This window comes from Somniosus microcephalus, chromosome 22 (genome assembly GCF_052327205.1).
Source record: "Somniosus microcephalus isolate GS21.2 chromosome 22, FLI_Smic_1.0, whole genome shotgun sequence".
Taxonomy (NCBI): Eukaryota; Metazoa; Chordata; class Chondrichthyes; order Squaliformes; family Somniosidae; genus Somniosus; species Somniosus microcephalus.
The window spans coordinates 47905312-47974757 of NC_141008.1; the positions used below are offsets into that span (position 1 = coordinate 47905312).

General features: G+C 53.6%; 5 protein-coding genes across 11 annotated transcripts in view; 2 read left to right on the forward strand and 3 right to left on the reverse strand.

The window, feature by feature from the left end:
• Positions 1–8273: 8273 nt before the first annotated feature.
• On the forward strand, positions 8274–12695 carry LOC147102267 (uncharacterized). Its single transcript, XM_085964649.1, has 3 exons — positions 8274–8547; positions 11417–11525; positions 12208–12695. The coding sequence occupies exons 1-3, from the start codon at positions 8428–8430 to the stop codon at positions 12477–12479; spliced, it is 501 nt and encodes a 166-aa protein (XP_085820775.1). The 5' UTR covers positions 8274–8427; the 3' UTR covers positions 12480–12695.
• A 6513-nt stretch (positions 12696–19208) lies between these two features.
• Positions 19209–22768, reverse strand: LOC147102268 (uncharacterized). The gene is made up of 3 exons (XM_085964650.1): positions 22408–22768; positions 20904–21012; positions 19209–19702 (listed from the first exon to the last, which is right to left on the reverse strand). The coding sequence occupies exons 1-3, from the start codon at positions 22540–22542 to the stop codon at positions 19431–19433; spliced, it is 516 nt and encodes a 171-aa protein (XP_085820776.1). The 5' UTR covers positions 22543–22768; the 3' UTR covers positions 19209–19430.
• On the forward strand, positions 21976–52528 carry LOC147102269 (uncharacterized). 4 transcript variants are annotated; one of them, XM_085964655.1, is made up of 5 exons: positions 21976–22030; positions 40370–40552; positions 42771–42905; positions 47277–47385; positions 52253–52528. In XM_085964655.1, exons 3-5 carry the CDS (start codon positions 42795–42797, stop codon positions 52525–52527), a joined length of 495 nt encoding a protein of 164 aa, XP_085820781.1. In that variant the 5' UTR covers positions 21976–22030; positions 40370–40552; positions 42771–42794; the 3' UTR covers position 52528. The 4 variants fall into 4 exon arrangements, with proteins under 4 accessions (XP_085820781.1, XP_085820779.1, XP_085820780.1 ...); XM_085964654.1 differs by lacking the exon at positions 21976–22030 and adding an exon at positions 36290–36367; XM_085964653.1 differs by lacking the exons at positions 21976–22030; positions 40370–40552 and adding an exon at positions 36283–36367.
• On the reverse strand, positions 30111–36419 carry med31 (mediator complex subunit 31). Of its 3 annotated transcripts, XR_015073240.1 has the most exons (5): positions 36277–36364; positions 33815–33889; positions 32830–32926; positions 30367–31645; positions 30111–30324 (listed from the first exon to the last, which is right to left on the reverse strand). XR_015073240.1 is itself a non-coding variant. In XM_085964657.1 (4 exons), the coding sequence occupies exons 1-4, from the start codon at positions 36326–36328 to the stop codon at positions 31453–31455; spliced, it is 396 nt and encodes a 131-aa protein (XP_085820783.1). In that variant the 5' UTR covers positions 36329–36419; the 3' UTR covers positions 30111–31452. The 3 variants fall into 3 exon arrangements, 2 of the variants coding, with proteins under 2 accessions (XP_085820783.1, XP_085820782.1); XM_085964657.1 differs by having other exon boundaries at positions 30111–31645; positions 36298–36419; XM_085964656.1 differs by having other exon boundaries at positions 30111–31645.
• A 16257-nt stretch (positions 52529–68785) lies between the features above and the next one.
• LOC147102271 (Na(+)/citrate cotransporter-like) overlaps positions 68786–69446 on the reverse strand; it is a 65997-nt gene continuing 65336 nt past the window's right edge. For both annotated transcript variants that reach the window (XM_085964659.1, XM_085964658.1), the window contains one exon: positions 68786–69446. This exon is cut by the window's right edge and continues 8171 nt beyond it. The gene's annotated coding sequence lies outside the window, so the exon portion shown is untranslated.

Consider the following 69446-nt stretch of genomic DNA (forward strand, 5'->3'; position numbering starts at 1 on the left):
AATAAACTGCAGGATAACATCGAATGTAGGTCTGCTCTCTCTGGAGGCTTCACAGTGGGGGGTCACGTGATGAACGGCGTGACGTCATCACGTTTTAACCGCGCTGTTAAAGCAACCACACTCTGTACAGTTAAACAGCATAAATAAAGGTACAGACTCAGTCTGTAGCTAACATGTTGTTAAAGGAATTATGTACAAACGATCTGAGTCCTTTGGTGGCTCCGCCACATGCGCACCCCCAGAATTGTCTTTAACAGCAAAAGTGAGACGCCGAGGAGGCCTGACAAGTCTGTCCGAGCGACTTTGGTAACCTGGCGGAGGAAGCTGATGGACGGTGGTCGAGCTGGCGGGCGGTTGTGGTTGAGCTGGCACGGCGAGCGTGGTCGAGTTGGCGGGCAGCTGTGATTGGTCTGGCACGGTGGCTGCGGGTGGTCGGCCACGTTTCGGCGGTTGAGCGACGACGCCTGGGCGGTCCAGGTCCAGGTGAGCTGGCTTCAATCGGTCCACCGAAATGTGATCCGGTTTTCCTCTGATGTCGACTGAAAAGGATTTGTCTCCTGATTCGATGACGCGGAAAGGGCCCATGTAAGGGGGCTTGAGCGGATCCCGGTGAGCGTCGTGGTGGATGAATACATACTCAGCATTCTTCAGCTTCGCTGGCATGTGGGAGTTCTGTAAGCCGTGATTTGATGTAGGCACCGGAGCGAAGCATCTGGCCGCTTCCTGGTGACTGACGAGTTGCTGAGAGGCGGATCATGGCTCTGTGGGAGAAGGGAGGAAATCCCCTGGTACTCGGATAGGCTGGCCATAAACGAGTTTGGCTGAGGACAATTGCAGGTCTTCTTTGGGCGCCGTACGAAGACCCAAAAGGACCCATGGAAGTCTGTCCACCCATCCTGCACCTTGAAGACTGGCCCGAAGGGCGGCTTCAAGCGACCTGTGGAATCGCTCGCAAAGGCCGTTCGCCTGTGGATGATAGGCAGTGGTGTGATGAAGTTTGGTGCCGAGCCCCTGAGCTACAGCGTTCCAAAGCTCCGAGGAAAATTGTGGCCCACGGTCGGAATAGATGTCCGCCAGTACCCCGAAATGGGCAACCCAACAGGAGATGAAAGCTCCAGCGACATCTGCCGAAGTGGTGGAAACCAAAGGAATTGCCTCTGGCCACCTAGTGGTGCGGTCCACCATGGTGAGGAGATGCGTATAACCATGAGAAGGCGGAAGTGGCCCCACAAGGTCCACATGCACGTGGTCGAAACGACGCTCCGGAACAGCGAACGTAGCCACTGGAGCTTTAACATGACGCTGGACCTTGGCCTTCTGGCAGACTACGCAGGTGTTGGCCCAGTCACGGACATCGAGGTGCATACCCTTCCAGACGAACTTCGCCGACATAAGCCGTTGTGAAGCCTTCATACCAGGGTGCGACAACCTGTGTATGGCATCAAACACCTTCCGGCGCCATGCGACTGGCACGATAGGTCGGGGAACGCCCATGGAGACGTCGCAAAGGAGCGTGGCGCCTGCGGCCTGGAAACGGACATCGGTCGCTTGGAAACTAGAGGGGACGGTTCTGTATGATTAGACCTCTGGGTCCGAGGCCTGATCAGCAGCCATGAGGGCGTAGTCGATCCCCAGGTGCACCGCGTGGACCATCGCACAGGAGAGGCAATCCGCTACCTGTTTCTAGCCCCGGCATACAAACCGCTCATCAAAAGAGGGAGAACATCAGTGAGAGCAGTGAAAGTATGGCCAGAGGGGGCAGTATCGGAGCTTCAGGATTGCTTCGATCGCACTGATTGGGGCATGTTTGCCCATAATGACATCGAGGAATACGCATCCACAGTGCTATTCTACATTAACAGCTGCGTCGAGGTCGTCACAACCCATAAAAATATCAGGACATACCCCAACCAGAAACCCTGGATGAACGGAGAGGTCTGCTCACTGTTGAAAGCACGCGGCGCAGCATTTAAATCTGGCGACGCGGCGGCTTACAGTGCAGCTAGGACCAACCTAAAAAAGGGTATCAGGACTGCCAAAAGGAAACAGACACTGCGGATAGAGGATCATTTCCACAACAACTCGGACCCCCGGCGCATGTGGCAAGGCATCCAGTCCATCACTGACTACAAGGGCAAAAACACCAGCCTCCCTTCCGGAGGAGCTTAACAACTTCTACGCTCGCTTCGACATGGACAACAGGGAGCCGGCTACCAAAGCCTTGCCACCCCCGGAAGACCAGGTGCTCACTCTGTCGACCTCCGACGTAAGGGGTGTTCTACGCGGAGTGAACACACGAAAGGCTGCTGGACCGGATAGCATCCCTGGACAGGTACTCAAGGAATGTGCTGATCAGCTGGCTGATGTCTTCACCGCCATCTTCAATCTGTCATTGGCCCAGGCAGTAGTCCCTACATGCTTCAAGACCGCTACCATTATTCCTGTGCCAAAACAAACGGCTGTGACGTGCCTGAACGACTATCAACCTGTCGCACTTACACCCATCATAATGAAGTGTTTCAAGAGACTGGTCCTGGCTCACATCAAAGCCAGTGTTCCCGCCTCTCTTGACCAACACCAGTTTGCCTATCGGGCAAACAGATCAACGGAGGATGCAATCACAACTGCTCTACACTCGGCACTGAATCACTTAGATGGTAAGGAGACCTACATCAGAATGCTGTTCATAGACTACAGCTCAGCATTCAACACTATCGTCCCCAACAAGCTGGCCACCAAACTCCAAACTCTTGGCCTGAACACTTCCCTCTGCAACTGGACCCTGGACTTCCTAACAAACAGACCCCAGTCTGTCAAATTAGGTAACCACACCTCCCCCCCCTGACCCTGAACACGGGGGCCCCACAAGGATGTGTGCTGAGCCCCCTCCTCTACTCCCTCTTCACCCACGGCTGTGTGGCTGTTCATGGTTCCAACAACATCATCAAGTTTGCGGATGATACCACGGTAGTAGGCCAGATCACCAACAATGATGAGTCAGCCTACAGGGAGGAGGTCCAGCATCTCGTGAAGTGGTGCGCTGATAACAACCTGGCCCTTAACATCAAGAAAACCAAAGAAATCATTGTGGACTTCAGGAAGTCTAAAGGCGGAAGTCACACCCCCATCCACATCAATGGGGCTGTGGTGGAAAGGGTGGACAGCTTTAAGTTCCTCGGAGTCCACATCACGGAAGACCTCTCCTGGTCCCTCAATACCTCCTCTCTGGTGAAGAAGGCCCAGCAGCGCCTATATTTCCTAAGGAGGCTGAAGGGATGTAACCTGTCACCCCTGATCCTCTCTAACTTTTACCGCTGCACAATAGAGAGCATCCTGACGAACTGTATCACAGTATGGTATGGCAGCTGTAGCTACTATGACCGGAAAGCCCTGCAGCGGGTAGTCAAAACTGCCCAACGCATTACCGGCACCCGGCTACCGACCATAGAGCACATATACCAGAAACGCTGTTTACGGAGGTCACGGTCCACCATCAAAGACCCTACCCACCCCAGCCACAGTCTGTTCGCCCTCCTGCCATCTGGGAGATGCTACAGATGCATTCGCACCCGTACGACCAGATTTAGGAACAGCTTCTTTCCCAGGGCTGTCATCCTACTGAACTCCACAAATAAACTCTAAAGCCTGCACATCTGCCAATGCACTTTATTATGGTTATGTTTATGTTAATGTATTACAAGCCAAATGTATGTTGAATGTTTAAATGTCTTAATCTAAATGTACACTCTCGGGAGCCGCAAGCCTACATTTCGTTGTACTGCACTTGTGCACTAACAATGAGAAAAAAAAAAAAAAAAGTTGATTTACCAGGTTGCCTTTACCAGACACATGTTGAATGTCCATGGTAAATTCAGAAATAAATGTCAGGTGACGTTGTTGACGAGCGGACCACGGTTCGGCGGTCTTGGCCATGGCGAACGTTAGAGCCTTGTGGTCGACAAAAGCCGTGAAGGGATGTCCTTCCAATAAGAACCGGAAATGGTGAATGGCTAGGAAAAGGGCCAGTAACTCCTGATCGAAGGGGCTATATTTTTTTTCATTTTTCCGTAGTTGACGGCTGAAAAACGCCAGCAGTTGCCATGTGCCGTTGACCCACTGCTCTTGCACTGCACCGATGGCGTAGTCTGACGCGTCTGTGGTAAGGGCGATGGTGGCACCTGGAAGTGGGTGCGCCAGCATGGCTGCGTTGGCCAAAGCGCTCTTGGTGTTGACGAACGCCTGGTCCATCTCGGCCGTCCAGCTGATTGGATCCTTACCGGACTTGCCCTTGAGGGCCCCGTACAAGGGTTGCATAAGCTGAGCTGCCTTAGGGACGAATCGGTGATAGCAGTTGACCATCCCCAGGAACTCCTGCAGGGCCTTGACGGTTGGCGGGCGTGAGAAAAAGGTAACAGCTTCCAATTTCGTCAGTAAGGGGACGGCGCCGTCTGATACTATGCGGTGTCCCAAGAAATCAATCTGCTGCAGGCCGAACTGGCACTTGGCCGGGTTGATGATTAAACCGTGCTGGCTGAGGCGTGTAAAGAGGGTACGCAAATGGGAGATGTGCTCTGCCTTGCTAGCGCTGGCGATGAGAATGTCGTCAAGGTAGACGAAGATGAAGCTTAGGTCTCGGAGCACGGAGTCCATTAAGCGCTGGAAAGCTTGTGCCACGTTCTTCAAGCCAAACGGCATCCGCAGGAACTCAAAGAGGCCGAAAGGGGTGATGACTGCGGTTTTCGGGACATCTTGCGGGTGCACGGGAACCTGGTGATACCCTTGAACGAGGTCGACTTTAGAAAAGATAGAATTTCCTGCCAAATGGGCCGAGAAATCCTGAATGTGTGGGATCGGGTACCGATCAGGAGTAGTGGCGTCGTTCAGGCGTTGGTAGTCACCGCATGGCCGCCAGCCGCCGCCCGGTTTCGGAACAATGTGGAGAGGCGAAGACCAGGGACTATTGGATCGGCGAATAATCCCAAGCCGCTCCATCGTGTCGAACTCCACTTTCGCAGCCACGAGCTTGCCGGTTTCGAGCCTTCTAGCCCGTGCATAAACCAGGGAGCCAGTAGTGGTGATATGATGTTCAACACCATGCTTCGTGGCTGAGGAGGAGAAAGTGGGCCTTGTCAGCTCCAGAAACTCTCCGAGGAGCCAAGTGAAATCATCCAGAGGAGGGAAAGCGCAGGCGATAGAGCGCGCCACGGTGGTACCGTGGTAGCACGGAATCGAGTGGAAGGTGGCCGCGTTGATCAACCGGCGGTGTCGGACATCGACGAGGAGGCCGTTGGCACACAGAAAATCCGCCCCCAGGATGGCCTGCGAGACTGTGGCCGTGACGAATTCCCAACAGAGGCTCTGACCGCCGAAACAGGCTTAGACCTGCCGCTTTCAGAAAGTTCGAATTGCCGCGCCATTAGCCGCCACGAGGGAAAAACCATGGTTCCCAACTTGCATATCGAGATTCGACACAGGTAGAATGCTACACTGCGCCCCGGTGTCACAAAGGAAACATCGACCCGATAGAGAATCGGTGATATAAAGAAGTTTCCCCGTAGATCTGACGGCCATCGCAACCGCGGAGTGCCCGTTAGACCCGGTCCTCCTTCGCCAGGAACGCTGCAGGAGCTTTGTTTTTTTTTGGGGCGAAAAACTGCAGGGGGAGCGGCAGCATCGTGCTTTCGCGCCAAAACGGGCGTGGTAGGAGCACCAGCCCGCTGCAGGAGGAGCTGGAACCGCGTCTGTGGGGGATGGGTGCCTCGTGGCCACGCAGCACTGCTGGGTTACAGTGAAAATCTTATCTGCTTCGGCAGCAAGCTCGGCGCAGTCTGTAATCTTGGATCTGGCTAGGGCAGCCTGTACCTGCTCCGGCAGTTGGCAGAGGAAAAGCTCCCGGAAGAGGAAGCATTCCGGTTCGGCACCCAAGAGCGTGAGCATTTGGCTCATGAGCTCGGACGGTTTGGAGTCCCCGAGGCCAGGCATCATGATGAGCCGGCGAGCGCGCTCTGACTTCGAGAGCCCGAAGACCTGTAGCAACCACGCCTTTATCGTATCATACTTGCTGTCAGCAGGAGGACTACCGAGGAGGCTGACAATCCGTGAGGCAGTTGCGCTGTCGAGGGCGGAGACCACGTAGTAATAACGGGTCTGATCCGCGACGATGTTCCTGATGGCGAACTGGGCTTCAGCCTGGATAAACCAGGCGTCTGGTTGTTGCTCCCAGAATTGTGGCAGTTTCAGAGTCACGGCGTTCGTGTCCATGCTGAAGATCTTCCGCGAAAACTGTTCACGAAAGTCGGACTCACCAATGTAGGAACGTGGGTTCCTAACTAAAAGACTGAGTTCTACTCAGGCGATCAAACAAAATGAACTTTAATGAAACAAACAGGCTTTAACAATAAACTGCAGGATAACAATCGAATGTAGGTCTGCTCTCTCTGGAGGCTCCACGAGGACTGCCCCTGCAGTCCTGTGGCTGACGTCATGACGTCATGACGTTTTCCCGCCAGTGGGGGGTCATGTGATGAACGGCGTGACGTCATCACGTTTTAACCGCGCTGTTAAAGCAACCACACTCTGTACAGTTAAACAGCATAAATAAAGGTACAGACTCAGACTGTAGCTAACATGTTGTTAAAGGAATTATGTACAAACGATCTGAGTCCTTTGGTGGCTCCGCCACAGCAGCTCCTTTTCAAAGATGGCCCATTAACTGGTCTCTCTGTGTATGTGCCTCTCCCCATCAGGTTGTGGGTTACTGTCTCCTTCTCTTTCTCACTCTCTGGCCCTTTATCTTTATTTCTCCATCTCTCCCTGTCACTATCTATCTATCTGTCTCTTTCTGTCCATTTCTCTCTCTCTTCATCCGTCTCTCCCTGTCACTATCTCTCTATCTATCTGTCTCTTTCTGTTCCTTTCTGTCTCTCTGCCCCTCTCTTTTTGTCTGTCTCTCTGTCTCTTTCTTTCTCGCTGTCTCTCTCATTGTCTCTCTGTCTGTCTGTCTGTCTCTCTCACTCTCTGTCTCTCTCTCTCTGTCTCTCTCATTGTCTCTGTCTGTCTTTCTCTTTGTCTCTCTGTCTCTCTCTCTCTGTCTCCCTCTCTCTGTCTCTCTCTCTCTCTCTCTCTGTCACTCTGTCTCTCTCTCTCTCTGTCCCCCCCTCTCTGTCTCTCTCTCTCTGTCTCTTTCTCTCTCTGTCCCCCTCTCTCTGTCTCACTCTCTCTCTCTGTCTCTATCTCTGTCTCTCTCACTCCCTCTCTCTTGAATTCAGTGAGTTGTAATGTAAAGCACCATCCAGCAGAGGGTGGTGACCTGCGCCTTGTTCCGACACCGGCCCTCAGTCTGCCCCACTGACCCGCTCTGCGCTGCTTTATTTAAATGGTTGTAGTTCAGTAAATTAATGGGACCCCACACCTGCACGATTAGTCCCTTCAGATAAACAAAAGTATCTTTGGGAGGGAAGAGGACGATTATCCGGGAGGAGCACAGGGAAGCTCCCTGCTCTGTGGGTGGGGTTGCCAACGCTCCAGGATTGCCCTGGAGACTCCAGGAATTGAAGGTTAATCTCCAGGACACGGCTCCGAGTGACACCCAGGAGAAAAATCATTGGGGGATAGCAGGGCCTAGGATCAGGGTCTGGGAGCAGGGTCTGGGAGCAGGGCCTGGGATCAGAGGCTGGGATAAGGGCCTGGGATCAGGAGTTGGGTTCAGGGCCTGGCATCAGGGGCTGGGATCAGGGCTGGGATCAGGGACTGGGATCAGGGGTTGGGATCAGGGGCTGGGATCACCTCGGCTGTAACGGCCCTCCATAGTTGAATAGTCACTTTAAACTACTTGAAAGAAGAACAGGTGTCCTGGGCCAATATTTATGCCTCAATCAACACCGAAAAACAGATTCTCTGGCCATTATCACATTGATGGTTGTGGGATCTTGCTGTGCTCAAATTAGCTGCTGTGTTTCCTACATTACAACAGTGACCACACTTCCAAAGTACTTCATTGGCTGTAAAGCGCTTCGGGATGTCCTGAGGTTGGGAAAGGCGCTGTAGAAATGCTCTTCCTTCCTCCCTGGTGTTGAATGCCCCCTCACTCTCTGGCGGGGTTACGGGTCGCAGGGCGAGCTCAGACACACTCGGGGGTTCGAGACCCTCTCACCAACGTTTCTCAGTTACAGTCAGAAGCTGCAGTAAGCCGAGTGACCCGCAAATGACCCCAGTGATTCCTGCCAACCACATTGAGCCCGGACTCTTATTGTGAAATGCCCAGTGAGCTCCCGGTTAATCATTGACCAGAGCTGGGTGGCTGATTCAGCTCCGACACACCGGGAAGGTGAGAAGTGGGCGTATTCCCCAATATTTCACATTCCCTCCCTCTGGAGAACTCTGACCGACCGGGAGACGGAGACGGTGACGGGCCGGGAGACGGAGGCGATGACTGACCAGGCGATGGAGCCGGTGACTGAGTGGATCCGGCATCGGTTCCCCACGGTGGAGAACGTTTGTTCGGATGCGGTGGAGCAGCTGGTGAAGGAGAATCGGGTGCTGCTGGTGGTGAGTGACTCCCGGCCGACATTCCCATTCGGGGGAGAGGGGGCTCGTTGGGCAGCAGCTGTTCGACTAGGGGTGGAATCGCTCAGACGTCGGGGTCTGAGCTTCCTGCTGACTGTGAGGGCAGCTACGCTCTCGGTGTGAGACGGGAGGAGACACGTTAAAGGACGGGCTGCCCTGGGGGTGGCGGAGAGATTGTCCTCAGTGTAATTTTACACAGGGCACATGGGGAGAGGGGAATGCACTTTAACCTCCAATGGAACATTGTGGAATTTAATTGTGAAACACTGAAGCCTTGTCGTTGCTGCTGGTGAGAACAGTGGCACTCGCTGGGTCTCTGCACGCTGGGTCACTGCACTCAATTCAATTCAATTCAATTCAAATCGCTTTATTGGCATGACAAGTTACATCTTATGTTGCCAAAGCATCGGAAAACATTCATGTTTGTTCACAAAAATACAGATCTATCCATACAGTGTATAAACAGATATATCCCTGAGTGTATAAATATACATTCATATATTTTATATATACTCTTTTCTTATATTTACTGGTTGTCCCTCTGTTTATGGCAAGCTGTAACATAGTGTGCCGCTAGTGTTACGCAATTTCTCTCTTCCCCTAGTAGGTATGGGAGTTTTTGGTCGTCATTCAAATTTCTGAATTCCGGGCATATTTTTGTGAATTTTGGGTAGAAATTCTCCCTTATGCCCTGATATTTTCTACAAGCTGTGAGGAAGTGCATCTCTGTCTCCACCACTCCCTAACTGCAGTGAGAGCATATCCTGTCCTCTCTTGGTAGCTGGGTCTGTCTGTGTCTACCTTTTTCGATCGCCAGGTTATGTTCACTAAGTCTGTACATTGTCAAAGTTTTTCTCAGTTTGCTATCCTTTACCATGGTCAGGTAATCAGCCATGTTGTATTGTCTGTTTAGGGCCAAGTAGCAATTGAGTTTGCTTTGGGTTTTTGTTGTTTCTGCCCAATATGACAGATATTTTTCCTTTTGCTTAGCGACGATTGTGTTGGGTTGAATTCTTTGTGTTACGCTGTCACTGTCCTGGGGCTGGTTATTGTTAGTAGTGTTGGTTACTTCACTGAGTCCCAGGACTAGTTGACTGAGGGTTGCTGGAACACAAGGACTTTGGTTTTTTGGGGATTTATTGTCAGGGCCAGTCGCTGGGTCACTGCACTCGCTGGATCTCTGCGCTTGCTGGGTCTCTGCGCTCGCTAGGTCTCTGCGCTCGCTGGGTCACTGCACTCGCTGGGTCTCAGCCGTCCGGTGCTCTCTGACCTACACTGACTCCCGCTCCAGCAATGCCTCGATCTTATCTTCAAATCTCTCCATGGCCCTCGCCCCTCCCTATCTCTGTAACCTCCTCCAGCCCCACAACCCACCGAGATCTCGGCGCTCCTCCAGTTCTGGCCTCTTGCACATCCCCCGATTTCCATCGCTCCACCATTGGCAGCCGTGCCTTCAGCTGCCTGAGCCCTAAGCTCTGGAATTCCCTCCCTAAACCTCTCCGCCTCTCTCCTCCTTTAAGACGCTCCTTAAAACCGACCTCTTTGACCAAGCTTTTGGTCACCTGTCCTAATATCGCCTTATGTGGCTCAGTGTCAAATTTTGATTGATAATCGCTCCTGTGAAGAGCCTTGGGACGTTTTACTGTTAAAGGCGCTATATAAATACAAGTTGTTGTTGTTGTTGTGGGGTGATCTGATCGATGGGTTTAAAAAAAGATATGAAAATGAGGGGCAGGAAGAGACCAGCTGGTCCATCAAGCCGGCCGGAGCATCGCGAGAAAACACTTCTCCCCTCACCACCGCCCCATCTGTCCCCCACCAGGTAATCTCCTGGGAGAGACAAAAAAACAGAAAAAACCCAGGGCCAATAAGTGGAAAAATACCCTGGAAAAATCATCTCTGACTCCCTCAGGCGATAGAATCCGGACCAGGAGATCACACGGACCCAGCGTTATCTGTAATCTGTTAATAAAAGGAGTTGATCGGGTCGATAGAGAGAAACTATTTCCTCTGGTGGGGGGAGTCCAGAACAAGGGGGCAGAACCTTAAAATTAGAGCCAGGCCGTTCAGGGGTGATGTCGGGAAGCACTTCTTCACACAAAGGGTGGTGGAAATCTGGAACTCTCTTCCCCCCCCCCCAAAAGGCTGTTGAGGCTGGGGCTCAATTGGAGCTTTCCAGACTGAGATCGATAGATTCTTGTTGGGTCTGGGGATCGAGGGATACGGAGCAAAGGCGGGGAAATGGGGTTGAGGTGCAGATCAGCCATGACCTGATTGAATGGCGGAACAGGCTCGAGGGGCTGAATGGCCTCATCCTGTTCCCGTGTAACAGGCTCGAGGGGCTGAATGGCCTCCTCCTGTTCCAATGTAACAGGCTCGAGGGGCTGAATGACCTCCTCTTGTTCCCATGTAACAAGCTCTAGGGGCAGAATGGCCTCCTCCTGTTCTGGTGTAACAGGCTCGAGGAGCTGAATGACCTCCTCCTGTTCCTGTGTAACAGGCTCGAGGGGCAGAATGACCTCCTCCTGTTCCTGTGTAACAGGCTCGAGGGGCTGAATGGCCTCCTCCTGTTCCAATGTAACAGGCTCGAGGGGCTGAATGGCCTCCTCTTGTTCCTGTGTAACAGGCTCGAGGGGCTGAATGGCCTCCTCCTGTTCCGATGAGCTTGGCTCTTTGACACCTGGTTAATATTCCAACGATGGTTGAGTTCCAGCACCCCCCCACCCCGGTGAATATTTCCCGCTGTGAACCGGTTTGGGACGCTGTAATCGGTTACAGAATGCGGGGTCAGTGCGAGTTGCTGCGCCACAGGCAAAGAAACATAAAGACCAATGTCTCCCTGTTGTTCCAGGACACTCGGAGTCCGGCCGAATACGAGGTCAGTCACTTGGAAGGAGCAGTTCGCATTGACCCAGAAACCACCAACATGGAGCGTGTGGTGGAGGAGCTGGGCCTGGCAGGTAGGGACAGTCTGACCCCCCGTGTTCCTGTTAATCCCTGGACCCCTCTGCTGTCTGGACAGGACGTCACTACCCAGGACCCGCCCTGGGAAATGGTTAAAGTGCAACAAACAGACCAGAAGAGCTCGTAGACAGCCCAGACTCTGAATGGGATGTCCAGTAGAATTGGGACTGAGGCGGTGGAGTCGTGAGTGACGTGAGTTGATGGCACTCGGGGCTGTCCAGCGTCTCTATAAACCCAGGGGAAGGCCGCAGTTCAATGTCTGTACGCAACATATTAAAAATGTTCCATCTGCTCGCAATTCCTGTCAACTTTTCTCCATTCTAATGCCTAGATCCACATTTAGAATAGAAACTCCGATGTCAGGGTGTAATGACACCCATCTACTAGCAACACCACTGGCACAAGGGTGTAATTGCAGCGTGACAGTTTACATAGGCTTTCTGCATGATAAATACGAGCATAGGGATTTACACTGGAAACATAAATAAGGACAGAATGTTTGACTTTAATAAAGGGACAGAATTGCGTCGGCCCAGCCCGGTCCAGGTATCTCCTTGACCTCTAACCCCACATCACTTGCCCCTCCTGCACCCTGTGCAACACCCTGGGACATCGACTGCTTGATTTGAATCTTATTGGTGTTGTGGTTTCTCATTCTAACGGTGGTTTTTGTTGCAGGTTGTTTGGAGGATAAAGCGGTCGTCTGTTATTGTACCGCCGGATATCACGGCTCGCAAATGGCGCAGAGAATCCACGACTCTTTGAGGCGGGAATCAGGACAGGCTCCGCGCGGGCCGGTGAAGGTTTATAATCTGGAGGGGGGCCTGGCGAAATGGGCCAACGAGAGGAAGCCTATCGTGGACAGCAAGGACCAGCCCACGAGCCTGGTTCATCCCTACAACGAGGTGTGGGGTCAGCTCCTGGAGCCGGCGTTCAGGGCCCCTATCTGAGCGGACACAGCGACTTGCTGCCTCCTATCCCGTCGGGTTCTGCGGCAGCTGATTTGTTGGGAGGTTCGCATCCCGGGATCAGGGATTCAAATAGTGCTGATGACTTTGAAATTCTGCGGGTGAGCAAGATCTGAGAATCCTAATAGATTGTGAACGAGCACTTCAAAATTGTGCTAGGTGGGGCTCAGTATAAAATAAACGACTCGAGAGATGAGACTGTGCAGTGTGGAATCTGTATTTTATTGTGTCCTTAAACATCCCCACTCCTCTCCTGAAGGTGCTGACTCTCAATGGGGTACGAGTTCCACAGACACTGACTTGGGTACGGGTTCCACACACGCTGACTCTCACTGGGGTATGGGTTCCACAGGCACCGACCCTCACTGGGGTACGGGTTCCACAGGCACCGACTCACTGGGGTACAGGTTCCACAGACACTGACTCTCACTGGGATACGGGTTCCACAGACACCGACTCTCACTGGGGTACGGGTTCCACAGACACCGACTCTCACTTGGGTACGGGTGCGACAGACACTGACTCTCACTGGGGTACGGGTTCCATAGACACTGGCTCTCACTGGGTTACAGGTTCCACGGACACTGACTCTCAGTGACGTACGAGTCCCACAGATACTGACTCTCACTGGGGTACGAGTCCCACAGACACTGGCTCTCACTGGGGTACGGGTTCCCCACACACTGACTCTCACTGGGCTACGGGTTCCACAGATACTGACTCTCACTGGGGTACGAGTCCCACAGATACTGACTCTCACTGGGGTACGAGTCCCACAGACACTGGCTCTCACTGGGGTACGGCTTCCCCACACACTGACTCTCACTGGGCTACGGGTTCCACAGATACTGACTCTCACTGGGGTACGAGTCCCACAGACACTGACTCTCACTGGGGTACGAGTCCCACAGACACTGACTCTCACTGGGGTACGAGTCCCCCAGACACTGACTCTCACTGGGGTACGAGTTCCACAGCTACTGACTCTCACTGGGGTACGGGTTCCCCTTCGCTGGGAGAAAGGAACCAGCTCGGAGCAATAGAGCACAACAGAACCACTTGCCCCCTCACTGTGCTGTCAGACTCCGGGACCCTGGCTAATTTACCCGACACTGGTGGACGGAGCTAACGCATTGCCCCTCCCCCTGTCCATGGCCCAGGTCCAATCCTGCGGGCTGTTCCTGTTGCAGTGGTGATGAGGAAATGCCCTCGTCAGGTAGCAGAGGCAGCAGCTTCCTCCTTTACTGCTGTGACCTTGTCTTTTCACACTCTGAGTTCCGGCCTCTCTGCACAATAGCTTCTAATTGGACAGTTGGGCCCTTGTCCAAAGGCTGTGGAAGCAGCTCTGAGCGGAAGCTGATCTTTTGCATTAATAATCTCGCTCCACCTCTTACTGTCATGGCGATACACTGCCCAGAAACAAATCAGCAACAAATAATTACCCAACTTTGCTGGGATGTGAGGTTGTGTCACCGATAGTGGTGCGATGGGAAGGGGAGATGCTCAGGGAGCCATTTCTCCAGCGCCTTTCACCACCTCAGGACGTCCCAAAGCGCTTCACAGCTAATGAAGCACGCGTGAACTAGAATACATGTTGCAATGTAAAAACAGCAATGTGATAATGACCAGATCATGTTTTAGTGATGTTGATTGAGGGATAAATATTGGCCCCAAGACACCACGGAGAACTCCCCCTGCTGTTCTTCAAATAGTGGCCGTGGGATCTTTTACATCCACCTGAGAGGGCAGACGGGGCCTCGGTTTAACGTCTCATCCAAAAGACGGCCCCATCCGGCAGTGCAGTGCTCCCTCAGTACTGCCCCTCCGACAGTGCGGCGCTCCCTCAGTACCGCCCCTCCGACAGTGCGGCGCTCCCTCAGTACCGCCCCTCCGACAGTGCGGCGCTCCCTCAGTACCGCCCCTCCGACAGTGCGGCGCTCCCTCAGTACCGCCCCTCCGACAGTGCGGCGCTCCCTCAGTACCGCCCCTCCGACAGTGCGGCGCTCCCTCAGTACCGCCCCTCCGACAGTGCGGCGCTCCCTCAGTACCGCCCCTCCGACAGTGCGGCGCTCCCTCAGTACCGCCCCTCCGACAGTGCGGCGCTCCCTCAGTACTGCCCCTCCGACAGTGCGGCGCTCCCTCAGTACCGCCCCTCCGACAGTGCGGCGCTCCCTCAGTACCGCCCCTCCGACAGTGCGGCGCTCCCTCAGTACTGCCCCTCCGACAGTGCGGCGCTCCCTCAGTACCGCCCCTCCGACAGTGCGATGCTCCCTCAGCACTGCCCCTCCGACAGTGCGGCACTCCCTCAGCACTGCACTAGAGTGTCAGCCTGGCTTATATCTCTGGAGTGGGACTGGAACCCACAACCTTTTGACAATCTACGGACTTTGAAACCCAAGTTTGTCGTCTCCGAATCAGTCCTGCCTTCTCCTTTACCCTTGCAGCCTCATGGCTTCCTGCACGGTGACCCTCGACCTTAAATCTGGGCTTCTCAATAGTGTAAGAAAAGATTCACTGAAATCAATCAAGTGCAACGAGTAAATTAGATTTAATAGATCAACAATGAACACAAGCTAAGTTCTCAATTACATTTCAAAACCTTTTTTTCTTAAAAATGACAGATTTGTAGAAACGTTTAGATCCGGGTGGGATGGCCTAGTGGTTCCTGTTTTGCACCATCGACCCCGAGATCGTGCGTTCAAACCCCACTATGGTACGGAGTGATAATTGAGCCCAATAAATCTGGTGGTTTTGCCTCGCGCCGTGGATGGAGTGCTGGTAAAAACTGGCTCCCTGTTGTCCTTCAGGAGAGGGAGTCTGGCCAAATGTGACTCCAGTCCCAAGTTATGTGGTTGCCTCTAAACTGCCCTCAGGGGCAATTAGAGACGGGCAATAAATGCGGACTTGCCGGTGTCACCCGTGCCCCAAGACAATTCCTGCTCACACTGACGACTGACAGAGCCCAAGAATCAGCCAGTCAGTACAGACATCGAGAGAGTTCCACGCAGTGAAGTTAAGATGTCTCAAAACTTGGTTAGACCACACTCGGCCAGTTCTAGTCTCCATGTTAAAGAAAGCATATGAGGCACTGGGGAAGGTGCAAAACAGATTCACAAGGATGATACCAGAACTGAGAGGTTATAACGATCAGGAAAGATTGAACAGGCTGGGGCTCGTTTCTCTAGAAGAGAAGGCTGAGGGGTGACCTGATAGAGGTCTTTAAGATTATGAAGGGGTTCGATAGGGTAGACATAGAGAAAATATTTCCACTTGTGGGGGAGACCAGAACTAGGGGCCATAAATATAAGAGAGTCACTAATAAATCCAATGGGGAATTCAGGAGAAACTTCTTTACCCAGAGAGTGGTGAGAATGTGGAACTCACTACCACAGGGAGTGGTTGAGGCGAATAGTATAGATACATTTAAGGGGAAGCTGGATAAACACCTGAGGGAGAAAGAAATAGAAGGAGATGGTGATGGGGTGAGATGAAGAGGGGAGGGAGGACCAGTTGGGCCGAATGGCCGGTTTCTGTGCTGTGCATCCTGTGTAATTCTATGAATGAATTCATGCTCCAGTTAAGAATCGGATTCTGTGCAGATGCACCGTTCCAGTGAATCATTCCCATTGATCCCTGGACTATAACTTCCCAGCAAACCAGGGACTGTCAGGATTAGGGGTTTCCAACCCTGCAGGATTGGGCTGGAGTCTCCAGGGATTGAAGATTAATCTCCAGGACACGGCTGGGAGCAGCACACGGGAGCGAGAAATCATCGGGACATTGAACAAATGGTTTTTTTCTTTTCTTTGAATGCTTTTGTTTACTTGTTATAACAATATTGGCGATGGGGAACAAATGCTGTTTGACTGAGAGTCAAGAATCATCCAATCGGGTGATCCAATGAGTCTGCTCGCTTTCCGATTGGCCGCAGGAAGGCGGGACATCGGGAGGATTGACGTGTCGGGCGACCAATGCCGGGAGCGTGGGGGGCGGGGCACAATGAGGATTGACGTGTCGGGTGACCAATGCTGGGAGCGTGGGGGGTGGGGCACAATGAGGATTGACGTGTCGGGGGACCAATGCTGGGAGCGTGGGGGGCGGGGCACAATGAGGATTGACGTGTCGGGGGACCAATGCTGGGAGCGTGGGGGGTGGGGCACAATGAGGATTGACGTGTCGGGTGACCAATGCCGGGAGCGTGGGGGCGGGGCACAATGAGGATTGACGTGTCGGGCGACCAATGCCGGGAGCGTGGGGGGCGGGGCACAATGAGGATTGACGTGTCGGAGGACCAATGCCGGGAGCGTGGGGGGCGGGGCACAATGAGGATTGACGTGTCGGGTGACCAATGCTGGGAGCGTGGGGCACAATAAGGATTGATGTGTCGGGGGACCAATGCTGGGAGCGTGGGGGGCGGGGCACAATGAGGATTGATGTGTCGGGCGACCAATGCCGGGAGCGTGGGGGGCGGGGCACAATGAGGATTGACGTGTCGGAGGACCAATGCCGGGAGCGTGGGGGGTGGGGCACAATGAGGATTGACGTGTCGGGTGACCAATGCCGGGAGCGTGGGGGCGGGGCACAATGAGGATTGACGTGTCGGGCGACCAATGCCGGGAGCGTGGGGGGTGGGGAACAATGAGGATTGACGTGTCGGGGGACCAATGCTGGGAGCGTGGGGGGCGGGGCACAATGAGGATTGACGTGTCGGGCGACCAATGCCGGGAGCGTGGGGGGCGGGGCACAATGAGGATTGACGTGTCGGGTGACCAATGCCGGGAGCGTGGGGGGCGGGGCACAATGAGGATTGACGTGTCGGGGGACCAATGCTGGGAGCATGGGGGGCGGGGCACAATGAGGATTGACGTGTCGGGGGACCAATGCTGGGAGCGTGGGGGGCGGGGCACAATGAGGATTGACGTGTCGGGGGACCAATGCTGGGAGCGTGGGGGGCGGGGCACAATGAGGATTGATGTGTCGGGCGACCAATGCCGGGAGCGTGGGGGGTGGGGCACAATGAGGATTGATGTGTCGGGGGACCAATGCTGGGAGCGTGGGGGGTGGGGCACAATGAGGATTGACGTGTCGGGGGACCAATGCTGGGAGCGTGGGGGGTGGGGCACAATGAGGATTGACGTGTCGGGGGACCAATGCCGGGAGCGTGGGGGGCGGGGCACAATGAGGATTGACGTGTCGGGTGACCAATGCCGGGAGCGTGGGGCGGGGCACGAGGATTGACGTGTCGGAGGACCAATGCTGGGAGCGTGGGGGGCGGGGCACAATGAGGATTGACGTGTCGGGCGACCAATGCTGGGAGCGTGGGGGGCGGGGCACAATGAGGATTGACGTGTCGGGCGACCAATGCTGGGAGCGTGGGGGCGGGGCACAATGAGGATTGACGTGTCGGGGGACCAATGCCGGGAGCGTGGGCGGTGGGGCACAATGAGGATTGACGTGTCGGGTGACCAATGCCGGGAGCGTGGGGGCGGGGCACGAGGATTGATGTGTCGGGTGACCAATGCTGGGAGCGTGGGGGGCGGGGCACAATGAGGATTGACGTGTCGGGCGACCAATGCCGGGAGCGTGGGGGCGGGGCACAATGAGGATTGACGTGTCGGGGGACCAATGCCGGGAGCGTGGGGGGCGGGGCACAATGAGGATTGACGTGTCGGGCGACCAATGCCGGGAGCGTGGGGCACAATGAGGATTGACGTGTCGGGCGACCAATGCCGGGAGCGTGGGGCACAATGAGGATTGACGTGTCGGGGGACCAATGCCGGGAGCGTGGGGGGCGGGGCACAATAAGGATTGATGTGTCGGGCGACCAATGCCGGGAGCGTGGGGGGCGGGGCACAATAAGGATTGATGTGTCGGGTGACCAATGCCGGGAGCGTGGGGCGGGGCACAATGAGGATTGACGTGTCGGGGGACCAATGCTGGGAGCGTGGGGGGTGGGGCACAATGAGGATTGACGTGTCGGGGGACCAATGCTGGGAGCGTGGGGGCGGGGCACAATGAGGATTGACGTGTCGGGGGACCAATGCTGGGAGCGTGGGGGCGGGGCACAATGAGGATTGACGTGTCGGGGGACCAATGCTGGGAGCGTGGGGGGCGGGGCACAATGAGGATTGACGTGTCGGGGGACCAATGCTGGGAGCGTGGGGGGCGGGGCACAATGAGGATTGACGTGTCGGGGGACCAATGCCGGGAGCGTGGGGGGCGGGGCACAATAAGGATTGATGTGTCGGGCGACCAATGCCGGGAGCGTGGGGGGCGGGGCACAATGAGGATTGACGTGTCGGGGGACCAATGCCGGGAGCGTGGGGGGTGGGGCACAATGAGGATTGACGTGTCGGGTGACCAATGCCGGGAGCGTGGGGGGTGGGGCAAAATGAGGATTGACGTATCGGGCGACCAATGCCGGGAGCGTGGGGGGCGGGGCACAATGAGGATTGACGTGTCGGGGGACCAATGCCGGGAGCGTGGGGGGCGGGGCACAATAAGGATTGATGTGTCGGGCGACCAATGCCGGGAGCGTGGGGGGTGGGGCACAATGAGGATTGACGTGTCGGGGGACCAATGCCGGGAGCGTGGGGGGTGGGGCACAATGAGGATTGACGTATCGGGCGACCAATGCCGGGAGCGGGGCACAATGAGGATTGACGTATCGGGCGACCAATGGCGGGAGCGTGGGGGCGGGGCACAATGAGGATTGACGTGTCGGGGGACCAATGCCGGGAGCGTGGGGGCGGGGCACAATGAGGATTGACGTGTCGGGGGACCAATGGCAGGATTATGGGGGCGGGACGGCTAGAAGCTGGAGGTCAGGAGACAAAACCTCCAGGAATGCATCCAATCAGAGTTGGCGAGTCTGGCGAGGGCGGATGGCAGGCCGGTGATAGGCAGCGTCGATGCCAATGCCACTAACCGGTCTCACGCAGGGGCTTTGAACTCAGCTTTTAGCAGCTGAACCCAGAGCTGGCTGTAGGGGTGAACGAGGCTCGTTGGCTGATTCCTGCCATCGACCATGGCCTTCCTCTCCTTGGCCCATGTCAGGAACCCTCCCTCCAGGTTATAAACTTTCAACGAGGTGAGGAAATTCTGGCCGGAATCTCTGGCCAAAAAGTTGCGGAGTTTCTGTGCCAGCTGTGAGGCGTGGAATCCGACGGTACAGTAACACACCACAGCTTTATCACCACCACCACCTGCAAGACAGGACGGAGCATGGGAGAGGGTGGAATGGACACCGGAACACTCGCCAACACCTCCTCCCCAACACACACACACACCCACCCACCCCCCAACACACACACAAACCCCCCACCCACTCCCCAACACACCCCCCCACCCACTCCCCAACACACACACAAACCCCCCACCCACTCCCCAACACACACACAAACCCCCCACCCACTCCCCAACACACACAAACCCCCCACCCACTCCCCAACACACCCCCCCACCCACTCCCCAACACACACAAACCCCCCACCCACTCCCCAACACACACACACCCCCCACCCACTCCCCAACACACACACACCCCCCACCCACTCCCCAACACACACCCCCTCCCTCCCCAACACACACACCCACCCCCTCCCCAACACACACACAAACCCCCCACCCACTCCCCAACACACACACAAACCCCCCACCCACTCCCCAACACACACACAAACCCCCCACCCACTCCCCAACACACCCCCCCTCCCTCCCCAACACACCCCCCCCTCCCTCCCTCCCTAACACACAAACCCCCTCCCTCCCCAACACCCCCCCACCCACTCCCCAACACACACACACACACACACCCCCACTCCCCAACACACACATCTCATTTCACTTATGGTCATCCAAACCCTATGGAACCCGTACCCCAGTGAGAGTCACTGGGTGTGGAACCCGTACCCCAGTGAGAGTCAGCGTCTGTGGAACCCGTACCCCATGAGAGTCAGTGTCTGTGTAACCCGTACCCCGGTGAGAGTCAGTGTCTGTGGAACCCGTACCCCGGTGAGAGTCAGTGTCTGTGGAACCCGTACTCCAGTGAGAGTCAGTGTGTGTGGAACCCGTACCCCAGTGAGAGTCAGTGTCTGTGGAACCCGTACCCCAGTGAGAGTCAGTGTGTGTGGAACCCGTACCCCAGTGAGAGTCAGTGTCTGTGGAACCCGTACCCCAGTGAGAGTCAGTGCCTGGACAGCCCCGAGTCCCATCACCTCACGTCACTCACGGCTCCACCGCCTCAGTCCCATTTCTACTGGACGTCCCGTTCAGAGTCTGGGCTGTTTGTTGCACTTTAACCGTTTCCCAGGGCGGGTCCTGGGTGGTGATGTCCTGTCCAGACAGCAGAGGGGTCCAGTGATTAACAGGAACATGGGGGCGGGGGCGGGGTCAGACTGTCCCTACCTGCCAGGCCCAGCTCCTCCACCACACGCTCCATGTTGGTGGTTTCTGGGTCAATGCGAACTGCTCCTTCCAAGTGACTGACCTCATATTCGGCCGGACTCCGAGTGTCCTGGAACAACAGGGAGACATTCGTCTTTATGTTTCTTTGCCTGTGGCGCAGCAACTCGTACTGACCCCGCATTCTGTAACCGACTACAGCGCCTTCACTGCGGGAAGAGTGAGCGGATCTTCAGCAGTGACTGCTGGAGAGTTCCGGGAGGGGAGTGGAGATGGAGAGGTGGGCCCGGAGAGAGGGAAGAGACAGGGAAAAGCAGAGAGTGGGGGTGTGGCAAGGGTTTGCAGATGGTGCCACCAATGTTGGAGTGAATGGATGGTTGACGAGGCAAAGTAGGCCCACGGTTGGGTGCACGAGCAGTGGACTGAAGAGGTAGAGAGGGCGGAGGCCAGGGAGAATCTGAGGATGTGGACAGAATGTGATCTTCTGGACTGGTTTCGATCGCCCGAGGGGGCGGTGAGGAATTTTTCAGACTATTATTTCCCCCTTATTGGCCCGGAGGTTTTTTGCCTCTCCCAGATGACATGACTGCAGGAGTGGGGGGGGCGAGGAATGTGGGAAGCGTTTAGTCGTGATGCTCTGGCCATCACGGTGCAGGGCCAGCTTGATGGGCCAGCTGGTCTCTTCCTGCCCGTCATTTTCATCCGCTCTTATTTTCATCGAATAGATCCTCTCTCAATGTTCAGAACTTGAGGGAACACAAGCCAAGACCCTGTCGCCGATTTCCCCCCCGCCCGCCACCGCCCCCTTCGCCACCCTACACCAGCACTATCCCACTACCAGGGGCCCTCGGAGAAAGCGCCAAGTGAAGACTGACTCCAGCCCGCCCGCCATAACCAGCGACTCCGGGGACTTTCAGTTAATCAGCAGCGGCCTGAGGCGGGGGCCTTTCCGAACTCTGTTGGCCAGTGAATAGTTCACAATGTTGGGGGTAGAGATGAGCACTGGCAACTGAATAACCCCGGAATCCCGGCTGAGGGTCCCACAGGGGGCCGAAGACTGAAGACCTTTGCGGACCATCGCTCCAGCCTGGATTTTACTGGGTGGGGCCGGGGAACTAAACCGTTTTAAGGTAAACTGATTAGCCCTGCGCTCAATCAGCAGGTGGAAGTGACGGCGGAGACTCAGCAAATCTTTATCACCAGCAGCAACGACAAGGCTTGAGTGTTTCACAATTAAATTCCACAATGTTCCATTGGAGGTTAAAGTGCATTCCCCTCTCCCCACGTGCCCTGTGTAAAGTTACACTGAGGACAATCTCTCCGCCACCCCAAGGGCAGCCCGTCCTTTAACGTGTCTCCTCCCGTCTCACACCGAGAGCGTGGCTGCCCTCGCAGTCAGCAGGAAGGTCAGACCCCGACGTCTGAGCGATTCCACCCCTAGTCGAACAGCTGCTACCCAACGAGCCCCCCCTCCCCCGAATGGGAATGTCGGCCGGGAGTCACTCACCACCAGCAGCACCCGCTCCCGATTCTCCTTCACCAGCTGCTCCACCGCATCCGAACAAACGTTCTCCACCGTGGGGAACCGATGCCGGATCCACTCAGTCACCGGCTCCATCGCCTGGTCAGTCACCGGTTCCATCTCCCGGCTGGTTATCGGTTCAGTCTCCCGGTCACCAGCTCCGTCTCCCGGTCGGTCAGAGTTATTCACAGGGCCGAATGTGAAATATTGGGGAATACGCCCACTTCTCACCTTCCCGGTCTGTCGGAGCTGAATCAGCCACCCAGCTCTGGTCTATGACTAACCGGGAGCTCACTGGGCATTTCACAATAAGAGTACGGGCTCAATGTGGCTGGAAAGAACGAACTTGCATTTCTATAGCGCCTTTCCTGACCTCAGGACCTCCCAGAGCGCTTCACAGCCAATGAACTATTTTTGAAGTGTAATCACTGTTGTAATGTAGGAAACGCGACAGCCAATTTGCACACAGCAAGCTCCCACAAACAGCAATGTGATAATGACCAGATCATCTGTTTTAGTTATGTTGGTTGAGGGATAAATATTGACCACAGGACACCGGGGAGAACTCCCCTGCTCTTCTTCGAAATAGTGGCCGTGAGATCTTTTATTCAGTACATACTGCTGAGGGCATAGTGGTTAGCACTGTTGCCTCACAGCGCCAGGGACCCGGGTTCGAATCCGGCCTCGGGCGACTGTCTGTGTGGAGTTTGCACATTCTCCCCGTGTTTGCGTGGATTTACTCCGGGTGCTCCGGTTTCCTCCCACAGTCCAAAGATGTGCAGGTTAGGTTGATTGGCTATGATAAATTGACCCTTAGTGTTAGGGGGATTAAATACGTGGGGTTACGGGGATAGGGTGGGATATGTGTTGGTGTAGGGGTTACGGGGATCGGGTGGGATATGTGTCGGTGCAGGCTCGATGGGCCGAAATGGCCTCTATCTGCACTGTGGGGTTTCTGTGATTCCTCTGGGGAGTACAGCCAGAGCCAAGCCTACGGCACCACGGGTGGGAGGGCAATAGTGGTAGGGGACTCGATAGTCTCGCCAGGCGTTTCTGCGGCTGCAGACGTGACTCCAGGATGGTATGTTGCCTCCCTGGATCCAGGGTCAAAGATGTGGCTGCAGAACATTCTGAGGGGGGAGGGTGAACAGCCAGAGGTCATGGTCCATATCGGTACCGACATAGGCAGAAAGAGGGATGAGGTCCTGCAGGCAGATTTTAGGGAGCTAGGAAAGAGAGTACAAAGCAGGACCTCAAAGGTTCCGGTGCCACGCGCGAGTATAGAAATAGGCGGATAGAGCAGATGAATGCGTGTCTGGAGAGATGGTGCAGGAGGGAGGGCTTTAGATTTCTGGGGCATTGGGACCGGTTCTGGGAGCGGTGGGATCTGTAAAGGCTGGACGGGTTGCACCTCAAGAGAGCCGGTACCAAAATCCTCACGGGGAGGTTTGCTAGTTCTGCTGGGAAGGGTTTAAACTAAGTTGGCAGGGGGATGGGCACTGGGATGTTGCATTAGAAATGAGAAACAGAGGGCACAAAGGATTGGGAGAGGCAGAGAGCACTAAAGTAAGAAATAGTAAGGTATTAGGTGGGGTCAAACAAAGAGAGAACACAGGGTGGTCTAAGATAGGTTTACAGTGTATGTATGTGAATGCACGAAGCGGAGTAAACAAGGTAAGTGAGCTGCAGGCACAAATAGCCACATGGGAATATGATGCTGTGGCAATAACTGAGACTTGGCTCAAAAAAAGGCAGGATTGGGTATTAAATATTCCTGGATATAAGGTGTTCAGGAAAGATAGGAGGTGGTGTGGCAGTATTGGTTAAGGAGAATATTACAGTGCTGGAGAGAGAGGATGTCCTGGAGGGGTCAAGGACAGAATCTATATGGCTAGAGTTAAGAAATAGAGGTGCCATTACACTATTGGGTGTATTCTATAGACCACCAACTAGTGGGAAAATATGGAGGAGCAAATTTTCAGAGAAATTACAGAGAAATGCAAGAACAATAGAGTAGTGATAATGGGGGACTTCAACTATCCTAATATAGACTAGGATAGTAATAGTGTAAAAGGCAGAGAAGGGGATGTATTTCTGAAGTGTGTTCAGTAGAACTTTCTTGATCAGCATGTTTCTGGCCCAACGAGGGAAGAGGCATTGTTGGATCTCGCTCTGGGGAATGAGGTAGGCCAAGTGGAGCGAGCGTCAGTAGGTGAACATTTAGGGAACAGTGATCATTGTATCATAAGGTTTAGATTAGCTATGGAAAAGGACAGGGAGCAATCTAGAGTAAAAATACTTAATTGGAGGAAGGCCAATTTCAGTGGGATGAGAACGGATCTGGCCCGGGTAAACTGGAATCAAAGATTGGCAGGCAAAACTGTAATGGAACAATGGGCTGCCTTTAAAGAGGAAATAGTTCAGATACAGTCGAGGTACATTCGAGGAAAGGTAGGGCAACTAAAGCCAGAGCTCCCTGGATGACAAAAGAGATAGAGAGTAAGATGAAGCAGAAAAGAGCACGTATGACAGATGTCAGATCAAGAATACATCTGAGAATCAGGCTATATATAGAAAGTTCAGAGGGGAAGTGAAAAAGAAAATAAGAGGGGCAGAGTGGGTATGGGAATAGAATGGCAGCTAACATAAAAGGTAATCTAAAAGTCATCTATAGGCATATAAATAGTAAACGGGTAGTAAGAGGAGAAGTGGGACTGATTAAGGACCAAAAAGGAGACCTAAGCATGGAGGCAGAGGGCATGGCTGAGGTACTAAATGAGTACTTTGCATCTGTCTTCACAGAGGAAGAGGATGCTGCCATAGACATAGTGAAGAAGGAGGTAGAGGAGATACTGAATGGGATAAAAATTGATAAAGGAGGTACTAGAGAGGCTGGCTGTACTTAAAGTAGATAAGTTACCAGGACCAGATGGGATGCATCCTAGGATGCCGAGGGAAGTTAAGGAAGAAATCGCGGCGGTACTGGCCATAATCTTCCAATCCTCCTTAGAAACAGGGGTGGTGCCAGAGGACTGGAGAATTGCAAATGTTACACCCTTGTTCAAAAAAGGGTGTAAGGATAAACCCAGCAACTGCAGGCTAGTCAGTTTAACCTCGGTAGTGGGGAAGCTTTTAGAAACAGTAATCAGGGACAACATTAACAGTCACTTGGACAAGTGTGGATTAATTAAGGAAAGCCAGTACGGATTTGTTAAAGGCAAATCATGTTTAACCAACTTGATCGAGTTTTTTGATGAGGTAACAGAGAGGGTTGATGAGGGCAATGCGGTTGACGTGGTGTACATGGATTTCCAAAAGGTGTTCGACAAAGTGCCACAAAATAGGCTTGCCAGCAAAGTTGAAGCCCATGGAATAAAAGGGACAGTGGCGGCATGGATACGGAATTGGCTAAGTGACAGGAAACAGAGAGCAGTGGTGAACGGTTGTTTTTCGGACTGGAGGAGGGTATACAGTGGTGTTCCCCAGGGGTCGGTTCTAGGACCACTGATTTTCTTGATATACATTAATGACTTGGATGTGGGGGTACAGGGCACGATTTCAAAATTTGCAAATGACATAAAATTTGGAAGTACAGTGAACAGTGAGGAGGATAGTGATAGACTTCAGGAAGACATAGACAGGCTGGTGAAATGGGCGGACACGTGGCAGATGAAACTTAACGCAGAAAAATGCGAAGTGATACATTTTCATAGAAAGAATGAGGAGAGGAAATATACAATTCTAAAGGGGGTGCATGAACAGAGAGACCTAGGGGTATAAGGGCACAAATCGTTGAAGGTGGCAGGGCAGGTTGAGAAAGCAGTTAAAAAAGCTTACGGGATCCTGAGCTTCATGTATACAAAAGCAAAGAAGTTATGATGAACCTTTATAAAACACTGGTTCGGCCTCAACTGGAGTACTGTGTCCAATTCCCGGCTCTGCACTTTAGGAAGGATGTGAAGGCCTTAGAGAAGGTGCAGAAAAGATTTACGAGAATGATTCCAGGAATGAGGGACTTCAGTTACGTTGATAGACTGGAGAAGCTGGGGTTGTTCTCCTTGGAGCAGAGAAGATTGAGAGGAGATTTGATAGAGGCGTTCAAAATCATGAGGGGTCTGGACAGAGTAGAGAGAAACTGTTCCCATTGGCGGAAGGGTCGAGAACCAGAGGACACAGATTTAAGGTGATTGGCAAAAGAACCAAAGGCGACATGAGGAAAAACTTTTTTACGCAGCGAGTGGTTAGGATCTGGAATGCACTGCCTGATAGGGCGGTGGAGGCAGATTCAATCACGGCTTTCAAAAGGGAATTGGATAAGTAACTGAAGGAAAAAAAAATCTGCAAGGCTCCGGGGAAAGGGCGGGGGAGTAGGACTAGCTGAAGTGCTCTTGCAGAGAGCCGGCACGGGCTCGACGGGCCGAAAGGCTGCCTTCTGTGCTGTAACCATTCTAAGATTCTATACTGCCCCTCCGACAGTGCGGCACTCCCTCAGTACTGCACTGGGAGCGTTAGCCTGGATTTCTGTGCTCAGGTCTCTGGAGTGGGACTTGAACCCACAACCTTCTGACCCAGAGGCGAGAGTGCTACCCACTGAGCCACGGCCGACACCATTTAAAAAGGCAGAGTTGGGCTCGAGCCCACAACCTTCTAGTCAAAAGCTGGGCCACGGTAGAAAGCAGAGGCCCATTGTTCTCTCATTTGTTCACGGTGAATTTGAACAGATTTTCATCAGCAAAACGCACCCAAGAACTCCCGCTCACTCAGTTCAACAAACTCAGGCTTGTACCTCGGGTATAAAGTTTGCAAAACTGATTCTGGCCTCGAGCATCCCGGATTTTAATCACGCCACCATTGGTGGCCGTGCCTTTAACTGCCAAGGTCTTAAGCTCTGGAATTCCCTCCCTAAACCTCTCCTCCTTTAAGACGCTCCTTTAAACCGACCTCTTTGACCAAGCTTTTAGTCACCTGTCCCAATATCTCCTTATGTGGCTCGCTGTCAAATTTGATTTGATAATCGCTCCTGTGAAGAGCCTTGGGACGTTTTATTATGTTGAAGGTGCTATATAAATGCAAGCTGTTGTTGTAGTGGTCTCACTCCACTTCACCTTCACTCTGGCCACAGCAGAATGGGAAACCTATTAAACTTCATTTAATCTTTCACATGTCAATGAACGGATCGTCCCATCTGCTGATACCCAGCATTAAAATTCAACTCCCGTTCGAGTCCCCGCAGTCGTGCTTGGGGCTCCATTTTCCCTGCACAGAGGGTGATGCAGAGACGGCAGTATAACTTGGGTCTGCTCGCCCCCCCCAACGCCTTTCTAAACAGGTACCAGCCTCACACCAGTCCAGTATGTATGTTTACATCGTGCGCACATATACACCACACTCCAGAGGTCAGTTTAAAACAGTAATTAAAAGGAAACAGAAATCCAGTCTCTGATCTGCAGCCTGAAACTTCCAATTGCCCTCTGATTGGCTACGATTCCCGGGATTTGCTGATTGACAGCAATGACCTTAAAGGCACAGGCCAAGGTTCGCAGCTAAACATCACAACCTGAGCTGCAGACTGGAGACTACCCAGGAACAGGACATCAGCTACAACTTGTATTTATATAGTGCCAGTAACATGGCAAAGCGTCCCAAGGTGCTTCCTTCTTCTTCTTCGGCAGTCCCTCGGAGCCGAGGATGACTTGCTTCCACATTAAAAATATGAGTTCTCAGGTGACTGAGGAGTCCAATGCGGGACCTACAGTCTCTGTCACAGGTGGGGCAGACGGTGGTTGAAGGGGCGGGTGGGTGGGGTGCTTGGGTTGACGTGCGCTCCTTGCGCTGCCTGCACTTGGCTTCCGCTTGCTCCCGGTGAAGAGACTAGAGGTGTTCGGCACCTTCCCGGATGCTTCTTCTCCACTTTGTGTGGTCTTGGGCCAGGGATTCCCAGATATCGGTGGGGATGTTACACTTTTTCAAGGAGGCTTTGAGGGTGTCCTTGAAGCGTTTCCTCTGCCCACCTGGGGCTCTCTTGCCGTGCCGGAGCTCCGAGTAGAGCGCTTGTTTTGGGAGTCTCGTATCGGGCATGCGGACAATGTGACCCGTCCATCAGAGCTGATCGAGCGTGGTCAAAGCTTCGATGCTGGGAATGTTGGCCTGGGCAAGAACACGGACGTTGGTGCTTCTATCCTGCCAATGAATTTGCAGGATCTTGCGGAGGCAGCGTTGGTGGTACCTCTCCAGTGCTTTGAGGTGCCTGCTGTACATGCTCCATGTCTCTGAGGCATACAGGAGGGCGGGTATCACTGCTGCTCTGTAGACCATGAGCTTAGTGCCGGGTTTGAGGTCCTGGTCTTCAAACACTCTCTTCCTCAGGCGACCGAAGGCTGCACTGGCACACTGAAGGCAGTGTTGGACTTCGTCGTCGACGTCTGCCCTTGTTGACAGTAGGCTCCCGAGGTATGGAAAGTGGTCCATGTTGTCCAAAGCCTTGTCGTGGATTTTGATCATCGGGGGGGGGGGGCAGTACTGTGTGGCGGAGGCAGGTCGGTAGAGGACCTTTGTCTTACGGATGTTTAGTGTAAGGCCCATGCTCTCGTACGCTTCAGTGAAGGTGCTGATGATGGTTTGGAGTTCGACCTCCGAGTGAGCGCCAAGATGCTTCACAGGAGCGTTATCAGGCAAAGTTTGACACCAAGCCAAATAAAGAGATATTAGGAGGGGTGAGAGGTAAGTTTTAAGAAGTGTCTTAAAAGGAGAGATTTAGGGAGGGAATTCCAGAGCTCGGGGCCGAGGCAGCTGAAGGTACGGCCACCAATGGTGGAACGATTAAAATCAGGGATGCGCAAGAGGCCAGAATTGGCGGAGTTACATTGTAATGCTGGGCCAGAATTGGAGGATCGCAGAGATCGTGGGGGGTTGTAGGGCTGGAGGGGGTTACAGAGATAGGGAGGGACGAGGTCATGGAGGGATTTGAAAACAAGAATGAGAATTTTTTAAATAATCAGGGCGTTGCTTAACTGGGAACCAATGTAGGTCAGCGAGCACAGGGGTGATGGGTGAACGGGACTTGATGCGAGTTAGGACACGGGCAGCAGAGTTTTGGATGAGCTGAAGTTTATAGCGAACATAAGAAATAGGAGCAAGAGTTGGCCATTCAGCACCTCGAGCCTGCTCCGCCATTCAATAAGATCATGGCTGATCTTCTACCTCAACTCCACTTTCCTGCCCGATCCCCAGATCACTTGGAGGGTGGGGGATGGGAGGCCGGCCAGGAGTGCGATGGAATAGTCACGTCTAGAGGTAACAAAGGCATGGATGAGGGTTTCAGCAGATGAGCTGAGGCAGGGGCGGAGTCGGACAATGTTACGGAGGTGGAAGTAGGCGGTCTTGGCGATGGTGCGGATGTGTGGCCGGAAGCTCATCGAGTAGTTAAATAAAGCACAAAGTTCCTGTAAACTCAACCGCCTCTTACCCAAGTGAGGGGCCGGTGCTGGATTCCACTATCTGCCCCATGCTGTTTAACAGGTGCACCATTCACTTACCACAGCAAGGACAGTCAGGTCCATCACTGGGACTTTTTGGGCAATAAAGTGCTGGCTTTGCTAGTGATGCACACGTCCCATGAACAAATTAAAAAATAACACACAAGATTGAAATTTTCCCCAGACAATTCTATTGGTAGATACGCCGGTAAATTATTCTCAAACACAATTTATTTTAAAAAACTACAACGGATGTTTTACAGAGCAGCCCATCGCAAACATAACTTCAACCCACTCTCGGTCAGAGAGTGTTGTCACTGGGGAATTCGGTTTATCAGTACTAACACACCAACAAAAACCATTCCCCTTCAGCCAATACCCTTCAAACTACTCCCACCAGTACTGTACACCGGTGTTAGTGACAGACCTGTGCCCACCAGTACTGTACCCGTGTTACACAGCGACAGACCTGTACCCACCAGTACTGTACCCCAGTGTTACACAGCGACAGACCTGTACCCACCAGTACTGTACCCCAGTGTTACACAGCGACAGACCTGTACCCACCAGTACTGTACCCGTTTTATACAGTGACAGACCTGTCCCCACCAGTACTGTACCCCAGTATTATAGTGACAGACCTGTACCACCAGTACTGTACCCCAGTGTTATACAGTGACAGACCTGTCCCCACCAGTACTGTACCCCAGTGTTATACAGTGACAGACCTGTCCCCACCAGTACTGTACCCCAGTGTTATACAGTGACAGACCTGTCCCCACCAGTACTGTACCCCAGTGTTATACAGTGACAGACCTGTCCCCACCAGTACTGTACCCCAGTGTTATACAGTGACAGACCTGTCCCCACCAGTACTGTACCCCAGTGTTATACAGTGACAGACCTGTCCCCACCAGTACTGTACCCCAGTGTTATACAGTGACAGACCTGTCCCCACCAGTACTGTACCCCAGTGTTATACAGTGACAGACCTGTACCCACCAGTACTGTACCCCAGTGTTATACAGCTCTAAGTGCTCTTTGCAGACTCTGTGCAGGTTTGGAAGGACAGTATGGGGGTTTTTGCTGGGTATAGTCCTCACACACCTACTGTTACACTTCAGTGACAACACTGCGTTATACTCCGCGCTAGTCCCAGATACAAATGTCTAACTATCCCTGGGCTGCCGACTCAGTAACCTTGCACAAGTCTCTGGAAGGAAATGCGTTCCGCCATATTCATGTAAACTTTCGGGAAGGAGTCCAGCTGAATTTGGTGGCTGCTGCGGTCATGGAGGTGGCTGCACCGTTGCCATGCTACCAACAGCCAGTCCAGGCCTGTGGAGGGGGCGTGGAGACCAGCGCAGATTGCCGCCGGGCGAGCTCCCCACAATCGCTTTGGAACTCTGACGTGGTCCATGAAAGGTAAATGTCTGGAGGGTCCTTCGCCACCCAGACCCTTCTCAGGAAGCGTCCATTTATTCTACTCTCGGGGAGGGGCAGTCCTCCCACATTCCGCCAGGAGTCCCTTTCCCCGTCTCCGAGGGGCGGATCCTCACTTGCTGGACGTGTTGTTGTGCTGTTGCTGCTCGGCCAGGGCTTGCTGCAGCCGCACCCGCTTCCTGGAGTAATGCTGCCAGTGCAGCAGCTGCTGCTCGTCGATGAACTTGGCGCACTGCGCGTTGACCAGCTCCTTGCGGAAATGCTCGTACTGCAGCAGCTCGAGCATGTGGAGGCACTGGGGGTACCTGGGGCAGAGAGAGAGAGGGTGAGAGAGAGAGAGAGGGAGAGAGAGAGAGAGAGAGAGAGAGAGAGAGAGAGGGAGGGAGGGAGGGAGGGAGGGTGGGTGGGTGGGTGAGAGAGAGACGGGGAGAGAGGGGCTGAGAGAGAGGGAGAGTGGGAGAGAAAGAGAGAGAGGGTGGGTGAGAGAGAGCGAGCGAGAGCGAGAAGGTGGGTGAGAGAGAGACATGCAGAGAGGGGGGCTGAGAGAGAGGGAGAGAGGGGGGCTGAGAGAGAGAGGCTGAGAGAGAGGGAGAGCGAGAGGGTGGGTGAGAGAGAGAGAGGGGCTAGGGCGAGAGAGAGGGGGGGGCGAGAGAGCGAGACATGGGGAGAGGGGGGCTGAGAGAGAGGGAGACTGAGAAAGAGCGCAAGAGGGAGAGAAAGAGAGAGCGAGAGAGAGGGGGCGGGGAAGAAAGCATGTGGAGGCTTTGGGACAGTGTAGAGGGAGCTTTACTCTGTATCTAACCCGTGCTGTACCTGCCCTGGGAGTGTTTGATGGGACAGTGTAGCGGGAGCTTTACTCTGTATCTAAACCGTGCTGTCCCTGCCCTGGGAGTGTTTGACGGGACAGTGTAGAGGGAGCTTTACTCGGTATCTAACCCGTGCTGTACCTACCCTGGGAGTGTTTGATGGGACAGTGTAGAGGGAGCTTTACTCTGTATCTAACCTGTGCTGTACCTGCCCTGGGAGTGTTTGATGGGACAGTGTAGAGGGAGCTTTACTCTGTATCTAACCCCGTGCTGTACCTGCCCTGGGAGTGTTTGATGGGACAGTGTAGAGGGAGCTTTACTCTCTATCTAACCCGTGCTGTACCTGCCCTGGGAGTGTTTGATGGGACAGTGTAGAGGGAGCTTTACTCTGTATCTAACCCTGCTGAAGGGTGGCCATGATCCAACTGAATGGTGGAACAGGCTCGAGGGGCTGAATGCCCTTCTCCTGTTCCCATGTTCCTTCCAGTGGGACACCGAGTGAATTTTACCCCAGCGGAGGGCAAATGCCTGCAGGAGGAGGGGAGAATATTGAGGGGGCGGGGTGGGGGCGTGGAAAGGTACCCGGGGCCACCGGATAATGATCCTGTGATAGAGGCTGGTGGGGACACTGCACCCATCGTCCTCCCACCGCCCAGAGGAGCCCACACAGGTCGGGCACTTACTTCAGGTACTTGGCATATTGCGGCTCCTTCCAGTACAGTAGATACTTGAAGTAATTGACAAATGTTCGGTCTCTGAAGTACCCTCGCTGCGCCAGGACTGGGGCACCGGAAAAGGAAAAAAGAATTTGATTTTACACCAGTGCCAACGTTACCCAGGCAGCGATAGACAGACGGATTGAAAACTCTTAACCGAGGCCCTGCCTCCCCAACCCAGGGGGCACTGCCCAATGTTCCCTTCGAGGGGCTGCACGGCTCATTAAAGGGCCGTGTGGCTCCCTCAAAATTCCACGCATGCTGGTGAGCCGGCTGCACGGGAGCTCCAGTGCGCCACGCGAATTCCCAGCTTCAAGGGAACACAGCCGCTGTCCCTCACTGGAGGCACCGCCACCTCTAACCTGGGGTGGCGGGGCACCGTGATAGCGGCAAATGGGACACTGATGTTCCTTCCCCCCCTCCCCGAGGGGAGCTGGAAATGCGGCTCTGCTCATCGCCATCTGCAAGCAGAGCTGGGCTGCTTCTTATAACCAGAGTCCAGAGCTTGCAGTCAGCAACACAGTAGGGCCCATTGCCTCCTGCACTGCCCCACCTCACCCAGGGTGCAAGTCTGGTTACTCCATCACGGGCTCTCCCCCGCCCCACCCAGGGTTCATGTCAAGTTGATTTATCATGGACACTCCCCCTCAACGTTCCCTCTAAGGTGCACAGCAGTGTGGCGAGATCCCGCACAGGCCGCTCACCAGCGCTGCCGCTGGAAGAGATACGGCGCACGCGCGGCCGCCCAGCAAAGTAAAAGGGCCCGCGCAGGAAAATAAAACTGGCGGGAACATTGCTCTCCCTGTAAGCCAGCTGTAGTATTACTGATCGTCTCAGAGAGGCACGAGGGAGAGAGATGCCGGTTTGTGGATAAAATGGAGATCAGCATTGCCGCCACCACCACGGCAAACAGCAGCTTGAAGGTTCGCGGGAGGGTGCTGTGGGTACTTACAGTTCAAGTAGTTTGGGTTCGCCAGACACTGAACGAACTCCAGCTCCATCTGGAATCGAATCTTCGACTGTTCCTCTAAACCCAGGGAGGGAGGGAGCGAGAGAGCGGGAAGGAGGAAGGAGAAGAAAAGTAGAAATTAATTTGAATGCAGAGCGATACTTGTTGGCTGTAGGCATAACTCTAATTGTGAGTGGATGAAGGAAAGCACTGCAGTCGATACCGCCCCGCTGCATCAGGCTCGCCATCACGCCAGTTACAAGTGGCAGAGGGTCGAGATGTGGAAACCAGTTCATTTATTAGAACTTATAAAGAAAGACTTGCATTTCTACAGCACCTTTCACGATCTCAGGACGTCCCAAAGCGCTTCACAGCCAATGAATTACTTTTGAAGTGTCGTCACTGTTGTAATGTAGGAAACGCGGCAGCTAATTTGCGCACAGCAAGCTCAACAGTGCAATGTACTAGGGACAAGTGATTCCACCATGGGATGACAATTCACAAAGAGGGCCAACCGACAGAGGGAGGATCACATCTCCTCCATCAATACATTCTGAAAGTTCCTCTGATTGGCCTAGTTTGGAGAGTAATTTAACCCACTGTGGGATTTAATCATATGGACAATGACGACACCGACCAGCGAGCAGGGTAGACCCACCTCCCTCCCGTGCACAAGCAGCGCTCTTCTGTGCTCTGACCAGGAAGGTCCCAGCTTCAATTCTCAGTCTAGGCTCAGTTAGCTGAGACAGGGACCTCAAATTGGTCTTAAAAGTCAGAAAATGCTGGAAATACTCAGCAGGTCAGGCACCATCTGTGGAGAGAGAAACAGAGTTAATGTAAAGGTCGATGACCTTGAAAGAAGGTCATCGACCCAAAACTCTTTCTTTCTCCACAGATGCTGCCTGACCTGCTGAGTATTTCCAGCATTTTGTTTTTATTTCAGATTTCCAGCATCCGCAGTGTTTATCTTTTGTATTGGTCTTAAAGTCCCTGTTTAGGGAAGCGGAAATCAGCCAGGGTTCCCTGTGCTGCAAGCTCTGATGGTGAGTGTGTGGACGTCAGGTGAAGACAGGATCAGGCTTGTGATGACTTCCATGGCCAAATATGCTACTGACATTGCCCGGGCTCACATAAAGAATGGCCACTGATGGGGGGATGGGGCGGGATTATCAGCGAGCATCCAGGGCCAATGGAACCTATACACACGGGTTAGATTGTGAGCAGCGATTACATAAACTAGGCTTGTATTCCCTGGAATATAGAAGGTTAAGGGGAGATTGATAGATTTTTTTCTAGCAAAGGGCAACTGTCCTTGGCCTCCTACACTGTTCCAATGAAGCTCAACGTAAGCTCGAGGAACAGCACCTCATCTTTCAATTCGGCACTTTACAGCCTTCTGGACTCAATACAGAACTCAACAATTTTAGACCATAACCTCTGCCCCCATTTTTCCCAGATGGCAGCTGCTGATGATTCTGCCATTCCCATTTACACCTCCTCTAGACCCATCCTTTGTTTCTTTACTTGTCCCATTCACCTTTCACTTCGCACCATCATCCCTTGTCATTTACTCTCTTATTTTCGACCCTATCACAGACCTTCCCTTTTGTTCTTTCCTCCCCTCCCCCTTTCCCTGCCCCTCTACTTGCTTAAAATCTGTTGCATCTCTAACTTTTTCCAGTTCTGACGAAAGGTCACAGACCTGAAATGTTGAATCGGTTTCTCTCTCCAGAGATGCTGCCTGACTTGCTGAGTATTTACAGCATTTTCTGTTTATATTTCAAATTTCCAGCATCTGCAGTGTTTTGCTTTTGTATTAAGGGATATGGAGCCATGGTGGGTGAATGGGGTTCGGACAGAGATCGGCCATGATCGCACTGAATGGCTGGGGAACAGGAGGCCATAGTCAAAAGAAAGGCTTGCATTTGTATAGCACCTTTCACAACCACCGGACGTCCCAAAGCGCTTTACAGTTGATTAAGTACTTTTTAAAGTGTAGTTGCTATTGTAGGAAATGCTGCAGCCAATTTGCGCACAGCAAGATCCCACAAACAGCAATGTGATAATGACCAGATAATCTGTTTTATTGATGTTGTTCAGGGTTAAATGTAGGCCACAGGATACAAGGACGAGCTCCCCTGCGCTTCTTCAAATAGTGGCCATGGCATCCTTTACGCCCAACTGAGAGAGCAGACGGGGCCTCGGTTTAACGTCTCATTCGAAACATGGCCCCTCCGACAGTGCGGCGCTCCCTCAGTACTGCACTGGAGGGTCAGCCTGGATTTTGTGCTCGAGTCTCTGGAGTGGGGTCTTGAACCCACGATCTCTGACTCAGTGGTGAGAGGGGGGAAGCTGCCCACTCAAACACTGGTTGACTCGGAGTCAGCAGCTCCAGGCCGGGGAGGGTTGACCACCAGCAGCGTTTCCCCCAGCCAGCCCCTCACTTCCGCCCCGCAGACGGTCACCTGATTTCCGCTTCCGGTTACCTGTCTCCATGGCGGTTGGGGCAGCCGCCATTGTTACTTTCCTCCGCCGCCGAATCTCTCACCCGAAGCGGTACGGTGCGCGCAGCCGCTTCGACTAACCACGACTGGTGGCAGTGTTGACCGGTACACTGGTTCGCAGCGCACTCTAACTAGTCTAACTAGTGGAACTGATATAACGAATCGGCCGCTAGCGTCGGCACTACCTCCGCCCTGCGCCCGCAACCGGTGGAACTGACGCTGCTCCAAGCTGCGGCTGGAGGCGGTGCTGCCCCCTGGGTTGGAGGAGCAGCGCCGCGGTACTGCAGCCGCTTGGGCTGGAGGAGGCGGTGCTACCTCCTGGGCTGGAGGAGCAGCGCCGCGGTACTGCAGCCGCCTGGGCTGGAGGAGGCGGTGCTGCCTCCTGGGCTGGAGGAGCAGCGCCGCGGTACTGCAGCCGCCTGGGCTGGAGGAGGCGGTGCTGCCCCCTGGGCTGGAGGAGCAGCGCCGCGGTACTGCAGCCGCCTGGGCTGAAGGAGCAGGACAGGGGTAGTGCAAGCAAGGGGGCAACTGGCATTAGCAATGTATTTTAGGGGGAGCTCATAAAAACATTTAGACACAGAAAGCAATAATGACTCTCCTCAAATAAACAGACTTGGGTACATATTTATAGGAGTTAGATTAGTTCAGGGTAGCACTGGTTTTGGCAGTGAATATACTGGACTCTAGTGCTACGTGTTCAGGTTTCAGCCGTGGCTCAGTGGGCAGCACGCTCTCTCGCCTCTGAGTCATGAAGGTTGTGGGTTCAAGTCCCACTCCAGAGACTTGAGCACAAAAGCCAGGGCAGACACTCCCAGTTCAGTACTGAGGGAGTGTCGCACTGTCAGAGAGGCAGTACTGAGGGAGCGCCGCAATGTCAGAGGGGCAGTACTGAGGGGGCGCCGCACTGTCGGAGGGGCAGTACTGAGGGAGTGCTGCACTGTCGGAGGGGCAGTACTGAGGGAGTGCTGCACTGTCGGAGGGACAGTACTGAGGGAGCGCCGCACTGTCGGAGGGGCAGTACTGAGGGAGCGCCGCACTGTCGGAGGGGCAGTACTGAGGGAGCGCCGCACTGTCGGAGAGGCAGTACTGAGGAAGTGCCACACTGTCGAGGGGGCAGTACTGAGGGAGCGCTGCACTGTCGGAGGGGCAGTACTGAGGGAGTGCCGCACTATTGGAGGGGCAGTACTGAGGGAGTGCTGCATTGTCAGAGGGGCCGTCTTTCAGATGAGACGCTAAACCAGGGCCCCGTCTGCCCTCTCAGGTGGACATAAAAGATTTGCACTATCTTGGCCAATATCTTGGCCCCTTGGCATACAAACCGCTCATCAAAAGAGAGAGAACATCAATGAGAGCAGTGAAAGTATGGCCAGAGGGGGCAGTATCGGAGCTTCAGGATTGCTTCGAACGCACTGATTGGGGCATGTTTGCCCACAATGACATCGAGGAATACGCATCCACAGTGCTATTCTACATCAACAGCTGCGTCGAGGTCGTCACGACCCACAAAAATATCAGGTCATACCCCAACCAGAAACCCTGGATGAACGGAGAGGTCCGCTCACTGTTGAAAGCACGCGACGCAGCATTTAAATCTGGCGACGCGGCGGCTTACAGAGCAGCTAGGACCAACCTAAAAAAGGGTATCAGGACTGCCAAATGGAAACAGACACTGCGGATAGAGGATCACTTCCGCAACAACTCGGACCCCCGGCGCATGTGGCAAGGCATCCAGGCCATCACTGACTACAAGGGCAAAAACACCAGTCCCCCGGTCAGCGACGCCTCCCTTCCGGAGGAGCTTAACAACTTCTACGCTCGCTTCGACAGGGACAACAAGGAGCCGGCTACCAAAGCCTTGCCACCCCCGGAAGACCAGGTGCTCACTCTGTCGACCTCCGACGTAAGGGGCGCTTTACGCAGAGTGAACACACGAAAGGCTACTGGACCGGATAGCATCCCTGGATGGGTACTCAAGGAATGTGCTGATCAGCTGGCTGATGTCTTCACCGCCATCTTCAACCTGTCATTGGCCCAGGCAGTAGTCCCTACATGCTTCAAGACTGCCACCATCATTCCTGTGCCTAAACAAGCGGCTGTGACGTGTCTGAACGACTATCGACCTGTCGCACTCACACCCATCATAATGAAGTGTTTCGAGAGACTGGTCTTGGCCCACATCAAAGCCAGTGTTCCTGCCTCCCTTGACCAACACCAGTTTGCCTATCGGGCAAACAGATCAACGGAGGATGCAATCACTACTGCTCTACACTCGGCACTGAATCACCTAGATGGTAAGGAGACCTACATCAGAATGTTGTTTATAGACTACAGCTCAGCATTCAACACTATCGTCCCCAACAAGCTGGCCACCAAACTCCAAACTCTTGGCCTGAACACTTCCCTCTGCAACTGGACCCTGGACTTCCTAACAAACAGACCCCAGTCTGTCAAATTAGGCAACCACACCTCCCCCCCCCTGACCCTGAACACGGGGGCCCCACAAGGATGTGTGCTGAGCCCCCTCCTCTACTCCCTCTTCATCCACGACTGTGTGGCTGTTAATGGTTCCAACACCATCATCAAGTTTGCAGATGACACCACAGTAGTAGGCCAGATCACCAACAACGATGAGTCAGCCTACAGGGAGGAGGTCCAGCATCTCGTGAAGTGGTGCGCCGACAACAACCTGGCCCTTAACACCAAGAAAACAAAGGAAATAATCGTGGACTTCAGGAAGTCCAAAGGCGGAAGTCACACCCCCATCCACATCAATGGGGCGGAGGTGGAAATGGTGGCCAGCTTTAAGTTCCTCGGAGTCCACATCACGGAAGACCTCTCCTGGTCCCTCAACACCTCCTCTCTGGTGAAGAAGGCCCAGCAGCGCCTATATTTCTTGAGGAGGCTGAAGGGATGTAATCTGTCACCCCCGATCCTCTCTAACTTCTACCGCTGCACTATAGAGAGCATCCTGACAAACTGTATCACGGTATGGTACGGCAGCTGTAGCTCCCATGACCGGAAAGCCCTGCAGCGGGTAGTCAAAACTGCCCAACGCATTACCGGCACCCGGCTACCGACCATAGAACATATATATCAGAAACGCTGCCTACGGAGGGCACGGTCCATCACCAAAGACCCTACCCACCCCAGCCACAGTCTGTTCGCCCTCCTACCATCTGGAAGACGCTACAGATGCATTCGCACCCGTACGACCAGATTTAGGAACAGCTTCTTTCCCAGGGCTGTCATCCTACTGAACTCCACAAATAAACACTAAAGCCTGCACATCTGCCGATGCACTTTATTATGGTCATATTTATGCTAATATATATGTACAAATGTATGTTGAAATGTTTAAGTGTCCTAATCCAAATTGTACACTCTCGGGAGCCGCAAGCCTACATTTCGTTGTACTGCACTTGTGCACTAACAATGACAATAAAAGTTGATTTGATTTGATTTGATTTATCTACACTTCAGAAAATTGGCTGAGAAGTGCTCTGGGACATCCTGAGGTTATGAAAGACGCTATAGAAATGCAAGATCCTTCTTTTCGAGGAAGTACTTGTGAATGGGACAGGAGAGTCTGGGGCCCTGGAGTCGTGCGGGAGGAGGTGTTTGCACAGGAAGGTGGCAGGCGAATGGCCGCTGGAAGCATGGGTGGCTGAAAAGTGAACCAGGGTATCGTGGGGGGGGGGAGGAGCGGTCCCTCTGGAAAGTGGCGAGGGGAGGAGAGCACAAAACGTGTTTGGTGATGGGATCCTGCTGTAGGTGATGTGCTGAATGTGGAGGATTGGGAGGGCCTGGGGGGAGGACTGTGTCATGGTCGTGAGATGGGGAGCGGGGGGGGGAGGTTGAGGGAGAAGCTCAGGAAATGGGACAGACAGACAGAGTGACCACAGACACAGTCGAAGGCCCTCTTGACTACAGCAGAGGGAAATCCTCGGCTGAGGAAGACAAGAGTTCATTTCAGAAGCTCTGGTGTGTGAGGCATTTTTGAATTGTGAAGCCGGAGCCACACCTGAAACATGACCGCCTCTGTTTCTCTCCACAGGTGCTGCCTGACCCGTTGAACGGTTCCCACACTTTCAGTTTCTGTCTCTGGAGTTCCCTCACTCTCCAATACACCCCTTGGACCAAGCTTTTGCTCACGCCTCCTGATATCTCCCCTCTGGTTTGGTGTCTGTTGTTGATTCGGCCTCTGCCAAGCACCTTGGGACGTTCTTTGACATTAAAGGTGCGGTATAAAATGCAGGCTCTTGTTTCACACTTCCAACAAATAACTTGCTAGTTTTAACCGTGTTTGTTTCTTGGGCACCTCGGAATCTCACGCCAAGGGTTCTGCTGCGACCAGTTACCGCTCCCGTCATGCGACTCTCTCAGTCGTTTTACAAATACTGAATCCGTTGGGTCCGGCCCGGAATGAATCTCCTTTTCAAAACAGGGACGCTGATTGTGAAACCAGCTCTTATTTTTATCGCTCCCGTTGCATTCAACAAGTAAGGCCAAGGGTGGCTCTTTCAGAGCGGGGCTGAGCTGATGTGGAGAGGCCGAGCGTTGTGTTGGGAGCTCTCCAGGGGACGATCTCTTGCTTCAGCCTCCCGACTCCCGTGCAGCACCTGCCCAGATTACATTTCCTCTGCCACTGATTTGCCGCTTGCATATTTTATCTTGTTGCTATCTCGGCCCCTGCTGCCTGCTCGGACTAGGCTGCAGTGCAATGTTTAATGTATCTCTAGATTCTGAGTCAATTATTTGCTGAGAAACTGCCCTGTACTTTAATTCGGTTTTGCTTTGCGGAGTGCCAGTGACCGTGTACATACTTCTCCCGCAACCTCGCCGTCCTATTGGACCCTGAGCTGAGCTCCTGACCCCGTATCCTCTCCATAACTAAGACCGCCTATTTCCAGCTCCGTGACATCGCCCATCTCCGCTCCCACCTCAGCTCATCCGCTGCTGAAACCCTCATCCATGCCTTTGTTACCTCCAGACTCGACCATTCCAACACACTCCTGTCCGGCCTCCCATCCCCCACCCTCCGTAAACTTCAGCTCATCCAAAACTCTGCTGCCCCGTGTCCTAACTCGCACCGAGTCCCGTTCGCCCATCACCCCCTGTGCTCACTGCCCCGTGTCCTAACTCACACCAAGCATAGAATATAAGAGCAGGGAGGTTATGATGGAGCTGTACAAAACGCTGGTGAGGCCACAGCTGGAGTACTGTGTGCAGTTCTGGTCGCCTCACTATAGGAAGGATGTGATTGCTTTGGAGAGGGTGCAGAGAAGATTCACCAGGATGTTACCTGGGATGGAGCGCCTCAGCTATGAAGAGAGGCTGGACAGGCTGGGGTTGTTTTCCTTGGAGCAGAGAAGGCTGAGGGGGGACCTGATTGAGGTGTACAAAATGATGAGGGGCATAGATAGGGTAGATAAAGAGGAACTTTTCCCCTTAGTGGGGGGGTCAATAACAAGGGGGCATAGATTCAGGGTAAGGGGCAGGAGATTTAGAGGGGATTTGAGGAGGAACTTTTTCACCCAGAGGGTGGTTGGAATGTGGAATTCAATGCCTGAAAGGGTGGTAGAGGCAGGAACCCTCACAACATTCAAGAAGCATTTGGATGAGCACTTGAAATGCCATTGCATACAAGGCTATGGACCAAATGCTGGAAAATGGGATTAGACTGGACAGGGATGGATGGGCGGCGCAGACACGATGGGCCGAAGGGCCTCTTTCTGTGCTGTAAAACTCTATGACTCTAAGTCCCGTTCACTCATCACCCCTGTGCTCGCTGACCTACATTGACTCCCGGTCCAGCGACACCTCGATTTCAAAATTCTCATCCTCGTGTTCACATCCCTCCATGGCCTCGCCCCTCCCTATCTCTGTAATCTCCTCCAGCCCCACAACCCCCCGAGATCTCTGTGCTCCTCCAATTCTGGCCTCTTGAGCATCCCCCGATTTTAATCGCTTCACCATTGACGGCCGTGCCTTCAGCTGCCTGGGTCCCGAGCTCTGGAATTCCCTCCCTAAACCTCTCCGCCTCTCCTCTAAGTTGCTCCTTAAAACCGACCTCTTTGACCAAGCCCTGTCCTAATATCTCCTTATGTGGCTCGGTGTCAGATTTTGTTTGATAATCGCTCCTGTGAAGCGCCTTGGGACGTTTTACTGATTTAAAGGCACCATATAAATGCATGTCGGTCTGTCCAGTATGTGTCTGACTTTGCCTCATGCCTGTGCCTTTGTTTATACGCCAGTCTCTCTGTGTCTGTCTGTCTCTCTCCCTCTGGTAAATTCCGACAGATAATCAACATTCCTTCATTTTTCTTTCTGCGCTCTGGCCCTTTTCCCTGTAGACATTCAGACACGGGGATCATCTGATTTCCCCAGCGTGTGTTAACACATCACTCCTCGCCAATCCCTTCAACATGTCTCATAAAATCGATTTCCCCCGGCAGGTGGAATCCTCGGCCAGTGGGAGGATGGAGCCGGTGATCTGGTGGATTCGCAGGAGCTTTAAGTCGGTGCAAGTTCTGAGTTCAGACGCCATGGAGCAGCTGATGGTGCAGAATCGGGATCAGATGTTGCTGCTGGTGAGCAGGATAGATAATATATATAAATCTGACATCGATATAATATATATATACGTGTGTGTGTATAGAGAGAGTGGTGAGAATGTGGAACTCGCTACCACAGGGAGTGCTTGAGGCGAATAGTATAGATACATTTAAGGGGAAGCTGGATAAACACATGAGGGAGAAGGGAATTGAGGGTTTTGCTGATAGGGTGAGATGAAGAGGGGTGGGAGGAGGCTCGAGTGGAGCATAAGTGTCACAGTGTCCACCGTGGCTCAGGGGGCAGCACCCTCGCCTCTGAGTCAGAAGGTTGTGGGTTCAAGTCCCACTCCAGAGACTTGAGCACAAACATCTAGGCTGACACTCCAGTGCAATACTGAGGGAGCGCCGCACTGTCGGAGGCGCAGTACTGAGGGAGCGCCGCACTGTCGGAGGGGCAGTACTGAGGGAGCGCCGCACTGTCGGAGGGGCAGTACTGAGGGAGCGCCGCACTGTCGGACAGGCAGTACTGAGGGAGCGCCGCACTGTTGGAGGGGCAGTACTGAGGGAGCGCTGCACTGTCGGAGGGGCAGTGCTGAGGGAGTGCCGCACTGTCAGAGGGTCAGTACTGAGGGAGCGCCGCACTGTCGGAGGGGCAGTACTGAGGGGGCGCCGCACTGTCGGAGGGGCGGTACTGAGGGAGCGCCGCACTGCCGGAGGGGCAGTACTGAGGTAGTGCCGCACTGTCGGAGGGGCAGTACTGAGGGGGCGCCGCACTGTCGGAGGGGCAGTACTGAGGGAGCGCCGCACTGTCAGAGGGGCAGTACTGAGGGAGCGCTGCACTGTCAGAGGGGCCGTCTTTCGGATGAGACGTTAAACCAAGGCCCCGTCTGCTCTCTCAGGTGGACGTAAAAGATCCCACAGCACTATTTCGAAGAAGAGCAGGGGAGTTCTCCCCGGTGTTCTGGGGCCAATATTTATCCCTCAACCTACAGCACTAAAACAGATTGTCTGGTCATTATCACAGTGCTGTTTGTGGGATTTGCTGTGCGCAAATTGGCTGTAAAGCGCTTTGAGACGTCCAGTGGTCATGAAAGGCGCTATAGCAATGCAAGTCTTTTTAAACACTGGCATGGACCAGTTGGGATGAATGGCCTGTTTCTGTGCTGTAAATACTCTGTAATTCTCTGTATAGTTAAAGTCTTACATAGGATATATATATCATATATATATATGTGTGTGAATCTTATCATAACCCTTCAGAATTTTGTAGGCCCTGATCAGGTCCCCCCATAACCTTCTCGACCTCTCCAGTCTCTCTCTGACCCCCCCACTCCTCTGCGGTAACATCCCAGTGAATTTACGCTGCACCCCATTCCGTGATTTCCCCCAAACTGCACCGAAGACCCGCAAACTGTGGCCCCGTTCTGGCGCTGCTACAGTTGTGTGATTGGTGTGTAAGGGAACTGCTTTTGAATTATTGCCGTGCCAGAGTTTAACGGGCCAGGTGCAGCAAGTGAGGGACGAGATTCCGCCTAAAACAGCTCGGGTACACTGGTGCACTGTCTTCCTCGCGCTGTCCCGTTCCTTCGCTCCCTCTGACCGCTTCCTTTCTCAATCGGCTAGCTGACTGCTTCCACCACGAGCGTGGGCTCGAGCCCGTGAATCAGCATTGGACGGATCCGTCGCAGAAACACAGAGTGGCCGTTTCTAATTACACGCTGGTGAACTGAGACTGACTGTCCCTCAGTGCTTCACCTCCCCATGGTAATTACAGAGAAATCATCGGCAGGAAATCTACAGGCGGGCGGCATGGGGGGAAATTACATTCCAAAATAGAACTTACACACGGAAAGGCATCGCTCCGCACCCTTCACAGAGCAGCAGTAACCGCACAAACACCAGACACTGCATTAAACAGGAGCAGCTCCTTATTCAATGTGTGGCAGGCATTGTACAGGGCAGGTACAGCACGGGTTAGATACAAAGTAAAGCTCCCTCTACACTGTCCCATCAAATACTCCCAGGGCAGGTACAGCACGGGTTAGATACAGAGTAAAGCTCCCTCTACACTGTCCCATCAAACACTCCCAGGGCAGGTATAGCACGGGTTAGATACAAAGTAAAGCTCCCTCTACACTGTCCCATCAAATACTCCCAGGGCAGGTACAGCACAGGTTAGATACAAAGTAAAGCTCCCTCTACACTGTCCCATCAAATACTCCCAGGGCAGGTACAGCACGGGTTAGATACAGAGTAAAGCTCCCTCTACACTGTCCCATCAAACACTCCCAGGGCAGGTACAGCACGGGGTTAGATACGGAGTAAAGCTCCCTCTACACTGTCCCATCAAATACACCCAGGGCAGGTACAGCACGGGTTAGATACAGAGTAAAGCTCCCTCTACACAGTCCCATCAAACACTCCCAGGGCAGGTACAGCACGGGTTAGATACAGAGTAAAGCTCTCTCGACACTGCCCCATCAAACACTCCCAGGGCAGGTACAGCACGAGGTTAGATACAGAGTAAAGCTCCCTCTACACTGCCCCATCAAACACTCCCAGGGCAGGTACAGCACGGGTTAGATACAGAGTAAAGCTCTCTCGACACTGCCCCATCAAACACTCCCAGGGCAGGTACAGCACGAGGTTAGATACAGAGTAAAGCTCCCTCTACACTGCCCCATCAAACACTCCCAGGGCAGGTACAGCACGGGTTAGATACAGAGTAAAGCTCCCTCTACACTGCCCCATCAAACACTCCCAGGGCAGGTACAGCACGGGTTAGATACAGAGTAAAGCTCCCTCTACACTGTCCCATCAAACACTCTCTGGTCAGGTACAGCACGGGTTAGATACAGAGTAAAGCTCCCTCTGCACTGTCCCATCAAACACTCTCTGGTCAGGTACAGCACGGGTTAGATACAGAGTAAAGCTCCCTCTACACTGTCCCATCAAACATTCCCAGGGCAGGTACAGCACAGGTTAGATACAGAGTAAAGCTCCCTCTACACTGTCCCATCAAACACTCTCTGGTCAGGTACAGCACGGGTTAGATACAGAGTAAAGCTCCCTCTACACTGTCCCGTCAAACACTCCCAGGTCAGGTACAGCACGTGTTAGATACAGAGTAAAGCTCCCTCTACACTGTCCCATCAAACACTCCCAGGGCAGGTACAGCACGGGTTAGATACAGAGTAAAGCTCCCTCTACACTGTCCCATCAAACACTCCCAGGGCAGGGACAGCACGGGTTAGATACAGAGTAAAGCTCCCTCTACACTGTCCCATCAAACACTCCCAGGGCAGGTACAGCACGGGGTTAGATACAGAGTAAAGCTCCCTCTACACTGTCCCATCAAATACACCCAGGGCAGGTACAGCACGGGTTAGATACAGAGTAAAGCTCCCTCTACACTGTCCCATCAAACATTCCCAGGGCAGGTACAGCACAGGTTAGATACAGAGTAAAGCTCCCTCTACACTGTCCCATCAAACACTCTCTGGTCAGGTACAGCACGGGGTTAGATACAGAGTAAAGCTCCCTCTACACTGTCCCATCAAACACTCCCAGGGCAGGTACAGCACGGGTTAGATACAGAGTAAAGCTCCCTCGACACTGTCCCATCAAACACTCCCAGGGCAGGTACAGCATGGGTTAGATACAGAGTAAAGCTCCCTCTACACTGTCCCATCAAACACTCCCAGGGCAGGTACAGCACGGGTTAGATACAGAGTAAAGCTCCCTCTACACTGTCCCATCAAACACTCCCAGGGCAGGTACAGCACAGGTTAGATACAGAGTAAAGCTCCCTCTACACTGTCCCATCAAACACTCCCAGGGCGGGTACAGCACGGGTTAGATACAGAGTAAAGCTCCCTCTACACTGTCCCATCAAACACTCCCGGGGCGGGTACAGCACGGGTTAGATACAGAGTAAAGCTCCCTCTAGTGGTTAGCACTGTTGCCACACAGCGCCAGGGACCCGGGTTCGAATCCGGCCTCGGGTGACTGTCTGTGTGGAGTTTGCACATTCTCCCCGTGTTTGCGTGGGTTTTCTCCGGGTGCTCTGGTTTCCTCCCACAGTCCAAAGATGTGCGGGTTAGGTTGATTGGCTATGATAAATTGACCCTTAGTGTTAGGGGGATTACGTACGTGGGGCTACGGGGATAGGGTGGGATATGTGTTGGTGTAGGGGTTACGGGGATCGGGTGGGATATGTGTCGGTGCAGGCTCGATGGGCCGAATTGGCCTCTATCTGCACTGTGGGGTTTCTGTGGTTCTGTGGTACACTGTCCCATCAAACACTCCCAGGGCAGGTACAGCACGGGTTAGATACAGAGTAAAGCTCCCTCTACACTGACCCATCAAACACTCCTTTGCTCTACGAATGTCTCCCTGTTGTTCCAGGACACTCGGAGTCCGGCCGAATACGAGGTCAGTCACTTGGAAGGAGCAGTTCGCATTGACCCAGAAACCACCAACGTGGAGCGTGTGGTGGAGGAGCTGGGCCTGGCAGGTAGGGACAGTCTGACCTCCTGTGTTCCTGTTAATCCCTGGACCCCTCTGCTGTCTGGACAGGACATCACCCCCCAGGACCCGCCCTGGGAAACGGTTAAAGTGCAACAAACAGACCAGACGGGCTCGCAGACAGCCCAGACTCTGAACGGGACCTTTTGAAATCCTAATGACACTGAAAAGGGGACCCCTACTCCCATTGACCGGCACCTGCAGTCTCCGACTCGCTGCTTAGGACAGGGTGAAGTCATCCAGCAGTCTCCATCTCTTCATCTTCACTCATTAACCTGGCCCGCAGTTGCTCCTCTCTCTCGCTCTGTCTCCTTTTTGTCTCCCTATCATTTTCTTTAATTTGGTTCCCAGTTAATTAACTTTCTGATCTCGGGTTTTCAGCCGGACAGCCTGCTCTTTGTCTCCCTGACATTTTCTCTCTCAATGACGTTGACTGCCTGTGCTGCAATAATCCACTCCCGGAGGTTTAAGTGGAGGATTATTTCAGTTCAGTTCTTACTGGAAGGGATCAAAAAACCAAAGATTGTTCGACTGTGCTTCATCCTCGGGATTTAAAAAAGTTACTGGCCTCTCCTTCTCTCTCCTTCCCTTCCTCTCACTCCCTCTCCCTCCCACTCTCTCTCCTTCCCTCTCCTCCTCTCTCCTCCCACTCCCTCTCCCTCCCACTCTCCCCTCCCACTCCCTCCCTCCTCCCTCTCACTCCCTCTCCCTCCCACTCCCTCTCCCTCCCACTCCCTCTCCCTCTCCCTCTCCCTCCCACTTCCTCTCCCTCCCACTCCCTCTCCCTCCCACTCCCACTCCCACTCCCTCTCCCTCCCACTCCCTCTCCCTCTCCCTCCCACTCCCTCTCCCTCCCACTCCCTCTCCCTCCCACTCCCTCTCCCTCCCACTCCCTCTCCCTCCACTCCCTATCCCTCCACTCCCTCTCCCTCCCACTCCCTCTCCCTCCCACTCCCTCTCACTCCCTCTCCCTCCCACTCCCTCTCCCTCCCACTCCTCTCCCTCCCACTCCCTCTCCCTCCCACTCCCTCTCACTCCCTCTCCCTCCCACTCCCACTCCCTCCCTCTCCCTCCCACTCCCTCTCCCTCCCACTCCCTCTCCCTCCCACTCCTCTCCTCTATCTCCCACTCCCTCTCCCTCCCACTCCCCCCTTCCCTCGCCTCCTCTCTCCTCCCACTCCCTCTCCCTCTCACTCCCACTCCTCTCCCTCTCCCTCCCACTCCCTCTCCCTCCCACTCCCTCTCCCTCCCACTCCCTCTCCCTCCACTCCTCTCCTCCACTCCCACTCCCTCTCCCTCCCACTCCCTCTCCCCTCCCACTCCCTCTCCCTCCCCTCTCCCTCTCCCTCCCACTCCCTCTCCCTCCCACTCCCTCTCCCTCCCTCCCTCTCCCTCTCCCTCCCACTCCCTCTCCCTCCCACTCCCTCTCCCTCCCTCCCTCTCCCTCTCCCTCTCCCTCCCACTCCCACTCCTCTCCCTCCCTCCCACTCCCTCTCCCTCCACTCCCTCTCCCTCCCACTCCCTCTCACTCCCACTCCCTCTCCCTCTCCCTCCCACTCCCTCTCACTCCCTCTCCCTCCCACTCCCACTCCCTCTCCCTCCCACTCCCTCTCACTCCCTCTCCCTCCCACTCCCCTCTCCACTCCCTCTCCCTCCCACTCCCACTCCCTCTCCCTCCCACTCCCTCTCCCTCCCTCTCCCTCTCCACTCCCTCTCCCTCCCTCCCACTCCCTCTCCCTCCCTCCCTCCCTCTCCCTCCCTCCCTCCCTCCTCCCTCTCCCTCTCCTCCCACTCCCTCTCCCTCCCTCTCCCTCCCTCCTCTCTCCCTCCCTCCCACTCCCTCTCCCTCCCACTCCCTCTCCCTCCCACTCCCTCTCCCTCCCTCTCCCTCCCACTCCCTCTCCCTCCCACTCCTCTCCCTCCCACTCCCTCTCCCTCCCACTCCCTCTCCCTCCCTCTCCCTCCCACTCCCTCTCCCTCCCACTCCCTCTCTTCTCCCACTCCCTCTCCCTCCCACTCCCTCTCCCTCTCACTCCCCCCTTCCCTCGCCTCCTCTCTCCTCCCACTCCCTCTCCCTCTCACTCCCACTCCCTCTCTCCTCCCACTCCCTCTCCCTCCCACTCCCTCTCCCCTCCACTCCCTCTCCCTCCCACTCCCTCCCACTCCCTCTCCCTCCCACTCCCTCTCTCCCTCCCACTCCCTCTCCCTCCCACTCCCTCTCTCTCCCTCCCACTCCCTCTCCCTCCCTCTCCCTCTCCCTCCCACTCCCTCTCCCTCCCACTCCTCTCTCCTCCCTCTCCCTCCCACTCCCTCTCCCTCCACTCCCTCTCCCTCCCACTCCCACTCCCTCCACTCCCTCCCACTCCCCTCTCCTCCACTCCCTCTCCCTCCCTCTCCCTCCACACTCCCTCCCTCTCCCTCCCACTCCCTCTCCCTCCCACTCCCTCTCCTCCCTCCTCTCTCTCGCTCCCACTCCCTCTCCCTCCCACTCCCTCTCCCTCCCTCTCCCTCCCTCCCTCTCCCTCTCCCTCCCTCTCCCTCCCACTCCCTCTCCACTCCCTCTCCCTCCCACTCCCTCTCCCTCTCACTCCCTCTCCCTCCCACTCCCTCCCACTCCCTCTCCCTCTCCCTCCCACTCCCTCCCACTCCCTCTCCCTCCCACTCCCACTCCCTCTCCCTCTCCACTCCTCTCACTCCCTCTCCCTCCCACTCCCACTCCCTCTCCCTCCCACTCCCACTCCCTCTCTCCCTCCCACTCCCTCTCCCTCCCACTCCCTCTCCCTCCCACTCCTCTCTCCCTCCACTCCCTCTCCCTCCCTCTCCCTCCCTCCCTCTCCTCCTCTCCCTCCCTCCTCTCCCTCCCACTCCCTCTCCCTCTCTCCTCCCTCTCCCTCCCACTCCCTCTCCCTCCCACTCCCTCTCCCTCCCACTCCCTCTCCCTCTCTCTCCCACTCCCTCTCCCTCCCACTCCCACTCCCTCTCCGTCCCTCTCCCTCCCACTCCCTCTCCCTCCCACTCCCTCTCCCTCCCACTCCCTCTCCCTCCCTCCCACTCCCTCTCCCTCCCACTCCCTCTCCCTCCCACTCCCTCTCCCTCCCACTCCCTCTCCCTCCCACTCCCTCTCACTCCCACTCCCTCTCCCTCTCCCTCCCACTCCCTCCCACTCCCTCCCTCTCACTCCCTCTCCCCTCCCACTCCCTCTCCCTCCCACTCCTCCTCTCCCTCCCACTCCCTCTCCTCCCTCTCCCACTCCCTCTCCCTCCCACTCCCTCTCCCTCCCACTCCCACTCCTCTCCTCCTCCCACTCCCTCTCCTCCCTCCCACTCCCTCCCTCCCTCTCCCTCTCCCTCTCCCTCCCACTCCCTCTCCCTCCCACTTCCCACTCCCTCTCACTCCCACTCCTCTCCCTCCCACTCCCTCCTCTCTCCCTCCCACTTCCCTCTCCCTCCCACTCCCTCTCCCTCCCACTCCCTCTCCCTCCCACTCCCTCTCCCTCCCTCTCCCTCCCTCCCACTCCTCTACCTCTCCCTCCCTCTCTCCTCCCACTCCCTCCCTCCCTCTCCCTCTCCCTCTCCCTCCCACTCCCTCTCCCTCTCCCTCACCGCTCTCTCTTCCCTCTCCCTCCCACTCCCTCGCTCTCCCACTCTCTCTCTCCCTCCCACTCCCTCACCGCTCACTCTTCCCTCTCCTCTTCTCCCTGGTTAGATGGGGATGAGAGATAGGGTGAGGAGGTGGGATTCAGGGATACAGTTTTGATTGAGTAACAAGGAGAAACTGTTTCCAGTGGCAGGAGGGTCGGTAACCAGAGGACACAGATTTAAGTTGATTGGCAAAAGAACCAGAGGGGAGATGAGAATATTTTTACACAGCGAGTTGTTGTGATCTGGAATGTGCTGCCTGAAAGGGCGGTGGAAGCAGATTTCAATAATAACTTTCAAATGGGAATTGGATAAATACTTGAAAAGGAAAAATTCACAGGGCTGTAGGGAACGAGCAGGGGAGTGGGACTAATGGGAGAGCTCTTTCAAGAGCCGGCACAGGCACGATGGGCCGAATGGTCTCCTCCTGTGCTGTGTGATTCTATGGTGAGAAGGTGGGTCGGTGGGGTTGGGGATAGGGGGAGGACGTGGTTGATCTTTTGCGGTTGCTCTCGGTGCTTGTGCTTTGATGGAACATAAGAAGTAGGAGCAGGAGTAGGCCATACGGCCCCTCGGCCTGCTCCGCCATTCAATAAGATCATGGCTGATCTGAACCTAGACTCACGTCCACTTCCCTGCCCGCTCCCCATAACCCTTAATTCCCTTATCTGCTAGGAAACTGTCTATCTCCGTTTTAAATTTATTTAATGTCGCAGCTTCCACAGCTCTCTGAGGTAGCAAATTCCATAGATTTACTACCCTCTGAGTGAAGAAGTTTCTCCTCATCTCAGTTTTGAAAGGGCAGCCCCTTATTCTAAGATTATGCCCCCTAGTTCTAGTCTCACCCATCAGTGGAAACATCCTCCCCCGCATCCACCCGATCAAGCCCCCTCACAATCTTACATGTTTCGATAAGATCGCCTCTCATTCTTCTGAATTCCAATGAGTAGAGGCCCAACCTACTCAACCTTTCCTCATAAGTCAACTCCCTCATCTCCGGAATCAACTGAGTGAACCTTCTCTGAACTGCCTCGAGAGCAAGTATATCTTTTCTTAAATATGGAAACCAAAACTGTACGCAATATTCCAGGTGTGGCCTCACCGGAGGTTTGCAGCCTCCAGTCGGTTCTCACTGCGGCCTCCCCCGCGCCGGCCCGCGACACCACTCGCTCGCCGCCCTCCCACGCGACTGTCCTTTTAGCCATTTTGTGTTTGCAGATTATAGCGAGGTCAGGGACGTCGTGTGCTACTTGCACCGTGGGATATCGCGTCCCTCCAAAGTGGCACAGGAACTCAACAAGTTTCTCGCAAGTGATGCAGGGCAGGGTCCGCGCGGGTCGCTGAAAGTTTACAACCTGGAGGGGGGTCTGGTGAAATGGGCCAACGAGAGGAAGCCTATCGTGGACAGCAAGAACCAGCCCACGAGCCTGGTCCACCCCTACAACACGGTGTGGGGTCAGCTCCTGGAGCCGGCGTTCAGAGCCCGTATCTGAGCAGATTGCCCTTGGCTCCGGGCACTTCCCGATACATCAAGAAATTAGAATGGAGAAATCACGGCATCAATGGGAATCATTAAATTGGAATCCTGCTCTGTGAGGGTGTAAGGGAAGGTTAATCAGACTCCTGAATTCTGTTAATGTTATACTGCGATTGATTTCTCTAATATTAACCTTTACCTTTTGTGTCAATTGAGTCTCAACTAGAAGGATGAAAGTGTGATCATGAGACAGGCTCACTTTATTTTAGATCCCTGTATGTTTAATATCGATGCAGTGACTGCCCAACTGTTGAATTAAGACTGGCATTAAAGCAATGGTTGGTTTCAACCATAAACCTAATAGAAAGATATTTTCGTGGCAGAGTACAGAGAAATGGGATTAGTAGATAAATTGTACATTGGGAAAGATCTGCACCGGAAACGATAACGGCAAACCCAGCCCTGTCGACCCTGCAAAGTCCTCCTTACCAACATCTGGGGGCTTGTGCCAAAATTGGGAGAGCTGTCCCACAGACTAGTCAAGCAACAGCCTGACATAGTCATAATTACCGAATCGTACCTTACAACCAATGTCCCAGACACTGCCATCACCATCCCTGGGTATGTCCTGTCCCACCGGCAGGACAGACCCACCAGAGGTGGTGGCACTGTGGTATACAGTCGGGAGGGAGTAGCCCTGGGAGTCCTCAACATTGACTCAGGACCCCATGAGGTCTCATGGCATCAAGTCAAACATGGGCAAGGAAACCTCCTGCTAATTACCACCTACCGCCCTCCCTCAGCTGATGAATCAGTACGCCTTCATGTTGAACACCAACTGGAAGAAGCACTGAGAGTAGCAAGGGCACAAAATGTCCTCTGGGTGGGGGACTTCAATGTCCATCACCAAGAGTGGCTCGGTAGCACCACAACTGACCGAGCTGGCCGAGTCCTAAAGGACATAGCTGCCAGACTGGGTCTGCGACAGGTGGTGAGGGAACCAACAAGAGGGAAAAACCTACTTGATCTCGTCCTCACCAATCTACCTGTTGCAGATGCATCTGTCCATGACAGCATTGGTGGAAGTGACCACCGCACAGTCCTTGTGGAGACGAAGTCCCGTCTTCATGTTGAGGATACCCTCCACCGTGTTGTGTGGCACTACCACCGTGCTAAATGGGACAGATTTCGAACAGATCTGGCAACTCAAAACTGGGCATCCATGAGGCGCTGTGGGCCATCAGCAGCAGCAGAGTTTGTATTCAACCATAATCTGTAACCTCATGGCCCGGCATATCCCTCACTCTACCATTACCATCAAGCCGGGAGATCAACCCTGGTTTAACGAAGAGTGCAGGAGAGCATGCCGGGAACAGCACCAGGCATACCGAAAAATGAGGTGTCAACCTGGTGAGGCTACAACACAGGACTACTTGCATGCCAAACAACGGAAGCAACATGCGATAGACAGAGCTAAGCGATCTCACAACCATGGGATCAAATCAAAGCTCTGCAGTCCTGCCACATCTAGTCGTGAGTGGTGGTGGACAATTAAACAGTTAACAGGAGGAGGAGGCTCCAAAAATATCCCCATCCTCAATGATGGTGGAGCCCAGCACGTGAGTGCAAAAGACAAGGCTGAAGCATTTGCAACTATCTTCAGCCAGAAGTGCCGAGTGGATGATCCATCTCGGCCTCCTCCTGAGGTCCCCAGCATCACAGATGCCAGTCTTCAGCCCATTCAATTCACTCCACGTGATGTCAAGAAACGGCTGAAGACACTGGATACTGCAAAGGGTATGGGCCCTGACAACATTCCGGCAATAGTACTGAGGACTTGTGCTCCAGAACTAGCTGCGCCTCTAGCCAAGCTGTTCCAGTACAGCTACAACACTGGCATCTACCCGGCAATGTGGAAAATTGCTCAAGTATGTCCTGTCTACAAAAAGCAGGACAAATCCGACCCGGCCAATTACCGTCCCATCAGTCTACTCTCAATCATCAGCAAAGTGATGGAAGGTGTCGTCGACAGTGCTATCAAGCGGCACTTACTCAGCAATAACCTGCTAACTGACGCCCAGTTTGGGTTCCGCCAGGGCCACTCAGCTCCTGACCTCATTACAGCCTTGGTCCAAACATGGACAAAAGAGCTGAACTCAAGAGGTGAGGTGAGAGTGACTGCCCTTGACATCAAGGCAGCATTTGATCGAGTGTGGCATCAAGGAGCCCTAGCAAAACTGAAGTCAATGGGAATCAAGGGGAAAACTCTCCATTGGTTTGAATCATACCTAGCACAAAGGAAGTTGGCTGTGGTTGTTGGAGGTCATTCATCTCAATCACATGACATCACTGCAGGAGTTCCTCAGGACAGTGTCCTAGGCCCAACCATCTTCAGCTGTTTCATCAATGACCTTCCCTCCATCATAAGGTCAGAAGTGGGGATGTTCGCTGATGATTGCACACTGTTCAGCACCATTCGAGACTCGTCAGATACTGACGCAGTCCGTGTCCATATGCAGCAAGACCTGGACAACATTCAGACTTGGGCTGACAAGTGGCAGGTAACATTCGCACCACACAAGTGCCAGGCAATGACCATCTCCAACAAGCGAGACTCTAACCATCTCCCCTTGACATTCAATGGCATTACCATCACTGAATCCCCCACTATCAACATCCTGGGGGTTACCATTGATCAGAAACTGAACTGGACCAGCCATATAAATACTGTGGCTACAAGAGCAGGCCAGAGGCTGGGAATTCTGCGGCGAGTGTCTCACCTCCTGACTCCCCAAAGCCTTTCCACCATCTACAAGGCACAAGTCAGGAGTGTGATGGAATACTCTCCACTTGCCTGGATGAGTGCAGCTCCAACAACACTCAAGAAGCTCGACACCATTCAGGATAAAGCAGCCCGCTTGATTGGCACTCCATCCACCACCTTCAACATTCACTCCCTCCACCACCGGCGCACTGTGGCTGCAGTGTGTACCATCTACAAGATGCACTGCAGCAACTCGCCAAAGCTCCTTCAACAGCACCTTCCAAACCCGCGACCTCTACCACTTAGAAGGACAAGGGCAGCAGACGCATGGGAACATCACCACCTACGAGTTCCCCTCCAAGCCACACACCATCCTGACTTGGACCTGTATCGCCGTTCCTTCACTGTCGCTGGGCCAAAATCCTGGAACTCTCTTCCTAACAGCATTGTGGGTGTACCTACACCATATGGACTGCAGCGGTTCAAGGAGGCGGCTCACCACCATCTTCTCAAGGGCAATTAGGGATGGGCACTAAATGCAGGCCTAGCCAGCGACGCCCACATCCCATCAATGAATTAAAAAAAAAAATCATTATTTTGAGAAGCAGGAGATTGGCATGGAACGGTGCAAGTTAACAAGGTTGTACCGGTCTGTGGGGAAAAGAATTTGTTAAGACTGAAGTGGTTGCACAGACACAGCCCGGGCGGAAACAGTCACTGTGTCCACTCAGAGTTGGGGAGTGTGAGTCAAGTAAAGGGAGTTCTGGAGCCGTGTCACAGCAAAAAGGGCAGGATGATCAAATCAGCGTTGATTCGATAACTAAAGTAATGTACCTATGAAATAACGCGAATGTCACGTAGAAAGGGTGGGGGGACGAGGTATAAAAGGTGGTGCTGGGACAGATTCTTTGGAATTAGATTAAGGTCTGATCACCGAACTCGGAACTGTAACGTGATTGGATTCTCCGGCAAGGTTTTGCTGTAACTGCTGCTGTTAAGTGTGTGTTTAATTATTGTTAATAAATATTATTGTATTCTGAATAAATCTGTGACTTCTAACATTTAATGCTGTGAACCTGATTATTTTACATAAGAACATAAGACGTAGGAGCAGGAATCGGCCATTCGGCCCCTCGAGCCTGCTCCGCCATTCAATAAGATCATGGCTGATCTGATCTTGGCCTCAACTCCACTTCCCTGCCCGCTCCCCATAACCCTCGACTCCCTTATCGTTCAAAAATCTGTCGATCTCCACCTTAAATATATTCAATGACTCCGCCTCCACAGCTCTCTGGGGAAGAGAATTCCAAAGATTCACAGCCCTCTGAGAGAAGAAATTCCTCCTCATCTCCATTTTAAATGGGTGCCCCCTTATTCTGAAACTATGCCCCCTGGCTCTAGATTCCCCCACGAGGGGAAACATCCTCTCAGCATCTACCCTGTCAAGCCCCTTCAGAATCTTATATGTTTCAATAAGATCACCTCTCATTCTTCTAAACTCCAATGAGTATTGGCCCAATCTGCTCAACCTTTCTTCATAAAACAACCCCTTCATCCCAGGAATCAACCTCGTGAACCTTCTCTGAACTGCCTCCAATGCAAGTATATCCTTCCTTAAATAAGGAGACCAAAACTGTACGCAGTACTCCAGGTGTGGTCTCGCCAACGCCCTGTACAGTTGTAGCAAGACTTCCCTACTTTTATACTCCATTCCCTTTGCAATAAAGGCCAACATTCCATTTGCCTTCCTAATTACTTGCTGTACCTGCATGCTAACGTTTGTGTTTCATGTACGAGGACCCCCAGATCTGTCTGTACCGCAGCATTCTGTAGTCTCTCTCCATTTAAATAATATTTTGCTGCTTTATTCTTCCTACCAAAGTGGATAACCTCGCATTTTCCCACATTGTGCTCCATCTGCCAAATTCTTGCCCACTCACTTAACCTATCTATATCCCTTTGCAGACTCTTTGGGGGAGAAATTGGGTGAGTAGCGCCACCTGTTAGCGCCTAAAGAGGCAGTCGGTGGCTGTAGCGCCACTGGCTGCGTCTCCCGCGATAGTCAGTAGGGGCGCTAATGGTGGCGTTAGGCATTTGCGCTGCGCCGCCACCGATGACGTCATCGGTGTGCGCAGCGCCCCATTTGTGCCCCGTTCGCGATATTTGGTAGCGAACGGCGCCGTTCGCTACCCGCGCCCGGTTCACGGGGCCTTACTGTGCCGGCAGCGGCGCAAGTTAAGGTGGAGGTGCGGGGCGGCCGCTTTTTCGGCGGCCGCCTGCCAGCACCTCCGTCCCCGGCCTCCTAACCCCCCCACCCCCCCCCCCGCGGCATTGCCGGCTGTTTCCCGAGAGTCCGGCACTTCTCCTTGGTGCCGGGCTCATTTGCCGGCACTCGCGAGCGGGGATCGCGCTGTTGCAGGCAACTCCCCCTTAACAGTGGGAGGAAGGCCTGCAGTACCGCAGCGTGCCGTGCCGCAGCATGTGGCGCTGCGGCACGTTGCACTGCGATAATCAGTTTCAGCGCCCTAAGAGGGATGCAGAGCGCCTCGAGCCTCGCCCTGTGTCCCTCGAGGGGCACTGAAACTGAATTTCTGGCGATCGGTAGCACTCCGATCGCTGCGCTAAATCCTGCGCTCAGGCGACTTTTGCGCCACTTTGGCGCCCCAACCCAATTTCTAGGCCTTTGTGTCCTCCTCACAACTTGCTTTCCCACCTATTTTTGTATCGTCGGCAAATTTGGCAACAGTACACTCGGTCCCTTCATCCAAGTCATTAATATAGATTGTAAATAGTTGAGCCCCAGCACTGATCTCTATGACACCCTACTAGACACAGTTTGCCAACCTGAAAATGACCCATTTATTCCGACTCTCAGTTTTCTGATCGTCAGCCAATCCTCTATCAAATCTAATATATTACCCCCAACCCCGTGAACTCTTATCTTTTGAGGTGTAAGTTATAAGTATGAACACCCATCCTCTAACGCTAGATAACTGAATTCTGCATAAAACTGATTGCTTTAATTTCCCCTCTCCCGTGCAGGTGCTGACTCTCACTGGGGTACAGTTCCTGAAGGTGCTGACTCTCACTGGGGTACAGTTCCTGAAGGTGCTGACTCTCACTGGGGTACAGTTCCTGAAGGTGCTGACTCTCACTGGGGTACAGTTCCTGAAGGTGCTGACTCTCACTGGGGTACAGTTCCTGAAGGTGCTGACTCTCTCTGGGGTACAGTTCCTGAAGGTTCTGACTCTCTGGGGTACAGTTCCTGAAGGTGCTGACTCTCACTGGGGTACAGTTCCTGAAGGTGCTGACTCTCTGGGGTACAGTTCCTGAAGGTTCTGACTCTCTGGGGTACAGTTCCTGAAGGTGCTGACTCTCTCTGGGGTACAGTTCCTGAAGGTTCTGACTCTCTGGGGTACAGTTCCTGAAGGTGCTGACTCTCACTGGGGTACAGTTCCTGAAGGTGCTGACTCTCACTGGGGTACAGTTCCTGAAGGTGCGGACTCTCACTGGGGTACAGTTCCTGAAGGTGCTGACTCTCACTGGGGTACAGTTCCTGAAGGTGCTGACTCTCACTGGGGTACAGTTCCTGAAGGTGCTGACTCTCACTGGGGTACAGTTCCTGAAGGTGCTGACTCTCTCTGGGGTACAGTTCCTGAAGGTGCTGACTCTCTCTGGGGTACAGTTCCTGAAGGTTCTGACTCTCTCTGGGGTACAGTTCCTGAAGGTGCTGACTCTCACTGGGGTACAGTTCCTGAAGGTGTTGACTCTCACTGGGGTACAGTTCCTGAAGGTGTTGACTCTCACTGGGGTACAGTCCCCCAACCCCACTCCTTCCTGCTCTGTGTGGATCAGTCCCAATGGGGACTCTATAATGCAGTCAGTGGAATTGCATCAACTGTAACCTGCACTGTACACTAACGATTGAAATAAAGGAATCTGTGACTATCATTACATTGGGACCTGTTACTGTGTCACTATAACGCAGTGTGGGACTGAAGTAATCAGCTCAGATTGCCTGCTAATATTTTTGGGATCCGAATCATTTCTGATGGAGTTGGTAATCACTCAGGATCCATATTGAGTTATAATAAAAACAGAAAATGCTGGAAATACTCAGCAGGTCAGGCAGCATCTGTGGCGAAAGAGAGAAACAGAGGTAACGTTTCAGGTCAATGACCTTTCATCAGAACTGGGAAAGGTTAGGGATGTACAGAGTACCTGCTTAAAACCTGCTACATCTCTAACCTTTTCCAGTTCTGATGAAAGGTCATCGACCTGAAACGTTAACTCGGTTTCTCTCTCCACAGATGCTGCCTGACATGCTGAGTATTTCCAGCATTTTCTGTTTTTAGTCCAGATTTCCAGCACCCGCAGTATTTTGCTTCAGTTTAGTTATTGAGTTTTGTGGATTCTTACTTTGAGGCTGAAATTCGCCCTCACTATTTCTTAGCATCAGTACACCAAGGTGTAGATCGAGATCTTGTGCCCGAGTGAAAAACCGGATAGTGATTCGGCAGAATGTCTTCCATCTCTCCTTTTTATGTCTATTGAAGTTAACAGAACTGAAAATGGGGAGAGGGCTGTGGATGCTGAGTCTTTGAGTATATTCCAGGCTGAGATCGATAGAGTTTTGGACTCTAGGGGAATCGAGGGATAGGGGGATCGGGCGGGAAAGTGGAGTTGAGATCGATGATCAGCCATGATCTTATTGAATGGCAGAGCAGGCTCGAGGGGCCGAATGGCCGACTCCTCTTATTTTTTATGTAACACGGGCTGCCAACTCACAAGTCCACATTTTACACTATCGCGCAAAGGCAAGATCTACCCCAGGAGTGCTGATCACTCCCAAAGTGAAGGTCTAACTTTACACTCAGTGAGACACTTGGCAAAGTGAACCCAGCTGGACATGGAGCTGAGTGGCTCGGTCCCCTTGGTGATATTTCTGTCAGCGTGGCAGCCTGTGATTCACTTTTAAGTGATTTTAATAACATGCAATGTCCAAGCAGTGGTGAAATGATATGTTATTATTTATTTTTAGACAGGTCATGGGCTTGATGTTGCGTTTGATTATTGAGTGAAGCTCAGTTCGGTTCCCGGCAGCTGGAAGTTCCCCACATGTGAAACATGGCTCAGTGGGCAGCACTCTCTCACCTCTCGGTCAGAAGGTCGTGGGTTCAAGTCCCACTCCAGAGACTTGAGCACAAAATCCAGGCTGACACTCCCAGTGCAGTACTGAGGGAGCGCCACACTGTCGGAGGGGCAGTACTGAGGGAGCGCTGCACTGTCGGAGGGGCAGGACTGAGGGAGCGCTGCACTGTCGGAGGGGCAGTACTGAGGGAGCGCCACACTGTCGGAGGGGCAGGACTGAGGGAGCGCCGCACTGTCGGAGGGGCAGTACTGAGGGAGCGCCGCACTGTCGGAGGGGCAGTACTGAGGGAGCGCCGCACTGTCGGAGGGGCAGGACTGAGGGAGCACCGCACTGTCGGAGGGGCAGGACTGAGGGAGCGCCGCACTGTCGGAGGGGCAGTACTGAGGGAGCGCCGCACTGTCGGAGGGGCAGTACTGAGGGAGCGCCACACTGTCGGAGGGGCAGTACTGAGGGAGCGCCGCACTGTCGGAGGGGCAGTACTGAGGGAGCGCCGCACTGTCGGAGGGGCAGGACTGAGGGAGCGCTGCACTGTCGGAGGGGCAGTACTGAGGGAGCGCCGCACTGGCGGAGGGGCAGTACTGAGGGAGCGCCGCACTGTCGGAGGGGCAGGACTGAGGGAGCGCCGCACTGTCGGAGGGGCAGGACTGAGGGAGCGCCGCACTGTCGGAGGGGCAGTACTGAGGGAGCGCCGCACTGTCGGAGGGGCAGTACTGAGGGAGCGCCGCACTGTCGGAGGGGCAGTACTGAGGGAGCGCCGCACTGTCGGAGGGGCAGGACTGAGGGAGCGCCGCACTGTCGGAGGGGCAGGACTGAGGGAGCGCCGCACTGTCGGAGGGGCAGTACTGAGGGAGCGCCGCACTGTCGGAGGGGCAGTACTGAGGGAGCGCCGCACTGTCGGAGGGGCAGTACTGAGGGAGCGCCGCACTGTCGGAGGGGCAGTACTGAGGGAGCGCCGCACTGTCGGAGGGGCAGTACTGAGGGAGCGCCGCACTGTCGGAGGGGCAGGACTGAGGGAGCGCCGCACTGTCGGAGGGGCAGGACTGAGGGAGCGCCGCACTGTCGGAGGGGCAGTACTGAGGGAGCGCCGCACTGTCGGAGGGGCAGTACTGAGGGAGCGCCGCACTGTCGGAGGGGCAGTACTGAGGGAGCGCCGCACTGTCAGAGGGGCAGTACTGAGGGAGCGCCGCACTGTCGGAGGGGCAGTACTGAGGGAGCGCCGCACTGTCGGAGGGGCAGTACTGAGGGAGCGCCGCACTGTCGGAGGGGCAGTACTGAGGGAGCGCCGCACTGTCAGAGGGGCAGTACTGAGGGAGCGCCGCGCTATCGGAGGGGCAGTACTGAGGGAGCGCCACACTGTTGGAGGTGCCATCTTTTGGATGAGACGTTAAACCGAGGCTCCGTCTGTTCTCTCAGGTGGATGTAAAAGATCCCAGGCCACTTTTGGAAGAAGAGCAGGGGAGTTCTCCTCGGTGTCCTGGCCAATATTTATCCCTCAATCAACATCACTAAAGCAGATGATCTGGTATTTATCACATTGCTGTTTGTGGGAGCTTGCTGTGCACAAATTGGCTGCCGCGTTTCCTACATTACAACAGTGACTACACTTCAAAAGTACTTCATTGGCTATAAAGCGCTCTGGGACGTCCCGAGACTGTGAAAGGCGCTATAGAAATGCAAGTCTTTTTTGCTTTTATCATTTGATCACCAGAATATGGCGGCTTTGGCTGTGAGGGAATAAGCCATATTTCAAAAAGATACACCATAATATGAACAGAATACTGATATTATTAATACATGATATACTGGGTTTAAAAACCTAAAGCCTTGGAGACACAGGCCGTAAACAGAAATACCGGCTTCTGAGATAAAGATTAGTTGTTAAACAAAGTTGTAAAAAACCAAACAAGCTTTGAAATGGGAATTAGTTAAAAATACTAAAACAATGAAAGATTGAATCAAACCATTGGTGCTTCCGAAAGGTCTACGGTTTGCAACCAACACAATGAAAAGACCCAACTAAGGTGTTAATAACTAACACATAGAACAGAAACACAAACATTAAAAGAACCAAGTGCCTTTGAAAAGATGACATTAAGTAAAAGAAACACCTGCTGGTCAAATAGTTTTTATGTTAAACTTGGAAGACAGGAAACACGATTAAATATGCAACCAATTGAGATAGCTAGAAATGCATGAAACACTCTGGTCAAAGTGTCTTTAATTTATACATATAGTAAATATGATACCAACAAGAAGACTTTGAAGATATGACTTCAATAGATGACACCAAGCAATTACATTGTGTTTGTATTAAACTTGGAGCAGCACGGAGTCACAACGTCTGCTAAAAACCAGTAAAGCCAATATTAAGAATTAAATGGAAAATCTTCGATAAGAATGGCATCAAACAGAAATCATTGCTGTCATTATTTTTATGATGGTTTTTGAAACATTTAAAGGTAGAGACATAATTATGCATGCAATAGTTGAATAGATAGAAGATAGAAAGCATTCGAAAGAGGTATCAATAAAGACAATTAGCTGACATCAGCAGAGAACTTCAAAGAAGAAACCACTGCCAAAAGAGTATAAAACATAGAGCTTTTCAAACAGAAAGTCAGAACTTGCTGAATGGGCAAAGCGTTTCTCAACTCTTCAGAGGCATCTCTGTAAGTTTTTAACTATGAGTCTCAGAAAATCAAAGTAATTGATTTTGGTGGATAATCTGGATTTAGAAATAAGTAAGAAATAAGAAATGTAACAAAGTAAAGATTTGAAAATAAGGATCTCTGAGAAATAAGAAATGTAAGCTATCTGTATTTTGAATTGTTAATGTTGCAACTGATTCAGCAGATGTTAAATGAATGTCGGCTCTTAAATAAAACTATATATTTTTAGAATTGTCTCAAAGAGTAATTCTGTATAGACTCGCGAACCCAAATTCTGTACACTCTTTTGTAAGGAGTTGCAGAATTCTGGGGGGTATTCTGGACCCTCATAATATCCGGAAGGTTACAGTCTAGTTAAACTTATTAAAAGTACTATCTGGAGGACGGTAACATCTTTAGTCGTTCCTTTCCTTTAGGGAGAGATAGCCTGAACCTTTAGACCCATTTAAGCGTCTTATGGAATTCGGCTATCTCTAACTTAAGTTGAGAGTGAACGCCTGGGGAATACGCCTGATCTGGGGTAGCCCGAAAGGGCTAGGACTGTAATTATCCCTTCACAGCAATGTTCGGAGATTGCACAATGCAGACTTCCGGCATGGAGCCTCACCCAGCAGGGATCACGCTGACACACACTGGTACAGTGCACCCGACAATATCTGAATGGTGAATACAGAATCTGCAATTGTACCCCTCGTGTTTAAAATGATGAAAGGATTTGACAGGGTAGATTGAGAGAAACTATTTCCTCTGGTGGGGGGAGTCCAGAACAAGGGGGCAGAACCTTAAAATTAGAGCCAGGCCGTTCAGGGGTGATGTCGGGAAGCACTTCTTCACACAAAGGGTGGTGGAAATCTGGAACTCTCTCCCCCAAAAGGCTGTTGAGGCTGGGGCTCAATTGGAGCTTTCAAGACTGAGATCGATAGATTTTTGTTGGGTCGGGGGATCGAGGGATACGGAACCAAGGCGGGGAGATGGGGTTGAGGTGCAGATCAGCCATGATCTGACTGAATGGTGGAACAGGCTTGAGGGGCCGAATGGACTCCTCCTGTTCCTATGAAGGGGTGTATAGAATCAGCAACCCTAAACGACAAAGAGGGGGTGGATAAAGAATTGGTACCCGTACCCAGTGAGGGAGGATATAGAACAGCTGTACCCGCGATTCAGTGAACAGTATGGCGTGCCGAGGGGGTGGCTGAATATCTGTAAGGGCTGTCCCCAACCTCCTGGTGTAGCTTTGGCGGGAGATCGGTCAGTTCTCGGAGAAACAGCTTAACAAATGCCGTTAACACCGTGTGGTAAACCACTGTTTGTATTCCTGTTTGTCCTGTTTGTATTCCACTGTGTACATGCCTGGACATGCCTCGGCTGACTCCTCCCACAGGTCCTAGTATAAAGGTGACTGCTCCCCAGCCCTTAGTATCATGGACCGGTCGACCACGCAAGGCAGACCTCCATTCTGTTGTTAATAAAAGCCTTTAGTTACTCTTCTAACTCTCAGTCTTTTATGAGTAATTGATAGCGCATCAATTTTATTAACAACATTTTTATAATGGAGAAGATCCTCACACCAGCATGCCTGGACTTAGATCATCGGGAGGCGGACTCATCCACCAAGTTTACTCACTGGCTTAAGTGTTTCGAAAAATTCCTGACCGCCTCCGAAGCAATCAAATCGGACGAGGACAAACTGGATGTCCTGACCTCCAAAGTGAACCACCGAGTGTACTCGGTCATCCAAGACGCGACCTCGTACGCGGATGCTATCAAGCTCCTCAAGGACCAGTACACGCGCCCAGTGAACGAAGTGTACGCCAGGCACCTCCTGGGGAGTCGTAAACAACAACCTGGGGAATCGACCGTGGAATACCTTCAGGCACTGTCTGTGCTTGGCCGGGCCTGTGGTTGTAAGGATGTAAAGGCCGCCGTGTACACAGAGGAACTTATCCGGGACGCTTTTGTAGCGGGCCACAGATCCAATTACACCCGACAGCGACTGTTGGAGCAGAGTAACCTCGACCTCAACAAGGCCTCTGAACTCGCACTATCGTTGGATGCAGCCTACCAGGGCATGGATGCCTACTCCTCTGCACCGTGGACGCCGCGGGGAATGACAGCCTGGGACACGGTAGGACCGCCTCATAGCGCCGTGCCACCCCAGCCACACCCCAACAACGGCCCAACTACCGCAGCAGTGTCCCAAGGCCAGACAGCAGTGCCCCAAGGCCAGAAATGCTACTTCTGTGGCCAGGCAAAACACCCCAGAGCGCGCTGCCCGGCGAAAAACGCGATCTGCTCGGGCTGCGGGAAGAAGGGACACTACGCTAGCGTCTGCAGGGCCAAAGCCACCCCGAACCCCAGCAGCGCCGCGTGTGGGCCATGCGGGCCGCCATCTTGGACCTCCCCGGCCATGTGCGAATCACCGGTACAGCAGCCATTTTGGACGCCTCCAGCCACATGGGGATCATGGACGCCGCCATCTTGGACGACAGCCGGGACGCAGCAGGCCCCCGACACCGCCTCATCTGATACCCGCAGCGACACACCGACCCCTACGCTGGCATCCGTTACACTGGACCAAGCGAGACCGCACCAACTGGCCAGTTCCACAATGGACATTAAGGTAAATGGTCACGATACAATCTGCCTTTTTGACTCTGGGAGCACGGAGAGCTTCATCCACCCCGACACGGTGCGGCGTTGCTCTCTCCCAGTCCTGCCTGCGCAACAGCGGATTTCTATGGCCTCCGAGTCCCAGTCGGCGGACATCGGCGGCTACTGCGTGGTGACACTCGTAGTAGACGGGACCGTGTACGATCATTTTAAACTTCTGGTCCTGCCTGACCTCTGCGCTGCCGTCCTGCTGGGGTTAGATTTTCAGTGCCACCTTAAAAGTGTTACGATGGCGTACGGTGGACCCCTACCCCCACTCACAGTCCGCAGCCAGCAGCTTCCAAACTGCCCGCCGCGCACCAGGTGCAACCTCTCCACACTCAGAGTCACCCCCCCCCCAACTGTTTGCTAACCTCACCCCCGACTGTAAGCCCATCGCCACAAAGAGCAGGCGATACAGTGCCGGGGACAGGGTTTTCATTAAAACCGAAGTGGAGCGGCTCCTGAAAGAAGGGATTATTGAGGGCAGCACCAGCCCCTGGCGAGCCCAGGTTGTGGTCGTTAAGACCGGCGAGAAGCAGCGCCTGGTCATCGACTACAGCCAGACAATAAATTGCTACACCCTGCTGGACGCCTACCCACTCCCCCGTTGATGCGCCATCAATTACTCAAAAGACTGAGGTTGAGCGAGTAACAATCAGGCTTTTATTAACTAAAGAATGAAGGTCTTGTCTCGAGTGGTCGACCCGTCCAGAATACTAAGGGACTGGGAGGTAGTCACTTATATACCTGGAATAGTGGGAGGAGTCAGCCGAGGCATGTCCAGACCTGTACCTAGTGGAATACACATACAGACACAGACAGGTATGACAGTGGTTTACCACACCCGTATAGCTGATATGGTCAACCAGATCGCGCAGTACCGCGTCTTCTCGACCATTGACCTGAAATCAGCGTACCACCAGCTCCCCATCCGCCCTGAGGACCGCCAGTACACTGCCTTTGAGGCAAACGGCCGCCTCTATCACTTCCTTAGGGTTCCCTTTGGCGTCACCAACGGGGTCTCCGTCTTCCAAAGGGAGATGGACCGGATGGTAGATCAAAATGCGTTGCAGGCCACTTTCCCATATCTGGACAATGTGACCATCTGCGGCCGTGACTTGCAGGACCATGACGCAAACCTCGAAAAATTCCTCCGCACCGCCCAACTCCTAAACCTGACATATAACAAGGAGAAGTGCATATTCCGCACAAACCGCCTCGCCATCCTTGGCTGTGTTGTGGAACACGGAGTCATCGGCCCCGACCCCGACCGGATGCGTCCCCTTATGGAACTTCCACTGCCCCACTGCCTCAAGGCCCTGAAGAGGTGCCTAGGGTTTTTCTCCTATTACGCCCAGTGGGTCCCCTACTATGCGGACAAGGCCCGTCCGCTGATCAAGTCCACCTCTTTTCCCTTGACGGCAGAGGCCCGCTTAGCCTTCCACCGTATCAAGGAGGACATTGCCAAAGCCACCATGCACGCAGTGGACGAATCCATCCCCTTCCAGGTGGAAAGCGACGCGTCTGACTTTGCCCTGGCCGCTACCCTCAATCAGGCGGGGAGACCCGTGGCCTTCTTTTCACGAACCCTCCAAGGCCCGGAGACCAGACACTCCGCTGTTGAGAAGGAGGCCCAGGCGATTGTGGAGGCTGTGCGTCATTGGAGGCACTACCTGGCCGGAAAACGATTTACCCTGCTCACTGACCAGCGTTCAGTTGCTTTTATGTTTAACAACAAGCAGAGGGGCAAAATCAAAAATGACAAGATCTTGAGGTGGAGAATCGAACTTTCCACCTACAACTACGAGATCTTGTACCGGCCCGGGAAGCTAAATGAACCCCCGGATGCGCTATCGCGTGGCACCTGCGCCAGCGCGCAGATCGATAGACTGCGGGCCCTCCACAATGACCTCTGCCACCCGGGGGTCACCAGGTGCTTCCACTTCATCAAGGCCCGCAACCTGCCTTACTCTATTGAGGAGGTCAGGACCATGACCAGGAACTGCCAAGTCTGCGCTGAGTGCAAACCGCACTTTTATAGACCAGACAGGGCCCACCTGATAAAAGCCACTCGCCCCTTCGAGCGCCTGAGCGTCGATTTTAAAGGGCCTCTCCCCTCCTCCGACCGCAATGTGTACTTCCTCAATATTATTGATGAGTACTCCCGTTTCCCGTTCGCCTTCCCCTGCCCGGACATGACCAGTGCCACGGTCATTAAATGTCTGAACAACCTCTTCACCCTGTTCGGCTTCCCCAGCTATATCCATAGCGACCGGGGCTCATCGTTTATGAGTGACGAACTCCGTCAGTACCTGCTAACTAGGGGTATTGCCACAAGCAGGACCACCAGTTACAACCCCCGGGGGAACGGACAGGTGGAAAGAGAAAATGCGACAGTTTGGAAGGCCGTCCTGCTAGCCTTAAAGTCTAGGGGCCTTCCAACCTCCCGCTGGCAGGATGTGCTCCCCGATGCGCTCCACTCTATTCGGTCACTGCTCTGCACTGCCACTAACGCCACCCCTCATGAGAAAATGTTTGTCTTCCCAAGGAGGTCCACATCGGGGACATCGCTACCGCCATGGCTGACGTCCCCAGGGCCGGTCCTATTGAGAAGACACGTGAGGACCCATAAAACGGACCCCCTGGTCGAGAGGGTCGACCTCCTCCACGCCAACCCCCAGTATGCTTACATCACATACCCGGACGGGCGGGAGGACACAGTCTCCATAAGAGACCTTGCACCCTCGGGGGCCGCAGTAACCCACTACCCACTACCACCCCCCCCCCACGATCCGATATCCAGCCCCAGCAGACGGCAGGCCTGGGCCCCGCGACCCGCTCGACATCTACGAGGACGACACGCCTGTGCCACAGCCTACGCTGGACTCGACGCCGGAAACTTCACTACCCCTGCCGTCGCCACGCAGATCACAGCGGCAGACAAGACCTCCGGAGAGACTCCAATACACTAACTTTTAATACACTTCACCCCGCCGGACTCAATTTTAAACAAGGGGTGAATGTGGTAAACCACTGTTTGTATTCCTGTTTGTCCTGTTTGTATTCCACTGTGTACATGCCTGGACATGCCTCGGCTGACTCCTCCCACAGGTCCTAGTATAAAGGTGACTGCTCCCCAGCCCTTAGTATCATGGACCGGTCGACCACGCAAGGCAGACCTCCATTCTGTTGTTAATAAAAGCCTTTAGTTACTCTTCTAACTCTCAGTCTTTTATGAGTAATTGATAGCGCATCACACCGTTACTCTGGGAGTCCACCCACCGACTGTCCGGCACGAGATGGGGATAACCTCCTATGGAAATTCAGGGCCGGGGCCTTTGGTCAAGCAGCCCGATTCTCTGCTGATTCTCACACACTGATTGATCCACAGTAACTGCCAAGTCCTTTTCCAGGTCACTGATTGACAGCCAGGCTTGTATTCACAACAGAAAATGCTGGAAAAACTCAGCAGGCCAGGCAACATCCGTGGAGAGAGAAATAGAGTCAACGTTTCAGGTCAAAACCCTTTGTCAAGACTGAAAAAGCACAGAACATGAAATAGATTAAAAGGCCAGGCTTGTATTCACAGCACCTGCTCCCATCTCTCCCAACCACTCCAAAGCTCGATGAGTTACTCTGAAGTGCAGTCACTGCTGTTTGTGAGCAAAACTTCAGATTGCACTGATTGGTTGCCATGC

Coding starts and splice junctions, on each gene's coding strand:
- LOC147102267 (XM_085964649.1), top strand. CDS start 8,428: ATGACTGACCAGGCGATGGAGCCGGTGACTGAGTGGATCCGGCATCGG. Junction 8,548..11,416: donor AGAATCGGGTGCTGCTGGTG/GTGAGTGACTCC, acceptor CTGTTGTTCCAG/GACACTCGGAGTCCGGCCGA. Junction 11,526..12,207: donor GGAGGAGCTGGGCCTGGCAG/GTAGGGACAGTC, acceptor TTTTTGTTGCAG/GTTGTTTGGAGGATAAAGCG.
- LOC147102268 (XM_085964650.1), bottom strand. CDS start 22,542: ATGGAACCGGTGACTGACCAGGCGATGGAGCCGGTGACTGAGTGGATC. Junction 21,013..22,407: donor GGGAGCGGGTGCTGCTGGTG/GTGAGTGACTCC, acceptor CTGTTGTTCCAG/GACACTCGGAGTCCGGCCGA. Junction 19,703..20,903: donor GGAGGAGCTGGGCCTGGCAG/GTAGGGACAGTC, acceptor CCTGTCTTGCAG/GTGGTGGTGGTGATAAAGCT.
- med31 (XM_085964656.1), bottom strand. CDS start 36,328: ATGGCGGCTGCCCCAACCGCCATGGAGACAGGTAACCGGAAGCGGAAA. Junction 32,927..33,814: donor GAACCCAAACTACTTGAACT/GTAAGTACCCAC, acceptor CCGGTGCCCCAG/TCCTGGCGCAGCGAGGGTAC. Junction 31,646..32,829: donor CAATATGCCAAGTACCTGAA/GTAAGTGCCCGA, acceptor TCTCTGCCCCAG/GTACCCCCAGTGCCTCCACA.
- LOC147102269 (XM_085964655.1), top strand. CDS start 42,795: ATGGAGCCGGTGATCTGGTGGATTCGCAGGAGCTTTAAGTCGGTGCAA. Junction 42,906..47,276: donor GGGATCAGATGTTGCTGCTG/GTGAGCAGGATA, acceptor CTGTTGTTCCAG/GACACTCGGAGTCCGGCCGA. Junction 47,386..52,252: donor GGAGGAGCTGGGCCTGGCAG/GTAGGGACAGTC, acceptor TTGTGTTTGCAG/ATTATAGCGAGGTCAGGGAC.